General features: G+C 37.1%; 2 protein-coding genes across 2 annotated transcripts; both read right to left on the minus strand.

Annotated features, from left to right (window-relative positions):
- Window positions 1-13,709: 13,709 nt before the first annotated feature.
- LOC306863675 (uncharacterized protein) lies at window positions 13,710-28,250 on the minus strand. The gene is made up of 13 exons (XM_079407179.1): window positions 27,457-28,250; window positions 25,381-25,467; window positions 22,596-22,691; window positions 22,356-22,430; window positions 21,334-21,447; window positions 20,780-20,914; window positions 20,520-20,609; window positions 18,610-18,708; window positions 18,318-18,422; window positions 17,163-17,258; window positions 16,845-16,943; window positions 14,491-14,519; window positions 13,710-14,384 (listed from the first exon to the last, which is right to left on the minus strand). Exons 2-13 carry the CDS (start codon window positions 25,421-25,423, stop codon window positions 14,253-14,255), a joined length of 1,113 nt encoding a protein of 370 aa, XP_079263305.1. The 5' UTR covers window positions 25,424-25,467; window positions 27,457-28,250; the 3' UTR covers window positions 13,710-14,252.
- On the minus strand, window positions 26,413-41,590 carry LOC306861372 (butyrophilin-like protein 2; the record flags this gene model as incomplete). Its single annotated transcript, XM_079403597.1, has 8 exons — window positions 26,413-26,558; window positions 27,523-27,795; window positions 33,254-33,271; window positions 33,820-34,152; window positions 35,222-35,320; window positions 37,043-37,390; window positions 37,483-37,827; window positions 41,539-41,590. 8 exons carry the CDS (start codon window positions 41,588-41,590, stop codon window positions 26,413-26,415), a joined length of 1,614 nt encoding a protein of 537 aa, XP_079259723.1.
- Window positions 41,591-72,089: the final 30,499 nt, after the last annotated feature.

The raw sequence follows: 72,089 nt of genomic DNA on the forward strand, positions 1-72,089 counted from the left end.
GATGTCCAGTTATGGGAGGGGGGTGGTATTTTATGAGGGGCAATAAATAAATTTTTAGAGCCCTTCTGCCTCTCCTGCAAAGAACCATCTCAGTATATGAACTACATGTAAAAAAACCTTTAAAGGACCAACTTTTTTGTAGGTAATATACAGAAATAAAGTTATCAAACACTTTACAGTCTTAACTGCATAAATTAAATATAGACTAGTCCATATAGCTACAATTATCGCTATTACCTTTGTTCTTTGATTTGATACCTTTGTTGCTCTGATGCACATCTGATTTTCTCACAACTCTTTCAAGTTAATTTAAGATGTTATCTAACTCATTTTAAACTGAGGATACCTATGGAAGCCCGTTCCCGCCACCTTAAGAAAATATATAATTATGTAAGTCATAATAATGAGATACTTTCTCATTATTACAAGAAAGTATCTCATTATTACGAGAAACTAAGTCATTATTAAGAGAAAGTTTCTCAATATAACGAGATACTAAGTCATAATTATGAGAAAGTATCTCATTATTATGACTTACATAATTATATATTTTCTTAAGGTGGCGGGAACGGGCTTCCATAGATACCCAACAAAACAGGATTAAATATTTTTATATGTCCCTGCTCGCCCCAGTTGGGTGGTATTTTTTTCCTCCAAGCTCGGGAGCTTAATGGACCTAGGAGCTTAATGGTTTTGTACAGTATTATATATATATATTAGGGCCGGGACTTTAACGCGTTAATTTAGATTAATTAATTACACAAAAATAACGCGTTAAATTTTTTAACGCATTTTAATCGCACTTCTTTTTGCACCGCGGAACGTTTCTCACTGGATGAGTTTCGGCGGACCAATTATACTGGAGCACCTACTAGCGTTCAGACAAAAGACGCAAAGAACGGACTTGCGTTCTCGTGGAGACCGGTCTTGCCTATGAGGCGCCGAGCGAACACGGGGAGAGTGCGCGAGAGAGAGCTTCCTTGGAAGAACGAACTCGGAAGGACACGAGAACACAGAACGCACACTTATGAGAACTGAGATGTAACTTACTGCGTTCCTGCTTAACTGACCGCATAGTCTCAGCATAAGAAACGGCCAATGAACAATCAATATTACAAAATGTCAAAACTTATTAAAACATTTCATACTATTATAGATATTACTTTCATATAATTGTATTGTGTTTTATTTTACAGCGTTATATGTTTTACTGTTAAGATTAATTTTAATATGCCAATAAAAATGCAGACTTTCTCCCGGTCTTATAACTTTATTAAAATTAACCAAAACAAAACGATAAATGTTTACTTTTTTTTTTTTTTTAATTTAACAGGGACAATGCAGTATAACATTGCTACAATTTCATGCAGCCGATGCTCTACATATAGGCTTCTAGCCGGAGGCTAATTTGCAGCCCCAGTCCCTGGTTGGGCTAAAAAAACACACAAAAAAAAAACACAAATTAAATAAAATAAACAACTAAAACTATGTACCACCATCAATTTTCACATATCTGCTTTTGTTTGAACCACTTTTTCAGTTTTGTTTGAAAAATATTCAACTGTGTTTGCATTTTCAATTCAGCTGCAGGCTGTTCCATAACAACGTACCTTGAACTGAAAATGTAGATTGTGCAAATTTAGTTTTTCTCTGTGGTATTATACAGTTCTGTGTAGTTGCACCTCTTGTAGCGATCCCCTTACTACTCTGTTTTGATATTAATTTGCATATAACTTTTGGCGCAAGATTATTTAAACATTTAAAAAACATTTTAATAAAATATGAATTTATAAAATTTTCAAAACTAAGCAAACTATATTTTTGTAAAATGCTACAGTGATGCCATCTGGTTGGTTTCTTATCCAAAACTTTTAGTGTTTGTTTATATAGGGATCTGACAGGTTTAATAGTCAGTTGAGAAACCTGACTCCAGACAGTCACACAGTAAGATAAATGTGATAAAATCATTGCATGCATGTATAACTTGGCTGCTTTCAAGGATATATATGGTCTAATCATGTAAAAACAATTCAGATTTGTTTTGATTGTTCTACATAGCTTCTTAACATGCATATCAAATTTCAACTTGAAGAGCCGTATTTGTGAGAGCGACTTTAAAGCTTACAGGCTTCCGTACACCGGCCACCCACAGCGTTTTCTGGGATTTCTAATGGCTCGATTCTCTCAAGTCTGCACTCGATGCATCCTCAGTTTCAAGAACATATCCGGGCACTTTCATGCATCCTCTGTACTTGCGTTCTTGAGAATTGGAACTGAACTTCGACGGTTAATGATGACGTAGAGCGAGAACACAAGGACGCAAGATCGCTGAAGAACGCATATTGAGAAACAGCCAAAAACAAACCACAGTGAACATGGACAAAGAAGCTGATGAGACCGCTTTGGTTGGCCCTGTGGATGGGACATTTAAAAATCCATATAAAAAAACTTACTTCTCACTGTTCTCAGGTCAAATATTTATATGCGATTAAAATGCGATTAATTTCGATTAATTAATTACAAAGCCTCTAATTAATTAGATTAATTTTTTTAATCGAGTCCCGGCCCTAATATACATATATATATATATATACTACCGCTCAAAAGTTTTAGATCAGTAAGATTTTTAATGATCAATCAGTTTTAGATCAGTCTCTTCTGCTCACCAAGGCTTCATTTATTTGATCAAATATACAGCAAAAACAGAAATATTGTGAGACATTTTTACAAGAAAATTCAGGTTTGCCAACACAGAAATAAATTGCATTTTAAAATGTATTCAAATACAAAACAGTTATTTTAAACTGTAAAAATATTTCACTATATTACTGTTTATGCTGTATTTTTGATCAAATAAATGAATCCTTGGTGAGCAGAAGAGACTTCTTTTAAAAACATTAAAATTCTTGCTGATCTAAAACTTTTGAGCGGTAGTGCACACATATACAATTGTATTAATGTACATTACCACTCAAAAGGAGGTAGATTAATTTGCAGTATACAATAAATACTAGTTATACTATTAGACTTTAACAGGGTGGACAATTTTAAGCTAAATTAGCTGTAGTTTCCTGAGTGATCAACATTTAGCTCTCTAACCTTCTATAGATGAACATAACTTTTATAACTATGTCAGATATGTTTTTTATTTTTCTTTGATCGGACAAACATTCTCCATAATATAGCCTAACAGGGTGGAACTTTAAGAGTGTGACAAGCAGGAGAACATTTCAAAAACTTATTAGGAGTGAGAGTTGACACTTACCTCCATTTGTACAGTTGAATTCCAGAGGAAATATAAACAATATCACTTCCTGAAAAGGATCTCCGTGGAATTGTAGTCTATTTTGGAAGGCGAGGGAGTACATACTAACAGGGTGGAAGATGACTTTAGGGACATGGTAAATGAAGAAAATTGTAAAAATAAAATAAATAAATATAGTTTCACATGATTTATATGTATGATTAGATGAAGTTTAGCCAAGCCATAACATAATTTGAAAATATTTTGAGGTTATTATCATTTCATGGTTTATATTTCTAGTGTAAGTTGATTACTTTGCACTGAGGACATGATAAAAAATGTAAAAACCGAATGCCTGCATCAATAAAAAGGCGTGTAAAAAAACAAAATCATATTTTTAATGTCTGTTATCTCTGTCTAAATGATAAAGTAGACCTATTATCAGGGGCGTAGCCATCATTTCAAAAGTGGGGGGGACGGAATGTCTAGTGTTATACCTGGGTTTTTTTTCAGTTAACCCTTGTCTAATTGACAGGTTTTATTTTTAATCATACCTTTTAGCTTAATATGCTTTATGATTATATTATTATATATGATTATAAAATAGAAGGAAAGAAAGATAGAAAAAAGAAAAAGAAAGAAATACAACAGCTTGTCACTGGGACAGTACCATTAAAAGGACATCTTTGTACCTTATTTACCCCAAAAAGTTTCATAGTTGTACATAACGGTACATATTGGTACTCTAAGGTACTAATGTGCACCTTTTTGAGTATAAGTTACAAAGATGTCCTTATAAGGGTGCTATTGTTTACATATTTCAGATTGTATTTTGTGTTAGAGTGTTGTCACAGAGTGTTGTCGGTAGAGTACATGGCACACAGTAATGGATACTTGCACATTCACATACTTCTTTATTCTGTTCTGTTCTATTATACGTTAGTCTGATTAGTCTATGTTAAAAGAAATATCTTATCATAGACAATGCTCTAAATAATCTTTACCTCTGAAGCCTCACTGAAACTTTCTGCCTCATTCACTCTCAGCTCTGAATTCACTTCTGCCTCCGTCTACAGCAGATAAAGTAGTGTTTGAAACATGTACATACAGGGAATAGTGACATACAGAAGAAAATAACTAATTAAATACACTGCTGGACAATAACCAATCATTTGTATCCTAAATTATTTTTTAACCCTTTAGAATGATAAACACATATTCACTATTAACTATGACTTTTGCCTCAGTAAACTTTTCATTTACTGCTTATTAACAGCTTGTAAGGTAGTCGTTGTAGTTGTTAAGTTTAGGATTATGGGATGCAGAATATGGTCATGAAGAATACAGAATTAATATGTGCTTAAGTGCTAATAAACAACCAATATGCAAGCTAATAATTACCTACTGTAGTTAAAAATGATAGCTGAGAAGTTATTCATCATACTAATGTTATTTTTTATTTTTCTATATTTTACTAATTATGTGTTTTCTATGATTGGTCCAAATATAATCCTACAAACGCTTGTGTATTAATATATTTTATACAATGTAAAAACATCCAGGTGTTAAAAGCCACTCTTCTCACCTGTCACTGTGTGTCGTCCTGGTTCTGCTCTAACAAACCTAGGCTGACTGTTTCTTGTTCATTCTTGACAACACATAAAAACGTCAAATTAGTGCAATAATGACAGAGCACCCCTAAATAAAGATCGATCCTGTATAAGATCAGTGCTTGCATACTTGATTGAAATACATCATGTATAGAATTGAGTTAAATATGTCACAATGCTGCAAACGCTGTAAAATCTCAGTTCAACATTATCTTTATTCTTATTTGAAGGGTTCTGATAACATACATACGTGTTAAAATAAAAGACGTCACAAAAGAGTTACGGAAAAATACACTGAAAATAAATAAGTGCATGTTTGTCCAGGCAGCTTTTTTTTTTTTCTCCATATAATGAACATCAAAACTTGCTAATTATTCAACGAGAGCAATAGGCAGAGTCACTCAACATTGTGCAACACTATTCGGATCCCACATGACAACTTACGTTTCTTGACTTTTTCGTAAAAGAGGAGTGAAGAGTTTCTTGCCGCTTTGAACTCATCTCGACCTCTAATCAATGATGGATACAGCGCGGGACCGCGGGCGCGAGCCTGGACATGTCGTGACGCGACAAACTGAGTGACTGATTGCCATGGAAACGTAAACGTCATGTATAAATTATCTTGTGTTTTTGAATTTTAAATCATTCTGCATTTATATACAATGCGCCATTAAAACCTCAACATGTCGAGAACACAACTGTCCAATGAAAAAGTGCGGGGGACGAATTTACTTTTTATAAAAAGTGAGGGGGACACGTCCCCCGCGTCCCCCGCGTAATCTACGCCCCTGCCTATTATGTATAATTTAAACAATTTCTTATAAATATGTGACTATATTATAGAAAATATGAGTAAATCATAGAGACAGAAAAGTCACTGTATAACAGGAATGACCCATATACATGTAATATAATCTAATGTACATTAAATGAAATGAAGCTTTTTCTTTGTGGAAATTGTCTTCAACCCCAACATTTGAGCTTTTCTTGTGCTTCAGGTCAGAACACAGCTCAATCCCAGTGAAATACTGGAAACAAATCCTAATAATGCATCTGTAAGTAACCTACTAATAATTGACCATCACTGATCAAATGGAATAAAATCAGTATACAGTGGCGCCTCCAGAAATTTTTCATTGGGGTGGCCAGATGGGGCCACTTAAAATCTTGGGGTGGCACAACTATAAACCCTAAAAATGTATTGGTGATTTAAAAAAAAAAATCCCATTGTTTTTGCCTTTTTGATGTCTATTCATGCCATTTTATTTTTTAGGAAAAAAATATGAATAAAATATATTTTTTCAAAAATTTTAATTTTCCATTTTTTTCTAATGCTCTAAACAATGTAATGACATGAAAAAAAAGCTTTTTTGGGGGGGTCTCAGGAGGATATAGCGGGCACATGACAGAATCGGGCAATGAAGTCAGCACACGCTTTTGACGTGTGCCATTTTGAGAACACTACAGAAAGAGCACGTTGTTTTCGCCTGTGTGGATACTTCAAAAGACGTTTGCTCTGCCTGTGTGGTTTACCTGTAACACGTTCAGAACGTGCGTTTTGTCCGACTCCAAACGCACGCATTCGACGCCCATTTCCTGTTATGATAAACGCACGTCAAAAACGCGCGTTTTTGGTGACTCCAAAGCGCGCGTCAAGAACGCGCCTTTCATAGGAAATCACACGTCGAAGACGCGCGTTTTGATACACAAAACCGTGCGTTTCCGACGCGCGTTCGCCATAATCCCAAAGCGCGCGCTAAGAACGCGCGTTTTCATGCCTGCCTGACTGTGCATTAGGGATGAAATGCATAACTGATGCTACTAAAATTTATACTGGCCAGTGGGGTGGCCAGAGTGGTGGCCAGGAGTCGGCCAGGGGTGGCCATGGCCACCCCTGGCCACCCCCTGGTGGCGCCATTGTCAGTATACAAATCAAAAATTGACGCAGTGGTCTGTTTTCAATATTTTCATAGCAGGAGACAGATATAAACTCCACACCACACAATAAGAAATGTAACAGATAATCCTTCATGGATACAGTGTGGTAAAACATTATGCACTGACACAGTGCCGTGTAGTAGAGTAAACATGTAGTAAAAGTGATGTGTGCTGTTAGTATATGTAGTACAAATTATACTAGAGTGATAATAAAATAGTGAGTACAACAGTACAAAACATATAAGTGATAATAATCCATGTATAATAGGCTTAGAACAGGTTTTAGCTGCATTCCCTGAGAATATAGTGTTTAGTTGTGATGTCAAAACCTGACTAATATTGTAAAGACTAGTTCTCCGGTGGTTCCCTCAAGGTTTTCAGATGGGTTTTTATAATCAGGATCAGAATTAGCTTTATTACCATGTTTACACATACGAGGAATTAGTTTTGGTGACAGAAGCTCCACAGAGAGACAGAATGACAGCGACAAGACAAGACACAGATAATACAAATAATAATATACAAATATACAAAATAGACAATGTGCAAAATACCACAAACACAATATACAAAATAGACAATTTAGTACATACAGGTATGTTAGGTGCAAATTAGAAATGTAATAAGTATGTGTGTTAAATAAATGTATGAAAGTGTTGTGTGTTTCATGTTTATTGTTAAGTGTTTAATAATAAACATGAAATATGAACATGAAATTATAATGGGGTTTTACAAAAAAATAATAAAATAAGGTCTGGGATAAACATAACTTGACAATACTTTTACCCTACAATGCAAATTACACACACCCACATTTTCAAGCAGTTAACAAAAATAAACAGATGCTCCTATCTTGGTCATTAATAGCCTATTTAAGCATAATGTTTCTCTGCGTTGCTATTTCATATGAAATAATAGAAACATTCTATACAAACACAAATCTCTTTTTTTTTAAGAACTGGTTTGACAACAATATTAAATTGTTTAGTCAGTTAAAAAAAGAAGGAACACTCTTATGAATTCCTTTCTTACTGTAAAATACCAATTCCTTAAAGAGAGTTCTCAATTATTATGTGTTTAGTACCTTCAGGTACTCACATGTTAGATATTGATAAAGACCATTCTCCCAATTCAGCGTCTCTTGATGTTACTCATGTTTGTTTTTTTTTTTGTTTGTTTGTTTGTTTTTACGTTGGTTAAATGTGTTTTTCATGAAGTAATAATAAAGCTATTCGTACTACTTTTCAAAGAGAAAGTGTTACTGTACCGTATGTTTTGTTTCATTGGAACTCTTTATTAAATGGAAAATTGATTTGCTGGAGAAAAGTGTGGTTGTTACCGCAGAAATATCATTATAGAAATAAGATTAAAGAGGTTTCTTATAAGCTCATTCACAGATTTCAGCCAAATTTAAATGTAAATTGTATTTTCTGCGATGAATATGAGGAAACTGCATGTATTTTGGCACTCTACATATTCACTTAAACTATGGTGTAAAGTTCAACATTTTATCAATGAATATATTCAGTGTTTAAGACCTTTTTAACTCCTATGGAGAAATGTACTCTTTTACATCTTTCCATGAGGAGCAGTATTTTTTACTTCATTTATTTACATATACTGTGAAACAAATTTAATCTAAAATAAGAATCTAATCTAAATCTAATAAGAAACCCAATTTATGATTTGTTGGCTGAACTATATATACATATTCATATATATTGACAGTATCAGAGACTCTTTGAATAAGAAAACTGTAAGAAGTTTGAAAGCTTGTCAACTTTATTTGATTTTGATATCTATGTATATGTAGCCTACCTTGTGTCTTTAAACTTTTACTTACCTCCCCCTTGCAACTCCTATTTGTTGTAATTTATTTTTATGTTGTAACATCTTTTTTGATGTTATTTATTGATAAAATATTGTATGTTATTGTTCTTAAAAAAAAAAATTATAATAATAAAAAAAAAAAAAAAATTGCGTTTCGAGGGGGGTCCCCCGGTAAAATCCCTTGGTGTGTAAAAGGTTTTTTGGCGAGGTTTCCCCGGTAAAATTCGTATTGCAGAGGCGAAATATCAGGTTATTGGGTTCGCTTCAACCCCTGGACATGAAAAATACCCCGCGGCAACTGATTTCGGTGCATCTTCAAAAGATAAATTAAACCCAAACGATCATGTACTTTAGCTATAGATTACCACAAACATAGATGAATCACTGACGGAAGCTCTTGTTCGTGAAATGTCCGCAGATCAGTTTTACTTCGCTTTTACTTTCGATTTCAAATGTTCGTCGAGTCAGGACCCGGTCAAGCCAGCCGCCTCCTGGATCTGCTGCAGGTCTGTTTGGGGTATTATTCGGAGACACGAAGACCTATATTTCAGCGGTTATGAAGAGTCCCAAAACACAAAAGATAAAAGATACAGTTATATTATGTTTGAATATATTATACTGTGTAGTTTTCCATAAAAATAAAGTCTGCTAAAATACATTAGCACTGCCTATTTCCTACTTTTTTCTACATGCATTATTCAAATTCCTTCAGAGTTAATACAAAAATGTCAATAAATTATTTTTCAGAACGACCAAGTCTCTGTCTGTGTCAACTTTCTCTGGGTTTTACTGCCGAATTTGGGAGAAAATGAATGGCAAAGTCTGTCACAATGCATTATAGCACTCTGACATTTAGACAGGCATTATTCAAATTCCCTTTACAATGATTATACATGTAAACATTATTTTTTTACAGGCGACACTGCTCTATTGATGATAGAATATTTTCTTTTCTCAACTGTTGTTTATTCAGGTACGCAAATCTAAATACCATCAACAATCAGTATCATGAACAGTGATGTAAAATGTTTCAGTAACTGTACCTCATTACTACACTTACAATTTAAGTATCTTGGGTATTTTGTGAATATTTGACTCTTTACAATTACATGTTAAACCTTAAAAATGAGAAATTACAATGGTAGATCCAGTTATTTTATCACAAGATCTCTCATATCAGATCTGGATCAAAGTTCATTGCAAAATGAATCCCTCCACCCCCTAAAAAAATTATAAATTATTAAATAAATAATTATTAGAGTAGCATTCTGTTTCCTGATGGGCTAACATGTCACAGAGACAGGTGTGATCTCTCAGAGCACCTGCTTCAGTGGTCTTTGTCTCAGACAATAGGGACATTTTATAAAGGTGGTATTCAAAAAAATAATAATAATAAAAAAATGCATCACTTTTGAAACTAGAACTACTGCTAAGTTACGTCTCGGTATGTTGGTCATGTCCAGCAGTAATATAAGCAGCAGACCACAGGATCAGAGTCAGGCAGGAACAATCTGAACTTGCTGCAGAGAAACTGTCTGTGAAATTAAGAGTACTGCAACTCACTTCAGATAAAAGGCATTTGTGACATGAAAATTATATTTTATAATTTGGCTGTGCTTCTTTTGGAAATTATTGATGATTTTTATCTCTTCCTTTTTCCATTTCTTTTTTAAAAATGCCTGGGAAAAAAGTCTGAATTTTGACAGAATCATGATAATAGTCCTGTTTGTAATAGTGCTTCTGCCATGGCTCTTCATTATCATTGTTGGTAAGTATTTCTCTGTGACACCATCACACATCAGGAAAAATATAGGGGGCACGAACTGAGATGTGTATTTTGCATTCCCTCCAAGTTCATTGTGTTGTCCCCAGATTCAGTCGAGCTTGTTTATTAATCACTTATATTTTTCAGGTTCTCCTCTGGTCAGGAGATCAGTGTGGTTAATGTTGATGTTATTGATGAATGCTGTTATGGTCTATTTCTGCATCATGGCTCTGGAAAGTGAGAAAGGTGTGATCATGTTTTTAATATACGACGAATTTTAGAAAAAGATGTTAGTATAACTCATTATTGTCCAGGAATGGTGGAGGCTGAATACAGCCGTCTTCATTAACTAAACAAAACAAAAACACCACATGAGCATGAACCACAAACCAAAACATTACATAGACAAGAATACATACAGAACTAAGCAAAAAAGGGCTATAAATACACAGGATAATATTTAAAAAATGAACAACTAAACAGGACACAGGTGATGTTCTTATTCAGTAACTATGGCGATGAACTCAGACACATGATGAGGAGACAAATTACATGGAACAGATATAATATTAAAATAAGGTCTGAAAATCAAACATAACATGAAAAGTACATCTTGAAATGTGTGTTAAAACTATTTGTTGTTTGTGATGTAACTAAAGAAACACTGACAGGTGATATTTTTCTTTTAATATCTCATGTGCAGATCGTATTGGATGGGCTTGTGTGATTGGGTTTCTTCAGTTACTCTGGACAGTGTGGATATTTCATCGGTCGTTTGATGATACAGGTACAGTACTGATCATCTGCTCTGATGTTGTTCTACTAACTCTAGGTCATTGTCTTCAAACCCTTTGTGTTCTTGTCTCTACGAAAGTTTAAGCATCTGGTTTAAACATTAATCATGTTCACCTCAAAGTTGAAATCACCTGTCTTCTGATTAAATTGTTCTGATATTTATGTACTAGTTATGCACTAGTATATTTATGTGGAGCAATTAATAAACACTAAATCATGACTATGGCCAATAATTGATTATGTTCTCAGTTAATGGTGAAGGAGCTCTGGGAGATCTGAGGATCGTTGTCTTTTCCTCTGAATGCCTGTCTTTCACCACTGCTGATTTCATTAGTATTGGCACCCTGTAAGTAGAAATCCTCTATTTTAATTTCAGACAAATGGTTAAACAGATAGTTCAAATTAAAAATCCATCATCAAATGCTCACCCTCATGTCAGTGTAAAGTCATACATGTCTTGCTCTTTCAGTGAGAGTGAATAGCACTGTATCTGAGCTCGTCAACTGACATTTAAGTTGTTATTCACAGTCAGTCTTGGTCTGTTCTTTACACAAAGCTCATAGCCTCAGAAGACTTGAAATATGCTGCATGAGACATGGACTCCCAGGAGAAAAACAAGTGCACTTCCATAATGCACTTAAAGTGCTCTATTTCCGCGCACTAATTTTGTACTTAATACACTAAAACTTATCCTTTAGTACTTCTTAAGATAAACTTAAGATCATCTATTAAGTCATATTCACCATGAATATGAACTAAAATGCACTTTTAGCATACTATCTTTGTATTTAAAAAATGTATTTAGCTACCACTTGTAGTACGCTTGAGTGTACTAGTGTATGAAAGATGGGTTCAAGTGTACTACAAGTGATGTGCTTGAAGTGATGTGCAATGACAAGCAAGATTTAACAAGAAGCTAAATGCAAACAGCTCATTCTTCTTTTGCGGTGGTGATTTGTGTCCCCTAACAGCTGAAATAAATGTTAAATGCCAATAAATTAATAAATGCTTGCTTATTTGTATTCTCTTGGGTGAAAACAATGTGTGCACAGTTAAAAGTGGAAATTTTGTTTTAAAATACATATTTGAGTTAGAGAGATTTCATGTGAAACTGCATGTTCCCACCAAAAAGGTATTTTAAAGACTTTGTGCAAATTTGTCTGTGATTTCTGTCTCCATTGGGGGGGGGGGGGGGGGGGGGATGCTTGCTCATTAAAATTATTAATAAATCCATATATATATATTTTTTTTACAAATTCTGCAATTAATTTTTAATATTATTATTACTATTAATAATAATGTTTTGTCTTGCCTAAACTTATAAACAAACTTTATAAAATCAACTAAACAATTTAACCATATGGAAAAGTACTAAAAAGCCATTGTTTGTGTCAGTTTGAAAATAGACCTTCACTCAGTCTCTGATGAAATGTTGTAGTTCTCCAGCAGAAAGTGGCCATTTGACAAACCTTATCAATTCATTCAAAAAAGACTTTCCATGAAGTATGGAACTGTTGAATATAGGCTATTAAATAGAACAAATGTAATATATTCATATTTGATTCATTAATCTTTTGTAAACATTTATGTTGGAAAAGCAGTAAAAATGTGTTAAGGAATACATAAAGTAGTTTATTTTCTCGTGCAACGACAGTCCTTCCATATAAATTCAACTGGATATTACAACATCTGGATCTCATTTTCTTTTCTTTATATTTGTTTGTGTAATGATGACTGGGAGCAGGAATGTTGACATACTGTCCTGTTACCTAAATTATTTTTTAGATATTACTTGTTTATTTTAAAAATACAAATCTTTGGTGAATCACTATAATTTGAGGAGCATTCTCATAATATTAGCATGTACTCAAAGTGGCTATATTATATGTATTTGCTAATTTGATCCTAAAATCGGAGTCCTGTTACTCATGTGCTCATATATCATATAACTGAGTAACAGTGACAGGACTGAGTAGTGTCATCTGATTTATTGATGTAAATATTAGGCTATCTATATTAATCTAGAAATTTGAAAAAGCATCTTTCTCTACGTTTTGACCTTCTATCCAGACTGAGACAATGCTTTAGCCCAGAGAAAACCTATGGTTGTTCCTGCATTTAACATTTATTATTTTTTAGTTATTTACATCTTATCTTATAACCTGTCCTCTACCACTAAACAGAAACCTCTGCAGACCACTAGATTTAAATAGAAACATGATTTGGCCTTTTTTAGCAGTGAGGTCACTATCACTTTCACTATCAGTGCGGTTATTAATACCTCACATGTGTAAACCTGTATACTAATATAATGGAGACTCCTTCCTGTTACCAGTTTCATTCGTTACTAAATAGTTTTTTCTTTAAAAAATAAAGTTAAACCACTATTTTTTTAAATAACGTTTGGTCCATAATTTGACCAATTGTTTAATAAATTGCATCATAGAAAATTGATAAGCTTGAGGTTTGAGTCGCCATTAAAAACAAAAAAAAAAGGGTTTGCGTACTTAATAAAAATACACCTTGTGTAGATAAAGTGATTTTTTTTTTAATGATAAAACTATTTTTTGATCATGAAACCAACAATTTATTTAAAATAAACACCTGCCTGAGGGGGAATGGAGGAATTTGTTGACACATTTTGAAACAATGTTTAATAAATATTAAATATTTAATAATTTTTTTAAATAAATATTAAAATTATTATTAGTTTTTTGGTAACAGGACTGAGAAAAATGCATCCGTCTTCCACTTACACCATGTAAAAAATTAAATAAGTTTACATGAGACTGACCGATACAGATTTTGAATAGTTTAATGTGTATTACTAGAATCAGTCTTAAAAAAAAGTTTTACACGCATATATACAAAGTGTTATAACACTAAAACACAGTCTGCATATTTACAGCTATTTACAAAAGCACTATAATTAAGAGTGAATAACGTCATCAGACTGAACTCAGCAGATCAATGCAGAAACACAGGAGATTCTGATCAAACACCAGTGTGTTATTATTGTTTGTTTGATGCAGAAGATTGTGTTCAGGATCTCTCAGTAATAATCTCTCTCTCATGTTTGAGACAGCACTGAATCCGGCTGATTGTGCTCCTGATCTCCGGTCCTCAGAGGATTCATCTCTTGTGTTTCTCCTGTGCTCTGCTGCTTCTGGGATCTTCTGACTCGTACAGATCTCACTTTGTTCTGCGTTTAGGAGAAGACACGTCATTTAAACAATATTCATTAACATCCTCATACTTGCAGACCAGTTTAAATCTCAGATCAGTTCAGGTGTATGAAAGACACTAACCTGACAAGACTTCAGACAGCTTGCGATCTCTGTGAGGTCAGAACAGAAAGACATTAGTTTGAATCTCATCTCTCTCAGTTCAGGTCAATTAAAGACCTGGTCATTCACTCTTGAACCGTTCCTGGGATATTTGATGTGTTGTGTGTGGCGTTCAGCAGCTGCTGCTTGATTTGTTTGATGATTTTCTTGAGTTTAATGTTTAAATTGATCTGGTTCCTGCACTACTGGACACTGTTACGCTCACAGCTGAATGATTTTAACAGTGACTGAGTCAATCTCAGCAGATTTCAGTCTTAAAGGGGCTCAGGGGCATTTTTAAGTGTTATTATTAGTGTGAGATACAGTAATTCAATATCAATACATAACACGATATAATTAGTTTCAATAACAGTGGTATGACTTTTAAATGCATTTCCGATATTTCTATATACATTATTACCAGTGCTTCCCATGCATTAATTTAGCCTATTTGGGCTTGTTAAATAAGCATGAGCACATAAGCGGATGTTTTATATGAATATACCTCTGAAGGAAACCGACTGTCTTCAGAAAAGTTTTGTTGGCATTTTATCTGATAAAGTAGTTTATGAGCGGAGCTGCTTTGTTTACAGCCGTTACAGAGGAAAGCACTGCCGCTCTCACAGGAAGACAATCAGCTCGCATTTTCAATAATGAGCCCGTCTCCAGAAACATTTCTGTTTACATTGTTTCTGTTTTCTGCAGCAACTCAGCACTTTTCTCTCTCTTTATCCTGGCTGAAGCACACTTGTTTCAGTCTGTAAGAATAATCAGCCTACTCTACCAGTCAAACGTTTTTGAACAAATATTTTAATTTTGGTATTTTTAAAGAAGTCTCTTCTGCTCACCAAGCCTGCATTTATTGATCCAAAATACAGCAAAAGCAGTAATATTGTGAAATATTTTTGCTATTTAAAATAACTGGTTTTTATTTGAATATATTTTAATGTAATTTATTCCTGTGATCAAAGCATCATTACTGCTCAAGACACAGTTATTTAAAAGAGTGGAGTAAATGTTTTTGTTCAGGATTCTTTGGTGATATATATATATATATATATATATAAACACAAGTTGTTTACATAATGTGTGTATACTGTGTATATTTATTATGTATATATAAATGCAAACACCAGTGTATATATTTAAGAAAAACTGTTTAAATATTAAACATTTATATATAAAATAAAAGTATGAATATATAAATCTAAATATTTTCAAAAATATATACTGTGTATATATACATAAATATACACAGTACACATACATATATAATAAGCTTTTACTTTGGATGTGATTAATCGTTTGACAGCACTTGTTTTTGATACATTTTATTTTTGTTTGGGGGGGGGGGTATTGAAATTAATACTTTTATTTAGCAAGGATGCTTTAAATTGATCAAAAGTGATGATAAAGACATTTATAATGTTACAAAAGATTTCTATTTCAGATCAATTCTGTTCTTCTGAACGTTCTATTCAATGAAATGTGAAAAATTCTATTCAGCTGTTTTCAACAATGATATTTTTGTTTTTTTATTATAATGATTTCTGAAGATCATGTGACACTGAAGACTGGAGTAATGATGCTGAAAATACAGCTTTGAAATAACAGGAATAAATTACATTTTACAATATATTCAAATAGAAAACAGTTCATTTCAAATAGTAAAAATATTTCACAATATTACTGCTTTTGCTGTATTTTGGATCAAATTGGTGAGCAGAAGAGACTTCTTTAAAAACATGAAAAATCTTACCGTTCAGAAACTTTTGTCTGGTAGTGTATGTTATAGTTAATATTAATAAGATGAGTCTGAGAGTCTTTTTTATTTGACAGTGATTTCACATTTCTTGTTTGTATGAAGGCTAAATACAAATAAAATGTGAACATTTGTTTTTTTTTAAAAGATTAGCTAGCTTTTTTTAATATTAGCTATATTACAAGTTACAAGTTTCACAGTCTTGGCAAATTCATTTTTCAGAAGTTTGGCAGTGGTTGCGTTCTTTTCTGAGGCTTTTTTGGAATATTGTTCATATCAATATCAGAATTATATCGTATCGACTGAAATTAAGAAATATATCATGATATAAATGTTGTCCATATCATCCAGCCCTAGCTATATACTGTGCTCTGAATCTCTCAGTTATTAAACACAAATCAACACAAACAGAGACACACGACACTGAAGGAACTATCATTTCTATCAAGCTTCAGACAAATAACTGAGAAATGTGAAGAAACGTGAGAGACAAGAAAACAGATGAAGAGCAGCTGATGTTGATGTGAATGTGAACGAATGGTTTGTAACAGAAATAATTCAGGTTTATACTCACTGGATCCTGAGATTGCAGAAATCAGCAGAGATACGACAAATAAACACTCAGAGGGAAACACAATGAATCTCAGATCTGCCATCATACGATCTCCATTCACTGAAAAACACAAGCACTGCACTGAGACATCAATTCAATCTGAACTTTTATACTTGCTCCTGATAAATACAGGTAAACTCAGCTCATAATATTCATTATTAATACATGTTTAAAGTATACAGTATTTACCATAAACTTCATTATGGAATTATTTTCTTCAAATTAAAGATATTTTCCTGAAATCAAGTACTGTATATTAAAGTGCGTGTAGTTATTGACCTGTTTTGAGGATGAGTTCAGTTATTAAAGCAGCAGAGTTCAGTAAAACTACAGCAACTGATCCAAACACATACACCGACACATAACGATCAAAATCTGAAACACAGCGTTAGAAGACATTTAACATCACCTTCAGACACATCAGTGCTTATATAATCAATACAGCAATGCTTTATATTAACTCAGCAATATTTCATTACTAGAAATATATTATTAGAGAAAATAAGGCCACATTAAAAACAACATAAAACAGTCTTTTCTTGAATTATCTGATTTCTTATTAATAGTTTAATCTGTGTGGTGTGTTTTGACTGATTTCTTCTTCTTCAGATCATCTGAGACTGATTAGCTCTGTGTCCTCACAACAAGATGCTCCGCTCGCTCTATATTAATAGCTTTTATCCAGTGAAATATTTTAGTACTCATCAGAAATTAGTTATCATTAGAAATCTTTAAACACTCACAGTTCATCCTGTAAAACTGTTTTTATTGCATTACTATGGAAACTGTGCTTTAAAACTAACTAGTGGCTCATCACCCAGTGAGTATGTTTCACATTTCACTCTATCTATATATATATATTTTTTTTTTCTAATCTTGACAAAACACACATCATTGCGCAGGTCTGAGACTCAGGGTTCAGTATTTGGCCGCTGTTTTGTGATTTAAGTGATATTGTGGCAGAAAAACATTGATATGTGGCAGCAGAACACATGTTTAATGGAGTTTGGTGCCATCTAGTGGATATGTTTGGTACAGCACCTGAACTAAATTACACAGTTTTACACAATTACACAATTTTCTGCTGAACAGAGGAGTGACAGTAACAGGTTCAAGTTTAGTGTTTATCAGTGATTTATATTCATTCATTTGCTGTTATTGTGTGAAACATATTTAAGAGCTAATGACTGGATTAATGAGATTAATCAATATAATGATGACCGTCACGTCCAGCGTCTGACCGCCGTTTCCATCAGGAGCCAGATTTACAGCTTTATTATTGATTCAGTCTTTTCTGAACACACACAAACCTGCTTAATATTAATATTACTGCTCCTGCACTGTTTAATATTGTGAACTACTGAAGTATTTAATCGTACATGAACCAGAAAAACATCACAGACAGAAGATGATCAGTAGATGATGATACTGTACCTCGAGACAAACTGAGATCAAAGTAGTAATCATCTCTATCTGTGAAGTACATGACGGTCCAGAGTATCTGCAGAAACACCATCACACAGCCCCATCCGATCGGATCTGAAACACAATCACAAACAGACTCACTTCACCTCATCTGACTGTGTTTATACTCCAGATGTTTCTGTCTTCATCACAGCAGACAGCTTTATACTGATCATGTGATCAACTCTGTGACGCATTTCATGAGAAGTGAACATGAAAACACTGAAAGATAAACTAATATCATTATTAAATAGTACTGTACCTGTCTGTTTGTCCAGAGTGAATATGTAGAGGCCGATCATCAGTGCATTAGTCACTAATATGAAGACTAACATCACTGTCCTCACGACTGAAAGTGAAACTGAAGAACAGGAGAGAGAGAGAATGATTAGCTGACAGAAACAGATCTGATCAGGGGTTAAACTGACTGAATAAACACATCTGAACACAGATCATCAGTGCATTAGTCACTAATATAAAGACTAACATCACTGTCTTCAGGACTGAATATGAAACTGAAGAACAGGAGAGAGAGAGAATGATTTGATGACAGAAACAGATCTGATCAAGGGTTAAACACAGATCATCATCATTCAGACACTCAACAATCAAATAATTCACTTCTCCTGAAGATTCAACTCTCCAATAATAACCAAACAGCTTAAGACAGGAAGTGAAGAGAGAAACAACACATTACAAAACAAGAGTCCTGAACGCTAGACAGATTATTGATTCATCTGATCATCAGTGATGAAGTTAAACTACTGATAAAAAAGTTTGTCAAGAGGTTTCCTGATAAAGCTTAGCCTTAAAGCTAAACAGTTGTAAAAGCTTGTTGTAAAGCTTGAAATTTGAAAATATAGATGGATCAATTAGATCGATGTTGATAGCATGTTTCTAACATGATTAACATTCAATAGCATGTTGCTAACAGCATGTTCTTAGCATGCTTCTAACATGATTAGCATGTTTCTTGCATTATTATCATGTGGTTAGCATGTTGCTAATCAATTCCAATAACATGTTTCTAGCATGGTTAGCATGTTGCTAACATGTTTCTAGCATTATCAGCATTTGCTAGCATGTCTTCAGCATGATTAGCATGTTGCTAGCATAATGTTAGCATGATTTAACACACTGCTAACATGATTTAACACATTAATGTCATGATTAGCATGTTGCTAGCATATTGTTAGCATGATTTAGCACACTGCTAACATGATTTAACACATTGATGTCATGATTAGCATGTTGCTAGCATGAATTGGTCCACTGATAGCATGTCTTAGGCTAGTTGCTAGGTTTGGCTAGAATAGATTAGACACAGTACATAGAAGGGAAGTCTGATTGAGTTTAATGGGCTCCAGTGTGTTTAGATTTGAATTTTGTCAGTTGGAGTTTGAATATTCTCGGCTCAACTGAACATTAGTCAAAGTAAGTCTATGAGAGATTATTAATCTTCATTTTCATCTTATTTTCTGTCTGTGGGGTGTTTATGATTAGGCTCTGAATGGATCAGTGAATTATTATATGATGATTATATCTTTATCATTATCAGATCACAGTTTCTCTTGCCTGCCGTGTTATAATGAAGACAGTTATAGCAACCAGAGATAAAAAATAAATAAAAAAAGTAAAAAAAATAAAGACCAACCGCTGAACTAAAGCGAACACTAAACAAATATAAATGAACAAAACATCAGCATCTAAACCTCTGTTAACTCTCAATAAAAGCTTGTGTTACACATATGAAAGAAAGTAAGTCAAACTGGTCAGTGAAAGTGAAGATATGCTGTTTTTGTTGATTAATCATCTTCTGCTGATATCCTGAGAGCTTCAGATTTACTAAACGAGGCAAATTAGTTGAGAGCACAGACCCATAGAAGAGCAGATGAAGAGCTGTGCAGCTGATCTACTGATAATAATTAATAAATACATGCCATGCAAAATAAATATATCCTTAAAATATATATATATCGATGTGTAAGACAAGTACTAAAGTCCCATGATTCAGTAAGTTTATCTGATTTCAGGAATCAAACGTTATATCAGTTTGTTTCTGTGAATAAGTCAGGATATCAGTGTAATGTGTTTCTGAAACACTGATGATGGAGATCACAGAGAGACTGATGCAGCTCAACACAGATCAGATCATGATCAGAAGATACTTACAGTCCAGTCCATCACTGTCATAGCATCTATATAGCCATCTCTCATTTGTCATCATCATCAGCACTGGTAAAATCACAATCATGAGGAATCCTAAACACAGGAGAGTGATTATATTAATGCTGGATATCATTCATCAACAGATTAATCATGATGAGCATAAGTCTCAGTCAATAATGAGTGAACATGTTCAAACGTGTTGATCTGAACCGAGAGTAAATTGATCACAGATGAACTCAGATGATTATTAAATATGAACTGACCTCCTCTGCCGGCTCCAAACGTGTAGAAGAGGAGGATGAACTGTAGAGTCGGCAGGAGTTGAAAGGTCATATCAGCCACAAGATCAAAGATTTTAACTATCCTCCCACTTTTCTTTCCAACCTCTGTCACTAAAACTAGAAGAAACATTTTAGATAATTAAGATCTGATTTGATTGAGTTTTGAATCATTATAATAGCAGTTTATCACGACGCAATTTACAACAAAATCAACTCAGAGTTTTTATACATGTATATATTGTTTATATTATAAACATATCAATAAATATAATGAAGTTATTCAGTAACCTTAAAAAAAAGGTTTTTCTTGTTTCTAATAAAAACTATACAGTATTATATTTAATAAACCACTGATATGTGCTATTTCTACTAATACTCTGAAGTGCAATCTCAGATCTGAAGGATGAAGTGTGTTTAATGTCTAGAGTGTGATGTGGTTATATTATTACACTAAAGTGATGAAGGATGTTCAGATCAGAGCGAATCAGACTCATCTGTGTGTCTCTGATGATAATCAATCACTCAGAAACACTTACTGGAGGTGATTTTGCAGAGGCAGCACACAAACACTACTGCAAACAGGACCATTATGATGACTTTATTAAATACAGCATAGTTTTGAAACTTTCCCCAAGCACTCGCAAAAAGAGCTGAAAGAAGAGAGAAAATGATCATATAAGCACAAACTGTAAATACTGTACGTGTCAGAAGAGTACAACACTTGCTCTTGCTTTACAGTCTTTCTGTTATAATCTGAGCTTCAGTGATTGGTTTTCTAATAGTGATAATCACACAATCATATGGAGTAAATATTATCACACTGAAGTTATTATTGTGTATGTATGTCTGGATACAGTTTAAAGTGCTTTAATGCTTTAATACACAGTACACTGAAAAATATGATTCATTGAAATTGTTTTAAGGAAAGTGGTTGCAATCAATTTATTTTAGCTACATTTAAATAAACAGTTAGTTGACTAACTTTCAACATTATTTTTTTATTTAAATGTAGCTAAAATAAATTGATTGCAACCACTTACCTTAAAAAAATACATATATATATCTTTTTTCAGTGTATATACGTGTCAAGAGACGGGTTTGAGCTAAACTAGATCATACTAGACACTGGATGTGCTGCCATTATTATTAATCCAGCTGCAGATTGATGCTGAGCGATAATGCATCTGTGATTTCAGATTTAAACTCAGTTGAGTTAAAGTGATCATAGCACTATATTTCCCTGCAACATTTAATGCAGATTTCGTTCATAATCAGCTGTATATCAGAGAGTACTTAAGATCATGAAGTGATTCAGTCCTATAAACATACAGAGATGCACTGAACACATGCAGGATCTGTCATACTAACACATCCTATCATCTATCATCTATGAGCTAATGTTGCTGCATATGTTATGATTTATGTAATACTGTTCATTTAGATTTGCTACAGATCGTTCAGAATTACATTTAAATTCCAACAAACACCATTTTTCTCATCTTTCATGTGCATGTCAATGTTTTATAACTGTAGTTGACTGATATTTGTATTTGTTTACCTGAATAAACCACAACTGAGAAAACAGCATATTCTGCCACATAACTGTATTTCTGAATCCATGATTTAATCTGGACTGTAACAGAAAAGACAATCATTACAATCACAGTGCCATATAAACACCAACACAATGAATGCAAATGACACTAAAACTATTTCATGTTTTGTTAAATCTCTCACATAAAGATGATAAAATCCAAACATCTGGGTATTATTATTAAACAGATCAAATTAATCATACCTGAAAATCTATCTTTAATGTATGGAGCTGCCCAGAGCAACAGGAGAGACCTCAGGAAATAAAGAGCACAACAACAGACCGATTCACTCACAGATCCTGAAACATAACCAGATATTAATTCATGAGACGTTATTGATATACACTGATACAAGTTTGAACCAAATTTCTGCATTGATTAACTGTGGTCTGATCGCAGTTTAACAAACACAATCTGACTAAACTAATAACACAACTGAGCACTTTTCACATTTATTGAATACATTAAGTAATCGTTTACAGTTCAGGGTGGAGAAAGTAAGTGACCCCTTGAATTTAGTAACTTGTAGATCCTCTTTTAGCAGCAAAACCTTCACCAAAGCTTTCCTGTAGATGCTTATAAAACCCATTTTGGAGCATCTCAATAAATCTGTTTCAGTTCATCAGTATTTCTGGGTTGTGATAGTGCAGCCCTCTTTAGGTTATGCCACAGTATCTTACAGTAATTGGCTTAATCCTTGTGCACCATTCGTTTGGGGCGGACACTCGGGCTGTTTGAGGTCTCAGAGACCCCAGGCAACAAAATGTAATATTGTAACAAAAATATATATTTTTACTCAGTTTATTAATGTTTTTACTCCACATTTGTGCAGGTTTTGGAGGATTTATGATATTTTTTTAATTTATATAAATTATATGTTTATACAAAAACAGCTTTTTATGTAAAATTCAGTTCATAAAAGACCCACATTCGTAATTCATGGGGATAACATGGCCAATGTGCCATAGTTTAATGCCAAATTGTTTCCAAAAAACAAAATTGAAAATAAAATTTTAACTCCAGCCACCAGGTGGCTCTAGAGTATTACTCAATGGCTCATTGTACATTTCCACATAGGAATTGATCTTTTCACACTTTGTTTTATTAGATCAATGTTAAGAGACTACAAAACCATTATTGTAATAATATAAAATGACACTTTGTCAAGGTTTAGCATTTTTTTGTACTGAAATAGCATTTTTTGCAGTTATGACACGATTACCGTCAAACCTGCATGTGGTGTCATATGTGTGTATTAGTGTGTATATATATGTGTGTGTGTGTGTTTGCATTTATTCTCCATCATGGATGTGCTGTAGTGTCCCTCCATCACTTCTGTGTGTGTTCACTCATGTAATGTCACTTCTTCATTTCTGTGAAGGTGTGGAAGGGTTGCCACTTTGTTTTTGTGGATTTTGTGGTCTGCATTGTGATGGATTGATTTAAAAGTAAAGGTACCTATTTTATCTTTTCCCCATTCATTTCAACGTGGGTTCTCCAGAGACCCCAAACATCCCGAGAGTGGCTTTTTTTTTCATACTAACATACAACCAGATAGCAATCCAGTTTAATTTTTTGTTTGTAGAGCTACCAAGTGTTGACAACCGTATGCCATTTAGATAAAATAAAATAAAATTTCAGCAAATGTCAAAAATACCCCAAACAGTGCATAAGGCTTAAGGTCAGGGGCCGGATTCACGAAAATCTTCTTAAGAAATAAATTAAGAAATTTCTTTTTAAGAATGTTTCGTGAATCCGGCCCCAGGACTCATGTATTTTCTTCTTTTCCCACCATCCTTTAGTGGATTTACTTCTGTGCTTTGGTCATTGTCTTGTTGGCTCACCAAACAAAGCTTGCAGTCATGAACTGCTGTCCTGATATTCTCCTGTAAAATGTCTTGAAACACCTCTGAGTTCATTGTTCTCCAGACCCGAGACAGCACAACAGCACTGAACCATGATGCTCCTTTCACCGTCATTCAGAGCTGGGGAGAGGTTTTTGTTCTGGTGTGCAGTGCCCCTTTTTCCCCAAACTACTGTAAAGTGTTGTACAAGTTTGGCAAAAAGTTCAGCCTTTGTCTCCGCTGTAAACAGAACAGGTTCCCACGAGTGTTTCGGACCATCCAGGTGTTTTTGAGCAAACAGGAGACATGCCTCATTTTTTTCCCCCTTTGCGCTGCCTTTTCATGAACACCATTCTTGTTCAGTGGTTTTCTGATTTTGGACTCAAGAACCAAGTCTTTCATAGTTTGAGAGTTTTCTGGAGGTCTTTATCTGTTATTCATGGGTTCCCTGTCACCTCTTTCAGAAATGTCTGTTGTGCTCTCACTCTGATCTTTGCAGGATACCTGCTGCTAGCGAGAGTAGAAACAGCCCAGAGTTTTCTACATTTCTAGACAGGACACCTCAGCGTGGATTGATGTGAACACCAAAGTCTTTAGCAATGCTCTTGTAGCCTTTTCAATCTTTGTGCATCTCTGTAATGTGTTTTAAGGTCCTATGAAAGCTTTTGAGATTGAAGCATGGTTCACACTAACCAGTCTTTCTTGAGAGAGAGTGTTTTATCTATAACAGCCTGCCCTGTCAATTATTACTCAGTGTCTTCAGTAAAACTCTGACAAGTACTATTGTGTCTGTGTTATTAGTCTGGTCAGATTGTGTCTGTCTATAACTGTGACTTAGATGAATCACACCACATTTTATGAGTAATCAATGCAGAAATATTCCCAAACGTATTCCTGTCACTGCATTAACACACACACAAGATCTCAGGAGTGTGACCGTCATCATTAAAGGAGATATTAATCTCCCATCAAACAGTGAAATCAAACACACACTCCTTCAGTCACGACTGTAAAGCTTTTGAGAACAGACCTTCTTTAAAAATATGACAATGACTATAAAACACAACTAATCCTAATGTCATGTAAGTAGGTATGGTGTAATTTTCAGATTAAATAATATACTGTAAGTATTAGAGAAACATACCTTCAGAAACACCCCAGAGGACAAAAGCAAAGAACATGATCATATTTGGACAGACGACTAGAAACAGATGAAGATGGAGGACTGAATCTAGAGGGAGACATAGAAGAGAAAATAACTTTAGATTAATTCAATGAGCAAATTAAGTTTGAATTAAATATTTAATATCATTTACAATTATTCATTTAGTAGACTCTCTTATCCAAAGCAACTTAAAAAAGGGATACAAGAAAGCGATTCACTCTTTTATTATATAAAGCCCTAAATAAACTTTAATGCAGCCATGGAGGATAATCTGTTTGTCAACATCTCAGTGGCATTTTCAAAGACAAACACACACAGACAGACACAAATGTTTGTACAGCTATGTTTGTGAAGAGATTAACTGACATAATGCAATCCCTTTATCCTAACCTTACAATCACAATTAAGTGCCTAACCCTAAACTTAACCTAACTCTAACCCTGACCTCCGTTTGCTGCTTCAGTATTTGTTGATGATCCTTTCATATGATTCTACGGTATACTGGAAAACAATGAAGAGAGACAATATTTACAGTGTTGACCCTTCTTCTTCTACATAGCCTCTGTAATTCACTCTAGCATGCTGGATATCAGCTTCTGGGCCAAATCCTGACTGATCTGAGATTCATTCTTGTATTATTAGTGCTAGGAGTTAATCAGTTTGTGGACTTCTGTTTGTCCGCTCGGCTTTTGAGGATTGACCTCAGGTTCTCTATGGGAATAAGATCTGGGGAGTTGATTGGCCACATATCCAACATTTCAGTGTAATGATCTCCAAACACTTCATTATCACTGATGCCTTGTGACATGGTGCTCTGTCATTCTAGAAAATGCATGAATCATCACAAAATTGCTCCTGGGTTGCTGGGAAAAGTTGCTCTTGCAGGATGTTTTGACATCTGTTATTGATGGCAGAATTGTAAGATAAAGAGGACTCCTTTACAACACAGGACTCCTGGTGGCGTTCACCTTTTCTTCACCAGACAATTGATTTTCTAGATGTCCCAGACAGTCAGAAGGAGTCTTCACAGAAAGTAACTTTGCACCAGTCTTCTGCTGTCCAATCCTTGTACTTGCTGTTCCTGATGTTTTCTTGGAGTGAAGTGGCTTCTTTGGTGCCCTTCTTGAAAGCAGGCTGTTGTCCAAATGTCTGCCTCACTGAACATGCAGATGCACTTGCATCAAGAGGAGAGGGTCTGGCGCTTGCTGGACACTCTGGGACGTCCTGAAGCCGTCTTCACTGCAGTGGAGCCTCTCTCTTTGAAGTTCTTGATGATTCAGCAAATGGTTATTTCAGGTGTGATATTCTTTGCAGCAATTTAGTTGCATGTACAGCCATTTTGATGTAAAGTGATGATGTCTGCACATTGCTAGCACAGAAACACAAGAACTGGAAGCACTTCTTCTCTCCTCAGCGATCACGCTGCTCTTATAATGCAATCAGAACTAGCACATCAGACTCGCACTCGTTCACACTTTCCCATGTGCTGATGATATGATGACTAAAATAATGTTCTGTGCTGGAGCCAAAAACAGTGAAATTTGGGTCTTGGTGATAAAATTTTCACTTTGGTTTGGCTAATGAAGCTTTTTGCAATTAAAATGAATCTGATTACTCTACACCAGCGGTTCTCAATTCCAGTCCTCATGCCCCCCGCTCTGCATATTTTGCATGTCTCTTTTAGTTAACACACCTGATTCAGATAACCAGCTCAGAGCTACATGCATGAACTGTGTTTCGATTGACATGCTCCCTACACAGTGTTCATTGCTCCCTACTCCCTGAGCAGTGGAAATCCGTTTAAGTTTACTTCTTCAGGACATTCATTCACAGATTTGTGCTATGCCACGGCCTGCAGTGTCTTCACACACAGACGAAATTTACTAGAGTGTGACATAACTGCATCTGTAAATAAATACTATTTAAATTCACGTCTCGTACACTTTAATGACCTTTAATATACATTCGCTTCGATCTGGAATCATGGTGGAAAATCTGGTGATGAAAATTTATGTCAGCGCCAATACCTTTGGCCATCATTGTATGTTCACTTACCAAGTAGTCTTGGTTCCAAACTTGTTTGAGTTGAAAACACACATCTCTGTTTATTGTAAACTTTACATGTGTATTGTCCCTCATCTTCAGCTCTCAGGTCGTCCAGCCGAAGGGAGAAGTTTCCATGTTGAATCTCTTCAGTAAACAAATGAGCTCTATCCTGATTATCCTGCTGCTGTTCATCTGCTGGACTCTCACCATCTTGATACAGATGAACCAGAGTGTCTTTTCTTCTCCACTCCACCTTCAGACCCTTTGATGGTAAACTATCACCACAAAAACAGGGCAAAACCACTGGAGATCCCAGAGGAGCCACCAGAGGAGCAGAAGAAACTTTCACTGTAAAAATAAAAATACATTACATTTTGTCCATAATGTGACCTTCTGTTAAACCAAAAGAAAAGAGAATGGTATTTTGGACATGAAGATGCAGTATTGAGGGAAAGATAAAGTTACTGCATTTCTGCACAGTGCACCCATTTTTAATTATCATGTCAACTGATTTGAAAATCAATTACTCCAAAAAGATAACTAAATAAGAAAATGTTTATGTATCTACCTATGGTTTTGTGGTCATCAGAAAACTAGCAGAGCAGAAGTGTGATCCAGATGCATCATGGGGATTTTTTCACAAGCTACACTAGATAAAGATGCTTAGCTTTTTAGTGGAAACAGTAACAGTCGCTATCATTAAATAATTCCAGAAAATTAGATATCTGGGTCAAATGTTTAATAATAAAGTGTGTATTTGCTATCACTAAACTTTCTGAGTTTGTTTGTTTCCACTATATGGCACTTGTGTACTTAGACAATTGCTTATCATAGTTTAACTTTTCATTCGTTTAATTTGTATAACTTTAAATTTTGGTTATTTTACAACATTTATTGTGATTTCTATACTGAATTATTGTTTACTTGAGCAAGATTGAAAGAGAGTTTTTGGTTGTTTTATTTTTATTCCCATCTTTCCTTTGTATATCACTTCCTGTTTTGTCATCTGCACGAAGACATGGAATGATGCTATCATTAAAAGGTTTAAGGTTTCTGTGTATGATTACTCATCCTTACAAGAAACTTCAAGATATAACCCCCTCTCTTATCTTACAAGCAGGCAAAAGTGGTATGTTGATGTATTTTTTGTTCATTTAAGAGTTTAAAGTCCTATACGTGTTTTCCGTGTAACTGAATGTGTGACTGATGTTTGTTATATTTGTCCTGTTTATTTAGTTCTACGGTGTTGTGTTGGCGTTGGTGTTGATGTCCATGTCCACAAGTGCATGAAACATCTGTAAAAGAAACCTCAGCCTTTATGTTATTGTGACTAAGGGAGGCATAAAGTGAGAACAGCACCTACATGATGAATAAAAATCAGAAACATGCCACTTAATGCAGGTTTTAGAGAGGCTGAGAAAGACGGGACTAAAGCAACTGTGAAGCAGTGCATTTGAAGCACCATTTTGTCTGTGATTTTAAAGCTATTTCTCACATATGTATAATAATGATCTTTTGATGTGTTCTTTGAACAACCTCTGTGTTCAGATGACATTAACCAGAGAAACACCATCATCTGGTCTCTATACAGCAGCACTGTATCTGTATTATTACACAAATTAAGAGTCACTCTGTCACTAGATGTGTGCGTAGAACCTGAGACTGTATTTAAGAAAAAACACTGTGCTAAATATCTTTGTTATGACCAGTTTTATGAGAGCGTATCATTCTGTGTAGGACATCTTTCATTCTCAGCAACAGTTCAGAATTGACTTCGTGCCGAAGTAATCCATCTTATTGTCCTATTTATTGTTTCCTTGTACTTTTACACTCATTTTGTTCTTCATTAAATAATGAAGATCAAAGATTACAGCGACGCTAGATCAGAAGAAGTCATTCCTGCTCCTAGACAGCTTGTATCTAGCAGAGTTTGGCTCCAACCCTGATCAGACACACATGATCCAGATAATCAAGATGTTCAGGATTACTTGAAGATCACAGGCAGGTGTGTTGGAGCAGTTTATAACTGAACTCTTCAGTATGGAAGATCTCCAGGAGCAGGACTGGCCTTCTGCAAATATGGGCTGTGTTCCACTTCATTTTCTGCCCTTTCCTCACTAACTCCCCTTCATCTCATTGACTCAGATGTACACCATTGATTACTGTACACAAGTGCCCACTACTGCAATGGGCTGAATTCAAACATCTTAAGCCCTTGATTACTTGGAATCCACTATGGAGTTCATTTATTATTTACACTTTTGTCCTTATAATCTTTTCAAATAACAAGTCATGTTGTTTCTAAAGATCTTAAGAAATACATTAATGAGAAAAATGCAGCCTTTCATGAAAATGACTTTGAGGGATTTAAGATAAAAAGAAAGGAATTAAGAGCAAAGATACAAAAAGTAAAAATTGATTTTGAAAGTAAGGTAGAGGATCAGTTAGCAAATCATGACGCAAGGGTTAAATAAGATGATGGGGCGTGACTCGAATGGTGTGAATACTGATATTATAGACACAGATATGTTAAGATGGGTTAATGGCTAATATGGTAATAGAGATAAGGTTGATGGAGCTGTTGCCAGGATTCCAGTGGGTTCATCGATCTGCTTGAGAAGTGAACACACTGTGTCTTAAGCAAATCAGGTCCGGTAAAGCACCAGGTCCAGACGGCCTTAGAGGTCATGTTTTAAAGACTTGTGCGAATGAATTAACTGACCCTTTAACAAAATTATTTCAGTTTTTATTAAATTCTCAGATTGTGCCTAATATGTGGAAATTGCCATTTATGCGGCCCATTCCTAAAAAAGTGGGGGCGAAAAAATGAGAAGATTTCCGCCTGTAGCCTTACCATCTGTACTTTCGCATGGAAAGGGTCATTAGTTATCATCTTTAACCGTATGTATCTGAGCACCTAGATCTATTGCAATTTGTGTTCAAGCCACAAAGAGGGACAGAGGGACTTTGGTCGATACAAGTCACTTCCAACAAACAAAGGCATATATGCACAAGTTCTTATTATTGATTACACATCTGCATTTAATACATTGCAGACACATCTATTTTCATAATGTCTCTTAGTTTTAGGAGTGAACGGGATAATAATTCACTGGATTAAAAATTTCTTAACAGATAGACCACAACAAGTTTGCTTCAGGGGATATAATGATATTATGTTTTCAGATACAGGAGCACCTCAAGGATGCGTTTTGTCACCCCTATTATTTTTTGTCTATACAAATAAGATGCAAATACAGAGTACAAATTATGAATTGTATAAATACGCAGACGACATGGCACTGGTTGCACTCTTATGGAAGGATTGTGTTGATTATGAGTATGAAGAGCATGTTTTGAAATTAGAAAATTGGTGTAAAGCAAGATCTCTACTGATAAATGTTGGGAAGACAAAATAGTTGATCCCCCAGAACCCTTCACAGAAATGACGTTATGTGATCAGCCAGTGGAAATTGGGAAGGTTTTTAAATATTTGGGAACTATGATTGATTGTAAACTGATTTTTTTTCTGGTAATGTGGATATTATCTGTAAGAAAGCAAATCAAATGCTATATTTGCTATGGAAAGAATTTTCTGTTAGACAAAGCGTTTATGTTAGATTAATTGAAAGTGAATGTATTTAAAAGATAATTCATATATCATAGAGTTGTTTGGGATGGGGAAAATAAACACAATCTGTGGTGACGTCTCAATCGTCGAGGGTCTGTCCATATAAACCCTCGTCCTCCTCACGAAGAGGAACACACTTCAGAAAGGCAGCAGGGATTCCTTCTAGACTAGAGTAAGTGCCGAAATGCTGATGGTGTGTGTGACTTACCTTTTTGTGGACTTTTTAATGTCGCTTTTAATTAATACTGGTCTTGCGCTACTGGTTTATGATCGTCAAACACGGCTCGAAGTAAGAAGCTTAATTTAGTTTTTAACCAAAACTGTGGTACTATTATTTTAAATAAAATAAAATAAATTATATATAATTTATCTTATTTTATCTTTCATATGTTGACAAGAGTTTTACTGAGAATTAACAGAGGGTTAGGTTTTGATGTTTTATTGAAAATAATAGTTTAGGATGAAGTCACCATTATGCTTAATAGTGTTTGCTTTAGTTGGGCACTTTGGCCCTTGACTTTTTAACTTGAGCTTTTTCTCTGGCTACTGTAAACTGTGTTTATTACGCATATTTGTTCTGGCAAACAAAGCCAAGACAAAGTGAGCTGATGTTGGCCAGTGATGTTTAGTAGCTTGTTTTCTGATGTTCAGAGTCTATAAGAATACTTTATTGACTGTGAAGTATTAAAGAGTGCATTAGGGCCGCTCACTCTTTCAGCAGAGCTGGTTCTGGAAGTATTTTTCCCATTCATTTGTCTCATAGTGATTTTAAACAAGTCTTTGTTAAGGTGTTATAAACAATGAACCAAGGCAACTAGCTGAGGCGAATCACAACAAAGTTTCATTTGAAGGAAAAAAATTATACAAAAAGATAACGTTATAAGACTGTGTACCTAACAACTTTGGTGAGGGAAAGAACTACAATCCCATGAAGCACTGCGGAATAACAATTACAGAGAAATATAAAACTATTTATTTAACATTGTTGATTGTATCTATAGAAACAATGTATTTTAAGTTTAATCTGTAAAGAACTCTTTTGACACTTAGCTGACAGCGACTTGGTGGAATTTTCTCTACAGCATCATTAATGTAGTTTTTCACCATGAATTCTGCTACTCAACAATTATTCCAAAAATAAGTGAAATTAATGGGAACAGATGGCTTTCACAAAAGCATATAACATTGATTAGCATCCTTGGCACTCATAATAGGGCTGTCTTTAAAGATTTATCAGTTATTGTTAAAAATCAATCTCCCTATGGAGTTTTTACTTCTGGATCCTGACTGTTGCACTCTATAGAGCTTCAACACACAATAATGTGAAATTAATAACTTCTGTAACTAAAAAATAATGAAACTAATAGTGATTAAGTTCTGATCAGTGAGTCAGATATCTACATGCTGATTAAATCATCATCAATAAGTAGGCATAATCATCTACTCATCTGTTTAACTGTGCATTTGTTGAATGAGCACTGTGCTATATGTCCGAACTGACTGCAATTAATTCTATGTATAATCATTTTCTTTAAATTTATTTTAAATCATTTTCTATATCATTTTAAAATTCCTTGTTTTTATTATTCTTATTTCCATGTTTTTATTGATTTTAATGTCTATTTCACTTTCTTTTATGCGAAGCACTTTGAATTACCACTGTGTATGAAATGTGCTATATAAATAAACTTGCCTTGCCTTACTCACAATGTATTTATTTATTTATTTATTTAGCCATAATAAATCTGCTTTGTAAACACACAGTTACAGCAACCAGAGGGGAAAAAATATTAAAAATTAAAATGAAATAATAAAAACACACAAGAAGGGTCAAGAGCACCACTAAAGCATTTTCAGTAAACATCAACATCTAAACCTCCTTTCAATAACTTTTTTCATTGTATGAAAGAATAAATTCAATCTGTTTGGATGCTGTTTTTGTTATTTTATCCTTCTCTGCTGAGATCTTGAATCATCTGTTAGTGTTTAATGTTCTGTTGGGATCATGTTATTTATGAGCAAATAAGTGGTGCATTTCAATATCTCACAATTATATTTATGACTGGATTCACACTGACTAGTTATGCACTGATACTTCAAATTTGATAACAATCAACCAAATGAAAATCATGTATTGATTAGGCATAGTCTTTTCTGTTTTATCTGTTTACTTACCTTTTAAAACCCATCGACCTAGGGAGAAACAAGAACAATAACAACATTTCAGTCAAAGTTATCAAAAGCTTTAGGATTTAACAGGTTAAAGGTTCTGTAATCATTATTTAATAATTAAAATTATATTCAATTATTTGTTGTTTAGCTATTATCAATGATGATTTTAGTGGCCTGTGCTGATAATAGAAATGACTTCTGTTTTTGTTTTTAAATGGATCAATCCCACCAGTTAATGCACAGCAGCCACAAACAGCATTTGGACACTGAAGACACGCTGAAACATGTCATTACTGTAGTTAAATTAAGTTAAATGTGGTTTGAAATGTTAAAACAATAGATGTAGTAATGAAAATATAGTGTATTATCATAGTTCATGTGATGTATTACACCTGTTTTAATTGTGCTTTAAGTGCTGAAACACATTTTTAAGCCACTGCAGTCTTATTTGCAGAACAAACTCTGACAATTCATGACTGAACTTGCTTTATGGCAAAGTCTGTAAAGACTAATTTTATACTAATATAATGCTTAAAACAGCATCAATTTTTCTTCATCTATTCACTTACCCTTTTCCAAAGTAATCTGAGTTGAAAGCACACATCTCTGTTTGCTGTAAACTCTACATATGTATTCTCCAGCATCTTCTTCTTTCACACCATCCAGCCGGAGGGAGAAGTTTCCACGCTGAATCTGATCAGTAATGAAATGAGCTCTATCCTGATAATCCTGCTGCGGTCGACTCTCTCCATCCTGATACAGATGAACCAGAGTCTTAGTGTCTTCTCTTCTCCATTCCACCTTCAGATCCTCCATTTGTAAAGGTTTAACTCTATAAATGTTCAGAACCACTGAAGATCCCAGATCCACATATGTACTCTGAGAATATGTCACAGTGAACCCTGTAAATGAAAAGAGTTTGTTAGTAATGTGAAGTACCTTGATGGTGAAAAAAAATATTTACCTAAATACACACATACTGTAATATTTAGAAAAAATTAAACATAAATACACAAAGCAGTGTTTGGAGTCAAAGTTGTAGTTAATCCTTCTATAATTATTTAAATTCAGCAACATTGCAGAGGATAATAACAGATGAACCTTCAACTGTATTAGAAACTGTAGTGTCCCTCAGAACAACAATCACCCAACATGAGCTGCAGACCTGATCACCAGATTAAATATGCATTTAAATAGGAATTGTGTAATTTCTACACTACTGCCAGCACCAATGGGAATTGAAAATAAATAAATGAAGCTTGTTTTCAGATAGGTTTCCCAAACACTACTTCTGCTCTCAGTGTCAGTGATCACACAAACGGTCTCATCAAGATACGAGGACAGACTGCTTGATAATCATAACTCTATGAACTCTTCACTCGCTGTCACTGCATTAGAACTGAATACAGCTCAGGCACTTCAATGGGAATAAATACAAATTGAATTTACCACAACACAAAAAGATGAACTGGACTTAAAATGGAGACATTCAACAGGTAATGCATTCTGGGAAATCCATTCATCATTTCAATCCGATTCAAATTCAAATTCAAATTAATTCTCAATGGCACACTACTTTGCTGTTTATATATTGTTATTCTATTTTGTATTGTGGTAAATTTATGTATGGTCACATGTCTTTCAGCTGCTATTGCACAAATGTAAGTTGCTGTTTCAAGAAGAACTTTATAGTTTCCACTCATTTCGTTTGATACCTTTCTCAGTGATTGTTGTTTCAAATCATTAAATAAGTATTCAATTTAGTTGTTCAATCTTTAAGTAAAGTCTTAAAATGAACTTTATTGTATGTTGGTCTGTTATTGTTGTATCAGTTTGATCATGTGAATGTCTGGCTCTTTTGGATAAAAGCCTAACTAGGCATTTCTACCATTATTAACACATACTGCTTGCACTCTTCTCTATTTTCTCTTTAAGTCCCAAATGAACTACAGCAAATAAGAATATTTGTACCGTTTTGATTTCTGCAGTAGATCAGGCAGCAGAGCAGAAGAGCAGATCCAGACGCAGAAACACAGAGAATCAACACCATTATGTGTGAAACTGAGAAACCTGGGAAACACAGACATTATACTGAATACAAGTGATATGGGGTTTTCTTGTATACTGCCCTAAAAAGTTAATATAGTTTATTTGTGCAAATATGTATTGTTTCTATCACGCACACACACACACACACACACTCATGTTTCTGTGAATTGTGGGGACTTTCCATAGACTTCAATTACTTTTATACTGACCAAACAATATTTTTATCCCCTAAACCTACCCCGTACAGAAAACCTGTTTGCATTCTTTCACTTTCAGATAAAAATCAATTACTATTTTTAATATCTTTTTCCCCTCGTGGAGAACGCAGGCCAATTCCCACAATGCTAAAAATTTCAGGTTTTATTATCCTTGTGGGGAGATTTGGTCCGCAACGTAGCATAAACAAGCACACACACACACACCATGTTTCCATGATTTATGAGGACATTCCATAGGTGTAATAGTGTTTATACTGTATAATCATCCTCTTTTCCACAGACACATCCTGGCCAGGATTTCTATATTGCCTATAAAAAGTTTGACCAATAACATGCAGGCATTGTACATAAACGACCAATCGTGGCACGAGAGAAGGTGGGATCTACAGTCAAAGATTGCATCAGCACATGGACATATTAGGTGTGTTTGTCTTGAAGCGGCGCTGTGCAGACCGATCAGTGTTTTACATCAAAGTACCATGAGAGTGATTCAAAGCATAAGGAGCCGTCTGCTCTCTACAGCTCTCACTGTACTTTGATATCATACAACGATTGGATATTTTAGACAATACAGAAATCCTGACCAAGACGTGTCCGGGAAAAAGAGGACTTATGGTCACCCTATATGAACTGTATTTTCTATCCCCTTGAGCTGGGCTTAGACTAAATGAGTACTAGGCCGATTCATCCCTCCCGACAATCTGAGAAAATCTGAGATTATCTGGTAATGTGAGGTGTTCACAGATTGAATTTTATGATTACGTCAGTACTTTCACAACAGCCGATGTGCAACTGCAAAACAAGCTGCCACTGGACAGTGAAGATGGAGGAGCGGCTTGTGGAAAGTTGGCTACAGCATGACTCCCCGTATAACATGTCACAAACATACAGACAAAGAGAAGATCTAATTGGTTAGGATTTAAAAACTCCTGTAGTGTGGGCCCAGATTTACCCCAACCCTTCCTCAAAACCTACCCCTCACAGAAACATCTGCAAAACACTAGATTTAAGTAAAAAAAAAATTTGGCCAATTTATAAGCCTTTTTAAATTGGTGGATTGTCAAAGCATTTCACAACATAAGTGAGGAAATTTAGCCTTCACAAGCATAGCTAAACAAGTATAAACACACACACACACACACACACAGGTATATGTGGTTTACGGGGACTCTCCATAGACGTAATGGTTTTTATACTGTACAAACTGTGTTTTTATCACCTTACCCTAAACCTACCCCTCACACAGGAGGTGTCCTCATAAACCATGTTTACATTGTAGAACCCATGTCTTCATACACATTCCTCATCAAACCATATACAGCACACACACACAAACCTCTGTAGCACAACAATCCTGCATTTAAGGTGATTTAGCATTTGTGATCACATCCAGAAATAATCATTCAGACATAAATTAGTTATATGAATATCTTTTAAAGTACTGTAAACTAAACGTGACTAAACAATAAAAAGTAATGCGTTACTTTAGGCCCCAATTATTCTGTATTTATCCATTAGGACTCACCCAGTCGCTCCAGTACTACAGTTGTATTGGCTGAAAGTCCTCCAGCAAACACGTGACACATATAAACTCCTTTATCCTCAGTTCTGGCACTCTTCAGTCTGAGAGAGAAGTTTCCTTTGGGGGTTTCATCACTGAAGAACTCAACTCTGTCTCTGTATCGCTCATGTGCTGAATCTGGTAAAGTCTTGTTATCTTGGTAGAGCAGAACCATAATATTTTCATCTGTTTTCTTCCACGCAACTTCAGTGTGTTCAGGTGTGATGTGAGAGTCTACAGAGCAGCTCAGAGTGACATCTTCACCCACAGAAGCAGATATGGACTCATCTGATCCGGATACTAGCAAACGTTCTGAGAGAATACAAATAAAACAAATATGACTAAAATATTCTCATGAAATACATGATGAATTTTGTACTACAACTAATTGGGTTTTTACTCACCAACATCCTTTATTTGAACCACAGTCTCACCAGAATCCTGCTGAATGTACACTTTACATGTATATCGTCCCTCATCTTCAGCTCTCAGGTCGTCCAGCCGGAGGGAGAAGTTTCCATGTTGAATCTCTTCAGTAAAGAAATGAGCTCTATCCTGATAATCCTGCTGTTGGGCTTCTGGTCGACTCTCACCATCTTGATACAGATGAACTAAAGTCTCTGGGTCTGTTCTCTTCCACTCCACCTCCAGATCCTCCACTGATAAAAGTTCATCAACAGAACAGGACAACACCACTGAAGATCCCAGAGGAGCCACCAGAGGACCAGAGGGACCTTTTACAATCAAACCTGAGACAGAGAGATTAAATAAAGCTTGTTTAGTAGTTTCTCCAAGCATACATAGATACATACTAACACAGAGAATCATTACTAACACGAACAAGTAGGGCATGACCCCAAATGTTGTTTTTGGTTTCTAGATATTTAGGCTGTTTACTCACACAGGGTCAGTGACAGCCTCATGATTTTGGTGTTTACATTTACTGCAAACTTATAGCATCACAATATTTATTCTTGGGAAACATGCAAATCAAAAGGTTTTTAGACTCAAGCCTCAGTATTTGACTGTTTGTTTTACAATAATCATACTGTGATGATAGAGGAGAGGTAAGAAACTCATGTTATGTGTAGTTTTGCATAGTGTGTGTGTGTGTGAGAGAGAGAGAGAGAGAGAGTAATGCTTATTTGTGTTAATCTCATCCACTACCTCAAATGTCATTGTTTTAGATGTAAAATGTATATAAAAATGGATTCATTCCTGAAACAATTAAATCAAATGATCCATGGGTGTGTCTTGTAAGATACAAATCCCTATGATTATCCGTGTCAAATTAAGTTCTGTTGTTTGCTTTTGCACTTCACAAGTAAACAGTGTTCATGAATCACTGACTTTATTTCAAAGATTTAATTTATTTGATCAAAAATACAGTAAAAATAATAATATTGTGAAATATTGCACAAAAGTGTTTTTTTATTTATTTGGATATTTCAAAATGTAATTTATTTCTGTGATCAAAGCTGAATTTTCATCATCATTACTCCAATCTTCAGTGTCCCTTCAGAAATCATTCTAATGCTGCTTAATTATTATCAGTTATTATTTGTGATCAATTATTAATAATGGTTTTAATAATGATCCTCAGTTAAAGAACAGCGTGTATTTGAAATATAAGTACTTCATAATAAGTGTAAATATCTTTACTGTCACTTAAATCAATTTAATGCAACCTTGTTGAAGAAAAATATAAATTTATATTAATTTAATCTTACCCAAGACTGAATGGTATCACATTTTCCACAAATATATGAAGCAGCACAACAGTTGTTATGGGTCTGGTCTGGTGTGTATCAAACAAAGCGCACGACGAAGGAGTCAAAATCCAAGAGTTTCTTTTAATAATCCAATGACTGAACAAGGCACAACCAAACGCAGATCCAAAATAATAGCAGACAAAGGAACACGGGAGAACACAGGCTTTAAATACTAAACGTAATCAGGGAGGAACAGAAAACAGGTGTGTAACTAACTAATCAAAAACCATGGAAACAAATGAGGCAGGAAGACAGAGACATAGAAACTAAACTAAAACAGATCATACATGTAACAACAGTTTTCAACATTGATAATAATAAGAAATGTTTCTTGAGCAGCGAATCAGCATTGTAGCACCCCCCCCCCCCCCTCACGATTACAAGATGCATAGCACACACATAGAGAGTTCCCTTTATTTAGACCATAATCAATCGGTTACAAAGGTATCTGGTATAGGCATGTGTTGTTTGTATGTTTTCTTATAATATTAGCCTAGTGACCACTCGTTATTCGTATTAGTAAGCTCTAAACACTCATATTCGGGTGTATGAATGTATCTCTGGTTTAATATATGTTAGATGTCTCTTTCTTGATATCAAAATTATCTGTTCTTTATTTCTCAAACAATGATGTACACTATGTTGTGACACTATGTGATCGTGAAATGCATCATACTATTTTTACTGTACTGTGGGAAGAATTACACCGATTGAGCAGAACAGTCATAAAACATTTAAGTTCAGTAACTTTGGCGATTCACTTCGGGCCAATCAACCCATGGCTGGAATGACGAAGCTTTCACTCCTAAAGGAATTCATCAAGAATCTACGCATTATACATGCAGCAGGACACTTTACTCAGCACCAACAAAACCAGTGCAAGTAACCGCTTGTTAACTAGTTAGATGCGCTTCTAGGCTTCGACCACTTTTAATTAAGGTGATGTAATTCTTTGATGGTTCTAACAGGTTGTGTTTAGCTGATGTGCAAATCCTGCCAATATGCTCTGTCTCTCTATCTCTATCTCTATCTCTCTCGCTCTCTCTCTCTCTCTCTCTCTCTCTCTCCATGCCTTCCTTCCGTTGGCATCTATGTTTAATGTGTGTATGTTTGTGTTTAGTTCAATGTTACATGTTCCCCTGTAGTGTAGTTTAATAAACATCCATATGTATTCACACCTGGTTGTCTGTGTCTGCAGCTCACAGAAACGAGGTCACTTTAACGTTCCGGTTTTGTTACATGCTCTATGAGCGATGTATTAATAAGGAAATTATTTTTCGTGACCAGAGAAATAATTTTCCTGAGAGTCAATAGACGATTAAAACTGTCCATACTGCAGCCGAACAAATCATTTTACTGTACTATTAATGCTACAGTTAATTCCTGAAGATGAATATATAATTGATAACAACCCGTTATGATTAATTATATTCATCTCACTTCAAGCTAATTTGCTACAGCATATTAGAATGATCTCTGAAGATCATGTGACACTGAAGACTGGAGTAATGATGCTGAAAATACAGCTGCACATCACAGGAATAAATTATTTTCATATATATTTGCATAGAAGACAGCTATTTTAATTTACTGTTTTTAGCTATTTTATTACTGTTTACTGTATTTTTCATCATCAAAATAATTTGTATACTCTTTTCCACGATTGGCGCTCTATTCCTTAAAATGATAGATGTCAAGCTCCTGCAAAAGGACAAATACTGTATATGACCAACAGAAAGGCACCATAACAGTCCACATTCTACACTATTCAAGTCTTCTAGACGATACCAGAGCATTGTGTCATATGGACTGATTATATAGGTATTTAACTTTAGTGATATTAAACTGTCCCTTGTAAAAATTATTGAAAATTATTTACTATTTGCCATATACACCAAGACAAATTATAATGTAAAAATTATGCCACTCATTTATGGAGTGTTGCGGACCAGGTTTGGTGGGCCGCTCTGTGCCAAAAAGTCCAGGACCACTTTTTGGCCCCAGTCTGCCCCTGGTTAAGGCCACCTAATATAGAGTGGGACAAAAATATTCAATAAATATACTTGATTCATTTTTTATTTGGAGACATGCTGAAACCGGTTCTACTTTACAGTGGAGTCCTGCTGAACTGAAGTTACTTCAGATAAACCAGTTCTGGTTAAGCTGGAAAACATCACTATGAAAAAAAATGAAGTAATCTGACACTGTACATTATTCTTAGAAAATGAAGAACTGAGGATGAGTTTCTCTCTAAATTAAAATAATGTTGTAGGGAGGAGATTTGGTTGTAGAAGCTGATCTGTGCCAATCAAAACATGTTTATACACTTCAGTAAATATAGGAAAGAACTTTAGCCTATCTTTATTTTTCATTATTTTCAAATATATTGCATTATGAAGATATATTTTTCTTAATTTGTCTAGAGGTTCTGATCCGAATTTGTTCATTTATCTTTTGCAATATTTCCAGTCAGCCATTTCCTCAGAGACTGTAAGAAGCCATTTTGACGCTTCATACTAGATCTTACAAAGACGAGGAATCAGCGGCCTTATAAAGCCCAAATAAAGTTTAGAAATGAAAATAAAGAAGGAATTGAATATTAAAAATAGTTTTGTTGGAGAGAGAGAGAGAGAGAGAGAGAGAGAGAGAGAGAGAGAGTATTTATTAATAATATAATAGTCTACGTACCATCAGCGATCATCAGCAGAACTGACATCAAAACACCGTTCATTCGGGGCATCTTCAAAAGATAAATTAAACCCAAACGATCGTGTCCTTTAGCTATAGATTACCACAAACATCGATGTTTCGCCGAAGCAAGCTCATGTTCCTGAAATGTCCGCAGATCAATTTTACTTTCGATTTCAAATGGTCCTCCCGATTGCGTCGAGTCACGTGACCAGGAAGTCCCTGCGGCTGTTGTGATCCATTCGGAAGGGCTCATCCCTATGCCCTAATCCCTTCAAAGGGTTTACCCCCCGGAGTGAGAGCTTCGAAGTGTTGAAGGGTGTAGGGGACCAAACAACTGTTTCTGGAAGTGCCCTTCTGCGTCATTATACGGAGGCGCCATCATCATGCAAAGAATCAGCGCAAAGGATCATGGGAGCCCGAAGTGTCCATCGAAATCTTTCATTCTGAAGGGCCCTTTGAAGTGGCTAATTTACTTATTTACATTTTATTTATTTATTTATTTTTTATTGCAAATTAAAACATACCAATACTTGAGAATTAATATGGGGGATATGGACAACATCACATGTAGATATAAGGGCAACGCAAATCAGCATGATATATTGTCACAAAAACATATAAATAAATAAAAAATATTAATAAAAATAATAATAATAATTACAGATACCTTACAACAGATTCAAGAATGTTAAATGTTTTAGAAGCCTTTGAATTCAAAGGTTTGGACACATTCTTAAAATAAGTAAAAAGAGATTTTACATCAGATGAAAACATTACAAAATTAGGTTTACAACCAATGGTTCTGGCTTTATGAAGGTGAAATTTACCCAGAAGACAAAGCACTTATACAGTATGTTCAAGATTGCTGTCTTTAGAGTGAAAATCTGACAGGAAGATGATAGCTTCTGTTATGTTGATCGTTTTGTTACAACAGAGTTATAAAAATAAATTTGAGTAGAAATTAACACAGTTAAAATAGATTCTTCATCAGTATTACAAAATGAACACAATGAAGCTATTTTCTCAAAAAACCTACTTAAGAATAAATTACAAGGGTAGTATCTGTGAACAATTTTGAAATAGAGTTCTTTAATTTTACTTGGAATAAAAAATCTGAGGAAAGGTCCATAAATTATTCAGACCAGAGTCCGGATAACAGATCCTCCATTAGATTGTGCTTTAGAGGGGCATCCTGGAGTTGAAGATAGGGCATTTCGGATAAAGAGGTTATTGCATTTCTAATCTAATACATAAACTCCATTAAATGCAAGTGTAGGAAAATGGTTGTTTACACAGCCATAACATAAATGTGCTTTAAACAAAGTTTTTAAACTGACAGGGATACTTTTAATAACTTTATTATAATCTCTTAGTGAGATTGTTGCACCTTTTAAAGACACAAAATCAGGAAAAGAAAGGTCTCCCTGAGCACTGAATAAATCAGAAACAACAACAACAAAAAAATTATAATTTTGATTCACCCATTCAATGAAAAAAAGTGATTTATTACCAGACAGTATATTTTCATTGTTCCAAATAAGTTCAAGTTCAAGTTGAGTTTTATTGTCATTCCGCTACATGTGGGGACATACAGTGGAACGAAATGTCGTGCCTCGCAGGACCCCGGTGCTACATAAATACAGACATACAACAATGAAGTAAAAAACACTATAAACCTATACACTACTAACCTACTGACAGATTTAACTAGAAGTATACTATATATAAGTATTTACCCTATACAAACTAAAAGAATAAAGGATAAAAAATACAAACTATACGAATGCTTCACATAAATATTTACCCTATACAAACTAAAAAATAGAAGATAAAAAATACAAACTATACGAATGCTTCACAAATACTGTACATGTGCAAAGAGAGACATTTGAGTCAAGCAGCTGGTTGGGGAACAGTGCAGGATGATTTGTAGTGCATGAGCATGTAAACATACATATATTGCTGAGTCTTTTGTGAGATTGTGCACACGCAGCAGTGTGTGTAAGTGTCCATAGTGCACATAGTGTAAAGTGTCCATAGTGCACATAGTGTAAAGTGTCCATAGTGCACATAGTGTAAAGTGTCCATAGTGCACATAGTGTAAAGTGTCTAGTGCCCATAGAGGAGAGTGTGTTACTACAGGTGGTTTGTACAGGCCCACTCACCTGTGTGGAAAAAAAAAAAAAAAGTACCATACAGTTTTTTCCTTTGGTGTGGTAAGGTTGGGGGGGGGGGGGTGTCTGTGGTGGGGGGTGGTCCATGTTACAGGAGGTAGGGGTTTGCATGGGGTTTCAGAGGGGGGCGGGGTGGTTTGAGTTCAGGGCTCTCACAGCCTGGGGGAAAAAGCTGTTGAGCAGTCTGGCGGAGCGGGCTCTGATGCTCCGATACATCTTCCTGATGGTAGGAGCTGGAAGAGACTGTGGGAGGGATGGGTGGAGTCCTTCACGATGCTGTTGGTTTTGCTGGAGCATCGTGTAAGGAAAATGTCCAGGATGGAGGGGAGAGGGGCACCGATGATCTTTGCAGCTGTGTTCACTGTCCGCTGGAGGGTCTTGCGGTCAGCAGCACTGCAGTTCCCGTACCAGACAGTGATGCAGCTGGTCAGCACACTCTCAATGGTGCCTCTGTAGAATGTGGTGAGGATGGGTGGAGGGAGACTTGCTCTTTTCAGCCGGCGGAGAAAGTGTAGGCGCTGTTGTGCCTTTTTGGAGAGTGACATGGTGTTGGTGGTCCAGGTGAGATCCTCTGTGATGTGCACCCCCAGGAATTTAGTGCTGCTGACTCTCTCCACAGTCGAGCTGTCGATGGTCAGTGGGGGTTGGTCAATGGAGTTTCTTCTGAAGTCCATCACAACCTCCTTTGTCTTCTCCACATTGAGGGACAGATTGTTTGTGCCACACCATTCAGCCAGCTGTGCCACTTCCTCTCTGTAGTGCGTTTCATCGTTGTTGCTGATGAGACCTACCACTGTTGTGTCATCAGCAAACTTGATGATGTGGTTGGAGCTGAACTTGGCAGTGCAGTCGTGGGTCAGCAGTGTGAAGAGCAGCGGGCTGAGCACACAGCCTTGTGGGGCACCTGTGCTCAATGTGGTAGAGCTCGAGGTGTTGTTGCCGACACGGACTGACTGAGGTCTTCCAGTTAGAAAGTCCAGGATCCAGTTACAAAGGGAATTGTTAAGGCCCAGCAGGTTTAGTTTATTTATGAGCTGTTGTGGGATTATTGTGTTGAATGCCGAGCTGAAGTCAAAAAAACAGTATTCTAACATAGGAGTCTTTATTTTCTAGGTGGGTAAGAGCCAGGTGGAGGGTGGAGGAAATTGCATCGTCCATAGAGCGGTTTGGATGGTATGCAAACTGGAGCGGGTCGAGTGTGTTGTGAAGGCTGGTTTTGATGTTATGCATGACTAACCTCTCAAAGCACTTCATCATGATTGGAGTCAGTGCTATGGGACGGTAGTCATTGAGACAGGACACAGGTGATTTCTTTGGTACCGGTATGATTGTTGTGGATTTGAGACATGTGGGGACGACTGCCTGGCTCAGCGAGGTGTTGAAGATATCTGTTAGGACATCTGTCAGCTGTGCAGCACAGTCTCTCAGAACACGGCCAGGTATGTTGTCAGGACCCGCAGCCTTGCGTGGGTTAATCCTAGATAGGGTCTTCCTTACGACGGCTGGAGACAGACAGAGCGCCCGGTCGTTGGGAGGTGTGGGCAGTTTTTGTGCAGGTGTGTAATTCTGCATTTCAAACCGTGAATAAAAGTGGTTGAGTGCATTGGGGAGGGATGTGTCCTCATCACAGGCCTGTGGCGGGGGCTTGTAGTCAGTGATGGTCTGAATGGCTTGCCACAGGCTCCGTGTGTCTCTGCTGTCTGTGAAGTGGTTGTTGATTTTTTGGGCATATGACCGTTTTGCATTTTTGATGCCACAGGACAGATTGGCTCTTGCTGTTTTGAGGGCTGCTTTATCTCCTGATCTGAATGCTTCATCTCTGGTCTTTAGCAGCCCACGAACCTCTGCTGTCATCCATGGCTTCTGGTTGGCACGTGTGGTGATGGTCTTGGTGACTGTCACATCATCAGTGCACTTTTTGATGTAAGCAGTCACAGTTTCAGTGTACTCATTCAGGTCGGTATGGTTGTTGTAGGTGGCTGCCTCTTTAAACATGTTCCAGTCTGTGTCCTGGAAGCAGTCCTGCAGTGCTGAGGTGGCATTGTCTGGCCATACTGTGATCTGCTTTTGAACCGGTTTGGTGAGTTTGAGAAGTGGTCTATATGCTGGGATTAGCATAACAGTGATGTGGTCGGAGTACCCGAGGTGGGGGCGGGGTTCAGCCTTGTAAGCGTTCTTTACTGTTGTGTAAACAAAGTCCAGTGTGTTGTTTCCCCTTGTTGCAAAGTTCACATGTTGGTAGAACTTTGGCAAAACTGTCTTTAAGTTTGCGTGGTTGAAGTCACCGGCTATGATGAAAAAGCCGTGGGGGTTTTTTGTTTGTTGTTCACTGATGGCGCTATACAGTTCACGAAGCGCATCTTTAGCGTTTGCACACGGGGGGATGTAAATCGCTACAATAACAATAGCCGTGAACTCCCGCGGCAGATAGAACGGTCGACACTTCACAAACATAAACTCCACCAGCGATGAACAGTGTTTTGATAATACCGCAGCATTGTTACACCAGTCTTTGTTGATATACACACACAAGCCACCTCCGCGGGTCTTACCAGACAGTGATGAATCTCAGTGATGAAGCGCTTACCGCACTTTCGTCCTCTCTCACACCGCTTGCGACGCTGCCTTGTGCGGGTAGCGTCTGTAGGCAAGGCCGCGGTCTCGAGGTCCGGCTTCAGCAGTAAACAAAGGCCTTGTAGCTTCTCAGTAGCCGCCAGCGAGAGTTGATGTTCGTATGCGTTGCTGATATCCAAAAGACTTTGGCGATCATAGATGAATTCTGGGGTGATTTCCTTAAGAGTTAGCGGTGAACTGACACTATTTGGAGACGAACAGACGACATTAAACGACATAAAAGCACCGTCTTTGGGACCCGGAGCAGCCGCTACGATCGATCGCGCCGCCATCTTCCTTCCATCCATGATAATAATAGTGCGGGGAGAAATTATGTTTAAAACCAATCTTCCAGGATTCTAGGGCTTGTTTATGAAAATTTCAGAGTTTAATAGGTAATTTACTACACTTAAAGTTACAGGACAATAAAAATGTAAGGCCAGCACAACATTTGAAGATTAGGTTAGGGATCCAAAACCAGGGTAACTCATCATTAGATAAAAAATTCTTAATCCAGTTCATTTTGAAAGTCTGGTTAATGGTTTTAAAATCTAACGCGTTAAGACCACCCTCCTTATAATTTCTAATCATAGATTTCCTTTGAACACATTCCGTCTTATTTTTCCAAATAAAGCGGAATAGCAGAGAGTTAATAGATTTGATGTTTTTTTTTTTTATCAACATAAAGGGAAAAAGCAGGATAAACTAAGCGTGATATGCCCTCAGCTTTTTAATTAGTAATTAGTCAAGTCTCTCTGCAGCCAGCAACATAAACGTTTTTTAATATTATCTAGCCTTGGCTGAAAATTGTGATGGACATGGTCTGAATCTGATCTGCTGATATCAACCCCTAGATATTTTACATGACATTTAACTTTAATACCATCAACAGAATTTTTATTTGAATCATGTACATATAAGATTTCACTTTTGTTGGAATTTACTACTAAACCTGAAGTTTGGAGAAAAGATTAAATTAATTTAAAGCAGCAGAAACTTGTGAATCATTTTTAAGAAAAAGACAAGTATCGTCAGCTAACTGACTGTATTCCCTCCAATATTTATACCTTCAATATAGTGCTTTATGTGCAGACTTAATAGCTCAGCGGCCCATAGAAAAAGAAAATGAGAGCATCCCTGGCGAATACCTCGCCCCACACAAATCGGGGGGAGGTGCCAGAAGCTAAAGAAACACAACTGTTACTACCGTTATATAGAGTTCGAATCGCGTTAATAAAGGATCTTCCAAAACCAAACTTAGAAAGGGCTTCAAAAATAAAGAAATGCTCAACTGTATCGAAAGCTTCATAAAAGTCAATAAACAAAATTAATGCCTCTTTATTTATGAATTCTGAATAATCTAACATACCTATAATTAATCTAATATTGTTAGAAATATGTCTACCTTTTAGAAATCCAGATTGAATGTTAGAAATGATGTTTGCTAAGCAATATTTGATCTTTTCAGCATGTACAGAAGCCAATATTTTATAATCAGAGTTCAAAAGGGTGATTGGGCGCCAATTATCCAAAAGACTGGAATCTTTATTAGGCTTAGGAATAAGACAAATGAGACCTTGTTTCATTGATTCCGCCAGTTCACCATTGTTTAAACACTCAATAAGGGCTTTGTAAAGAATAAACTTAATGGAGTCCCAAAAGACTTGAAAAAATTTAAATGGTAAGCCATCCAGCCCTGGAGATTTATTGTTTGGCATTCTCTTTACTACATTAAACAGATCCTCTATATTAGATTAGATTCAACTTTATTGTCATTATGCAGAGTACAAGTACAGAGCTAATGAAATGCAGTTAGCATCTAACCAGAAGTGCAAGAATATAGTGTTTTATATACATATAAGCAGGGCTTGAAAACGAAAAAAAATGTCAATCGGTTCACTCCGAGCAGAATCGATATTATAAACAAAATAAAAAAATCTATTAATGCTTTAAAGACATTAAAGAATTTTTTAAAGATGTTTGCTGCAAATTGTAAAAAAAAACAAAAAAACGCTACTTGTATAAAATGTTTTGAGGGGAAAAAAACAAAGGCTAAGCCTGCATTGTATTAGCCTATTATTCAGAAATGATGTAGGCTAAAATGCCAGTAAATCAAAAATGTTTACAAACATTATAAACACTAGGGATGTGCGCTACGACTAATTTGACTGTCGTTTAAATGGAAGTTTTGTATCCGACTAGTTGACTAGTCTAAAAGCTAGAAACCCCCAAAAATGGCAAAAAAAAGTGCGTGTGTCTATATAACAGCCTACACTTGAAATACTTAAATCTTTGAATCACACTGTCAAATCCCTCAATTAATTCTGCTAAAAATAGGTCATGATTATGCTTGCCTCGCGTTATCATCATTTAATATTAGGCGGTCGTTAAACAGAAAAAAATAAAGAGCAACAGAGCCCTGCACGGCCCTCAAATTCACAATACCAACAAAAAGGTAGTTCTTTTATAAAACAAAGAAAACAAACATGATGTGCTTTCTGCCGTCTCGTCTTGAACAGGAGCGCTTCATAAAAATGAACCGAAGCTGAGCGAATACATGCCTCACAGACATGATAAATATATCTATAGAAAGCTTTAAATTATCACTTTACGAAATAAAAAATTGAAAACAAAAACTCTTTTATTATAATCTTAATCATAATCAATAAAGATGCATTTCTCTCTAAAGGCGCGTCTAATGAGGAGACGTTGAGTCAGGATCAGCAACTTCATCCTTGCGACACGGACTCAGAAAACATTCGTTTATTAGTAAATAGTTCAAATATCTCCTTACTATTTCCTGCAGACACATTCATGGTTATGTTTGCTGGGCTTTGCAGCAAGCTTTAGCCTATTGTGTGCATTTGAACGCAGAAGTATTCCGCTGCGCTGAAGTCACCTGCTGCTGCTGCGGGACACTAAACACCATCGAGCTGCTCTCAGTCGTGTGGTCTCCTGTTGTTTCCACCAGCGCGGTGATTTTTTTTTTCATCACTAATCGATAGATGTCTACAATATAAAAATAATTTTGCAGGGCTCTAACACTCAACATAAACCGGTGCATAGCTTATTTATTCAGATCGGCTGGAGCAATGCAGAAATGGAAAATCAATCAATAGACTGACAGAATTCTTCATTTTCATATAAAGTTAGCCAACATATAAAACAAAAGTAAAAAAAATAGGAACGTTTATCAAGGAATAGCATTAAAATGGCTTTAACAAATTTACTTCATGTTGGCTATATTGTCTAAAAACAAAAGAATGCTAGTTTTACTTACTCCATGCACATTTGTTAACGTGGTCTGGCGAAAGACTGGACTAGACGATTCTGCACTTGGAAAAAAAACAAAAAAAAAACTCGCTCGGCAGGAACTGAAGTCACAGGCACGCAGAGAGTTTTGAAAAGAGCCTGGAAATCCCGCAGCACCACCGAAGTGGGTCTTCGTTTAGAAGAATAGATCGCGTGCATGGGATCACGGACCGCAGCGACGTATGAAAGATTGACATTGCTGGCTTTGGCTAGCCTCCAAGCTAATGCATAGGTCTTTCGTGTGGTCATTCTAAGCTCGCCGCAACTGACGTGAAGACAAGGCATGAGAGGTCTGAGGTAAAAATGTAGTTTCTGCCCAGATATGCTTTTAAAAATATTTAAATATTTTGATATGTATTCTTATTCAAAAGTTTTATTTTAACTTATTTAAAATGTTTTAAAATGTAATCTAGTCGACTAGACCCCCACATCCCTAATAAACGCAGTAATTAGTTTCTCTCCACAACAAATCCTCTAAACTTAAGGATAGCCTATAGGCTATAAAAACGTCATTCCAAAAACAAATTAAAGGTGAAACTGATGCCTACCTCTCTCACTCGGCACGAATCTAAATGTTTCCATATTCTCGACGTATAGCCTACTAAAATATTATTTATTGGCTTTTACTTTCATCGAAGCACCGCTGGTGTGTAAGATCTGTTGAATCCATCTTACACTGACGTCGGATAAACGCTAACGCCGGTGTTCTGACGATTTGTGCTACCCTGTCAGATTTTCCATTAAAACAGATGGTAGCAGAATTCATTGCCATTGCGACTAGGGTTCACAGCTGAGCACGGGCGGGCATTTCACTCGCTGGATGCGTCAGCATCACATTTGTATAGTCTGTACTACTTGAATTCCTGATTGGTTGACAGCAAATTTAAAATATTAAATGGAACGATAAAATAACGTTATTAACCGGTTAATGGCCATTTCAAATTTTCGATTCTGTTCGGAACTATAAAATTTGATTTAGTTTCTGTTTCCGGTTCTGTTCCAGTCAAAATTTCGTTCGTTTTCGTTCCTTGAACCGGTTTAGAGCCCTGCATATAAGTGCAGAGTAAGTGAAGATATGATTTACAGAATGTACAATGGAATTGCTATATACAGTATTGAGCAGAGTATATACAGAATATAAATAGGAATGCAATGTAGGGATTGTATGTGCATTATGAACAGAGCAATGTGGGATTATATATACACATTATGAACAGCAGAGACGTGAGAACAGTGGTAATAAATAAATACAGCTGGATGAGTGTGTGCAAGTATTGATAGAACAATGTATTCTATGCAAAATAACAGTAGTGCAATATTTTATAGAAATAGTTTACTGTGCTTTGTACAGTAACAACTTTAGACAGTTTATAGTGTAATAACTTTAACAATGTGCAGTCTGTGCAAAATATGAGTAGTGCAAATGCATGTGTGTAAGTACTGTGACCAGTGCAGTAATAAGCAGGTGCAGGAGTTAGATTGGTGGTGTGGCGTTCAGAAGTGTCACAGCCTCGGGGGAAGAAGCTCTTCCTGAGCCTACTAGTGCGAGAGCGTAGGCACCTGTAACGCCTGCCGGATGGAAGGAGGGTGAAAAGTCCATGGTTAGGGTGAGAGGCATCCTTGATGATGTTTCTTGCCCTGCCCAGACAGCGCTTATGATAAATGTTCTCAATGGAAGTTAACTGGGTGCCGGTGATCCGTTGAGCAGTTTTCACCACCCGCTGGAGTGCTTTGCGGTCAGATGCGGAGCAATTGCTGTACCATACTGAGATGCAGTTCGTGAGTATGCTCTCAATGGTACAGCGGTAGAATTCCACAAGGATCCTGGGATTCAGGTGAACTTTCTTAAGGCTCCTTAAAAAGTAAACACGCTGCTGTACCTTTTTGACCAGAGTGGAGGTGTTATGGGACCAGGTGAGGTCATCAGAGATGTGGATGCCAAGGAACTTGAAACTCGACACACGCTCCACTACAGCTCCGTTGATGTAGATGGGTGTGTGTGCATGACTCCTATTCCGCCTGAAGTCCACAATGATCTCCTTTGTCTTCTGGGTGTTTAGTTCTAGATTGTTGGTGGCACACCACACAGCCAGGTGCTGCACCTCATCCCTGTAGGCTGATTCATCGTCATCCTTGATCAGACCTACCACCGTGGTGTCATCTGCAAATTTGATTATGGTGTTGGAGTCATAAACAGGAACACAGTCATGGGTGAAGAGGGAGTACAGGAGAGGGCTCAGTACGCAGCCCTGTGGCACGCCGGTGTTCAGGGTGATGATGGAGGAGGAGAGGTTATCTAACTTAACGGACTGAGGTCTGTTAGTCAGAAAATCTAGAATCCAATTGCAGATGGGTGTGCTGATTCCAAGCTGGCTGAGCTTGGAGATCAGCTTGGAGGGGATTACAGTATTAAATGCAGAACTGAAATCTATGAACAGCATTCTCACATGTGTGTTTTGACTGTCCAGGTGGGTGAGGGCAGAGTGAAGTGCTGTTGAGATGGCGTCCTCTGTTGACCTATTGTGGCGATAGGCAAATTGGAATGGATCTAGTGTAGCAGGGAGACAGGATTTTAAGTGCGATGCAACCAGTTTCTCAAAACACTTGGCAATGATGGGGGTGAGTGCAACAGGACAGAAGTCGTTAGGGACAGAGGCAGTGGAGTGTTTCGGTACTGGTACGATGGTGGAGGTTTTGAAGATAGTGGGGACAGTTGTTTGGGCCAGGGACAGATTGAAAATGTCCGTGAAGACCTCAGCTAGCTGCTCCGCACAGGCTTTAAGCACACGACCAGGTATTCCGTCAGGGCCAGCTGCCTTCCGCGCATTCACCTTACGCAGAGTGGAGTAAACATCTGATGTGGAGAGTGTGAGAGGCAGTTCACTGGGTTGATGCTCAGCTTTGAGTGAGATCTCCTTATTATTTTGATCAAAACGAGCATAAAAGTGATTGAGCTCGTCTGGGAGGGAGGCAGAGCTGGAGGGGGGCACAGAGTTAGGTGGTTTGTAATCTGTGATAGATTGCATGCCCTGCCACATACGCCGGGGGTCTGAAGAATTGAAGTGATCTTCAATCTTCTGTTTGTGTGTGAGTTTGGCCTGGCAGATACCCTTCATCGGGTTGGCTCTGGCTGAGCTGTAAGTCTCCTGGTCTCCAGACCTGAAGGCTGCATCTCTTGCTTTGAGCAGGAGGCGAACCTCTCTGTTCATCCAGGGCTTCTGATTGGGGAAAATTTTAATTTTTTTGTGTGTGGTCACTCTGCTCACACATCTGTTGATGTCTCCAGGACAGAGTTGGTGTAAATGTCAATGTTAATCTGAGAGTTTGTGGTGGCCTGGGCAGCAAACTCACTCCAGTCTGTGTGCTGGAATTGATGTTGAAGAGTGGAGTCAGCACCTTCCAGCCAGATTTTAACAGTCCTTATTGTAGGTTTCACACATTTGATGACCGGGGTATACGTGGGGAGCAGGAACAAAGAGAGGTGATCAGACTGACCCAGGTGGGGGAGGGGTGTGACTTTGTATGCATCACTCACATTAGTATAAACGTGGCCCATGTTTTATGTCCCCTTGTAGTGCAGGAGACATTTTGATGAAATTTAGGGAGAACAGATCTAAAAGTGCAGTGATTGAAGTCCCCAGCAACAATAAAGGCTCCATCCGGGTGCAGGGTTTGTAATTTGCTAATAGCAGCACAAAGTTCTTTCATAGCCACGTTAGCATTAGCGTCCGGAGGTACATAAACTGCAGCAGCAACAATGCAAGTAAACTCACGTGGTAGATAGAATGGCCTGCACTTGATAATCAGGAACTCCAGATCAGCAGAGCAGTAGGTATCAACAATGACAGAGCAGCATGGGTGAGTCTTTACACCATGATTTATTTACATAAATGCATACTCCACCACCCTTGTTTTTACCAGAGGTTGCTGCTACTCTGTCAGCCCTGAAGAGAGAGCGTCCATCCATATGCACCACGCTGTTTGGGACATCGTTGCAGAGCCATGTTTCAGTGAAGAACATAACATTACAGTCCATAAGCCGTTTCTGTGTGAGGGTCCAGATCTTTAGTTCATCCATCTTGTTCATCAGAGACCGTACATTGGCAAGGAAGATGCTGGGCAGAGCTGGTCGATGTGGGTTTAGCCTTAGCTTAGCACGCAGCCCTCCACGCTTTTCCCGTCTTTGTTTACGGTCTCGACGCTGACGCCGAGCACTTCCGGACGGTACGAGTGATCCGCTTGTCCGCGGTGATCTCAGTAGCTCCGGCGGGAGTTCGCTGAAGTCGAAAGGATGATCTAAAACTATGTTGGAACACTGTTTGTTGATGTCCAAAAGTGACTGTTTAGTATAGCTGTAGTTCGCATAACTGAATCGCGCGAACACGAGTGAAATAACCAGGTAAATTAACACTATTTTCCTAAATCTGGTAAGACGCTGAGCCTCGCGATGTGTTCGCGCCGCCATCTTGGTATTGAGTACCAAGAATATTAAAGGGTTCCTCACAAAGTTCTCTATTCTGGTCATTAATTTTAGGAATCACAGAGTCAATCTTATGGAAAAACAAGGATGAAGCATTAAGATAAAAAGAAGAGGTGTATAGATTTTGATAAAAATTAAAAACATGAGAAGAGAGAGGGGTCATGAGATAATGTATCATTAATATATAGAGAGGAAACTCTCTTATTACTTCCACGTTTTTTATAGGTTGAAAAAATAAGCAGAGTTTTTTTCGCCAAACTCAAGCCATTTTGCTCTTGATTTAATGAATGCGCCCCTTGCTTTCTCTAAAAATAAATCATCCAGACTGCTTTGTGAAGTATAAAGAGATTTCTTGTCATCCTCTCCCGGGTTAGGATTCCTTGAAATCTCACTCATCTTTCTAATTAACTCTGTAATTTCCTTATTTCTAACAGAAACTCTGTTCTTTCCAAATTTTATAGAGAATTTTCTACATTCGTATTTAAAAAGTTCCCATTTAGAAATGGCAGAGATATTAGGCCGAGATATCAGATTATCTGCGATTTTCCTAATCCCCTGACAATATGAGTCAGATAGTAAAAAAGAACAATTTAACTTCCGGTAACCAGGGGTTATCTTCTCTTCTTAAATTTTGTATCAGAAAAATTTATATCAATTGCTGCATGATCTGTTAGAGGTGCGGGTGGAATTTCTGCTGATGTTAAATATGAAATTAAAGAATCTGATATTAGCCACAGGTCGATACAATATTTTTAAGAAAAATCAGATTTAAACCAAGTGTACATGTGGCTATCGGGGTGTAAATATCTATGTGCATCAATTAGGTTCAGCCGTTGACATAACTTTCCTATTAGGGGGCTAACGCTATTAGACACAGTTCTAGGCGGAAATCTATCAACTACAAAATCTGGTGCCTCATTGAAATCACCACCAATTAATATAAAGGCAGATAGATATTTGAGTTTCAAATTACTTACATTAAGGTTTATACCATCAAGAAGAGATTTATTGTTTGAAGAACTGTTGAACCCATATATGTTAACACTTTAACCTTCAACCCCATTTAGGGCCTCGCAGGTGAAAATAACCTACCTGAATTAAAATGGTAACAGTTTGTGACAAAGTGTGCTTACACAAACAAATTAGGTATCTTTGGAAAGAAGAGACTCTGGGCTTTACTATCTATCATCCAGAGTTGATAATGCTCAAAAAGATAAAAAGTTATAGACACTGACGTGCCTTGAAAAATATTTTTCCACACTGAATGTTTTTTTATTTCATATACAAATACATGAAATAAGTCCTGGAGCAATCCAGAAAAGTAATGGATCGAAAGCCATGTGTCTCATCAGTTCATATTTCAAATTTGAAGAAGATACCATGAAAAATGAGATTCCTGCAATATTTTTTCTGAAACTATTTATAGTCCCCCCACCCCCCTGTTTGAGGAAAAATAACCACCAAATGGATTGCAGAATTATACAAGCTATTTTAGTCATTATACATGTTCCTGCATAGTTTTTCAATTATAAAATAATAGACAGATTTATTTGAGCACTAAAAAATACAAAAATAATTATTTGAGTAATAAAAAAGGAAAAAAAATAGAAAAAAATGCTTTGTATATAGTATGTATACTGAAGTATTCTTCGTTATTCGTTATTACAATGATAAATATCACTGCCAGACGTGAAGTGATATTGCCAGACATGGTCATAGAGTCAGTAAACACACGCTGATGTGCTTCCATTCAGATTATAATCAAACAGATGGGCCATATAATCAATAATAGCTGATCAATGAATCACAATGATAGCCGTCATAGAGTCGCTAATAAACACGCTGATGTGCGTCCATACAGATTATAATCATGCAGACACGGCCACATTCCCCACACAATACACACACACACATATAAAAAATGTAGAAGAAAAAAAAAACAGTTTTTTATGGATAAAGCAGATCGCTAAGTTATGCCCCGCTCAGATGACAGCGTGCGTCACAGAAGCGTCACTGCCGGCAGGAGGGAGCGCCAAATTCAAATAATCTATATTCCGCTTTTCTGAGACTTTTTTTTCCGTAGACGGTCTCATTATGTTTGTAAGACCGTATTCTACAAAATCGTTTTGTTTTTTTACCACCAAGACGCTGTTTTTGAGCGTAATTTATTCCATAACGGACGCGAACAATAACTCTCTGAAGAAATGAAACGTAAACAGAGGAATATTCATCCTTATTACAACGTTATTGTTTCGCTGGACTAAAAGTGCTCGCTGGGATGTTTTTCTGTGGACCCTTACCTCTCTAACTAAACTGGGATTTCAGCAGTGGACGCGTTTGTGGCTCGTTATTACAATGATAAAGGTACGTACGGCTTTTTTACTCTGCGTGTTTGGATGTGTACTGCTTACACAAATGTAGCAAATTTGTGCCACTCATTCCTTATAAGCTTTCCATCGAAAAACAGCGATCTGTCGTCGATGCTTGAGGCTTAGACCCTCAGAATGATATAGAGTTTGACAAGATTAACTTTGTCCCGTTTCATTTATTCTATTAGAAAACAATGACACATGCAAACAAAGAGCGTTCAGTGCGAGGTCGCTCTGGTGCAGGCTAACAGGTTAACCATTACAAAGAAATTGTTATCCAATAGAATAACTGATATAATCCATCTTCCTATCCCTGAAGAAAGCGTTTCTATAATTTTTCCCTGAAATCTATCAGTGAGTAAGATAGCGACCCACCTGATGAACTGGAATTATGACAGAAAGAAATAGAGCTCCCCCACTGGGTACGCCAGAATTTTTCATCGTCCACACATGAATGTGTCTCTTGCAAAAAATAAACATCCTTTTTCATGGATTTACAAAATAGAAATAAAGCTTTTCGTTTGTTTAAGTCACGTAGCCCCCGAACATTCAAAGAGAAACAAGAGAAATACGAACTAAACATAGTATTGGAACTCAACTCTGAGTAATACAACTGTTATAAGCAGATACAACAAATGAATATTGCTTCTTAGAAGATATGCAGAGCATAAAGCTCGAATTCCCAATAAAGCTTGGGAAGGTCAACACACCCTTTCGTGGACCCATAAAAATAAAAAAATGAAAAATAATTAAATAAAAAAATAAAAGTAGTAATAACTTTATAACTGTATTTATAAAAATATAAGGTTAAAGAGGAAAAGAAAGAGAAAAAATAAATAAATTTAGCAAAATCACAATGTAAGAGGCATACTAAATGTCATACACAGAAATTATCTTCCTGTTAATGAAAGCAACTGGCCAATTAAACCCAGGTATTTTTCCTTCCCTTCTTGCCTTTTCGACGAGTGGCCAGAGTTTGTTTCTCGCCTCCTTGTCTTCCTGAGTGAGATCTTCCAGGATCTGTATTTTTTTCTGTTTCAGCAGCTCGGATCATTGCCTTCTGTCCATACTGCATCACGACATGTGCGGGATAAGAACTGGACAATGATCCGCCGCGGGTTGGAGTTTCCTGACTTGGGGCCAAGTCTATGCGCGATGTCGACCATGTCCTGTAGTTTCTCCGCGGAGTGTGGAGAGAGGTTCCTGAACAGCTCAATGATAACCATTTTGACATTTTCCCCTACTCGCTCAGGTATCCCGGCTACACGGAGGTTCCATCTGTGTTTGTAGCTATCCAATCCGCTGCATTTCTCCTTGAGAGACTTGTTTTCCTTTTCCAGGTTCTCAACCTTTGATTGCAGATAAAGCACCTTCTCCGTCACGTCTTCCACCTGTCTATTAATGGCTTCAAGTGAGCAGGTAAGCTTGCAGATTGAAAATGTGTTTGCCTTCACCGACGCCTCGACGGACTGCAGTTTTACCAACGGCTCTTCTTGTAACTTGCTAAACTTTTTGATTGACGCAAGCAGCACAGAATTAGATACCGTGTAGGGAATGTCTGTTCGAGATTTCTTCTGAGCAGGGGACTTACTAGGAGTGTCCGGAGAGCTCCCAAAAAAGCTTCCGTTTTCTAGGCGTCTTACATAGTTGTGTATCTTGAGATTATCGCTGTTTGCAAAAGTCTCAACAGAGGCCGTGCATATATTTTCATCCATGTTTGTAGCAACCGAGTTACTTTTCTCAGGCGTGGAAACTAAGGCAGTCTTAACAGAATATGCTGAGCTTCCAAAACAAGTTTTGAAAAAACTGAACATGGAAAGTCAAAGCTTTAAGCACCGCATGTAAAATAGATTAAGAGTGCGACGAAGTTGTTGTTAACGCGGCCCCATCTTGACCCCACCCATCAAAGTGGCTAATTCTGAGCACTTCGATTTGGATAGCAGCATTGTGTAACGGCTAGTCGAGTCTCAAAAGTTTTCTTCTGCTGTTATATTTTCCCTAATAGTTTGTTAACGATTTAGTTTTTCATCATCTTAAGATGACGGGTAGAGGAAGAAAAGCGGAAGATAAGGTCATGATCATTATCAGAAATGATCATGACTATGCTGATGCAATGGAAGTGTGTGTCGAAGCTAATAAGCGTCTCTTGGAGGAATGTAATGCTGAGAATCTTCCTGTTACTCCCAGCAAAGAGCACATTACGAAGAAAGTACGTCCTGATGATAAGGAAGACATTTCTAATGCGGATATCCTCGAGGCTATTTACTCCCTCAATAACAGATTTGACAAGCAGGAAGAGAAGTTGGAGGAGTTGACAAGAAAAATGGAAGAGAACTGAAGCGTCATTTCTGAAATGAAGAGAGAGATGAAAGCTCTCAAATGGAAGGCAGCTGAATTGGAACTGGAGCTTTCTGGTCTCAAAAAAGAAAATAAAGAGCTGGTCTAGGGTAGGAGAATTGGATCGCTACAAAAGACGGTGGAATTTACGCATCAAAGGTCTGCCAGAGAAACAGAACGAGAACACCAGAAGAGACGGACTACAGCTCGCGTAAGTGTTTTGAATAACTTGGTTGCAGTTCTGTTGTTTAAATAATTTACTTGCTACTAGGAAGGAATAGTTCGTTTCCTACCTATTTCTACTCTGCATTTTCGTTGTTTTCTCTGTTAATTGCACTTACTGGAAATTAGAATAATTTGCGCCTCAGCCTGCGTGGTTGTGCAAAGTGTTAGTTTCGTCTTGAGCTATTAGCAGTCCTTTAACCTTATTGGCTGGGCTGATCAGAAGCCGGCAACAGCTGTTTTCAGTCTAGTTTCTTAGACTGTATTTATTTGATGTCAGTCCGCGGAAGCGTTCAGCCTCCTCGTGTGAAGACCAACGAGTGTAAAGACAGACGACTTTTTCCTGCGCGACTTTGACCGAGCAACGACACCGAGCGCACACTTAAGTATCCTTATATCTTCCCTCACGCTTATCCTCTATCATGTGTTTCCAAACCATTCCGGTTCTCTCTCTACCTCGCTCTAAAAATACATGCAGAAGGTCACGTAACCCTGCCATCTCTACATCTTCCACTGCACCTCTTTCTTTCTCTGTAGGTCTTTGGAATTGCCAGTCAGCTGTCAACAAAGCCAACTTCATTTCTGCATTTTCCTTACATTCCACACTCAGCATCCTGGGCTTGACTGAGACCTGGATCCGTCCAGAAGACACGGCAACCCCAGCTGCTCTCTCTCACAATTTCTCTTTCTCTCACACCCCTAGGCAAGTTGGCACTGGCTTGCTCATTTCTAACAATTGAAAATACTCTACCCACTCTCCCCTAGGCAATCTCAACTCATTTGAATCTCATGCTGTTACTGTGACAGCTCCTATAAGACTCCAGATTGTGGTAATCTATCGTCAGCCGGGCCAAATACCACCAACCTTCCTAGACGAGCTGGACGGACTGCTGTCGTCTTTCATGGAGGATGGCACTCCACTCTTAGTCTTCGGCGATTTCAACATTCACTTAGACAGGCCTTATGCTACAGACTTCCAGTCACTCCTAGCTTCATTTGATCTCAAACGCCTCACCACTACTAGCACGCACAAATCAGGTAACCAACTCGACTTAATTTACACACGCAATTGTTCTACAGATAACATTCTGGTACAACCACTCCATATCTCTGACCATTTCTTCATTACATTTACTTTACATTTTGCTACCCAGGTGCTACCATCTCCCTTACCGGTTACTTTCAGACGCAACCTACGCTCCCTTTCCCCCTCCCTTCTTTCCTCTGTAGTATCCTCCTCTCTTCCCTCGCCTACCCATTTCTCTTCTCTGGATGTAAATGCAGCCACTGACACTTTATGCTCTACCTTAACCTCTTGTCTAGACGACATCTGTCCTCTCTCCTCTAGGCCAACACGGGCTGCTCCTTCTAACCCCTGGTTATCCGATGTTCTTCGAGAGAATCGGACCAAACTCAGAGCGGCAGAGAGAAAATGGCGCAAATCAAACGATCCGTCGGACCTGAGAAGGTATCAGTCTTTGCTTTCATCTTTCTCTACTGAAGTCCAAACTGCCAAATCCTCACATTTCCACAACAAGATCTCCAGCGCTCCAGACATGCGTCTCTTCAGAACATTTAATTCTCTCCTCTGTCCCCCTCCTCCACCTCCCACCTCTTTGATAACCGCTGATGACTTTGCCTCTTTTTTCACAGACAAAACTAGAACAATCAGCAACCAGTTCTCAACTCCACAGGACCTCCAATCAACCACATCCACCGCTCTAGCTCCCATCTTCTCCTTCTGTCCCCTCACCGAGGCAGAAGTATCCAAACTTCTCCTCTCCAGCCATCCTACAACATATCCTCTCGACCCGATCCCCTCACACCTTCTCCAAACAATCTCTCCCACACTCTTACCGGCACTCACACACATTATCAACTCATCTCTCCTCACAGGCATCTTCCCCACAGCATTCAAGCAGGCTCGGGTAACCCCACTGATCAAAAAACCTATATTAAATGCATCTCTTTTAGATAACTACAGACCTGTCTCTCTCCTTCCATTCATAGGGAAAACACTCGAACGAGTTGTCTTCAACCAGCTCTCGCGGTTTCTTTCACAGTACAACAAACTGGATGCTAAACAGTCAGGTTTCAGGAGTGGCCATTCAACAGAGACTGCGCTACTCTCAGTCACTGAAGCCCTGCGAAATGCAAAGGCTGATTCCAAATCGTCAGCCCTCATTCTGCTGGATCTCTCTGCAGCTTTTGACACTGTCAATCATCAAATTCTCCTGTCTACACTCTCATCACTGGGCATCACTGGGATTCCACTTCGCTGGTTTGAATCCTATCTCACCGGTAGATCCTTCAGGGTGACCTGGGGAAGGGAGGTATCCAAACCACATGAACTGGTCACTGGAGTTCCTCAGGGATCGGTTCTTGGACCCCTCCTCTTCTCCACATATACTACATCGCTGGGTCCCATCATACATGCACATGGCTTCTCCTATCACTGCTACGCCGATGACACACAGCTCTATCTCTCTTTTCAACCAGATGACCCAACGGTAGCTGCACGGATCTCAGGCTGCCTGGCGGACATCTCGGCATGGATGAAAGAACATCACCTACAGCTCAACCTGGCAAAGACGGATCTTTTGGTCTTCCCTGCCACTCCGACTCTACGGCATGACTTCACGATTCAGCTCGGCTCATCAATGATTACCCCATCAACTTCGGTCAGAAATCTTGGTGTAATCTTTGATGACCAGCTGACCTTCAAAGAGCACATTGCAAAGACTGCTCGTTCCTGCAGGTTTGCACTACACAACATCAGAAAGATCAGGCCCTTTCTGACAGAGCATGCTGCGCAACTTCTTGTCCAGGCCCTTGTTGTTTCTAGACTGGACTACTGCAATGCTCTTCTGGCTGGTCTGCCATCAAACACAATCAAACCTCTACAAATGATTCAGAATGCAGCGGCACGTCTGATCTTCAACGAGCCCAAAAGAGCGCATGTTACACCTCTCTTCATCTCCTTGCACTGGCTACCAGTGGCAGCTCGCATCCAGTTCAAGTCACTGATGCTTGCGTACAGATCTACCACAGGCTCTGCACCCTCCTACTTCCACTCACTATTACGAACCTACATCCCCTCCAGAAGTTTGAGATCTGCTAGTGAGCGACGCCTTGTGGTACCATCACAGAGAGGCTCAAAATCACTCTCCAGAACATTTTCGTTCACCATTCCTGGCTGGTGGAATAATCTTCCCACCCCTATCCGGAACGCCGGATCCCTGGCAACCTTCAAGCAACAACTGAAAACTCATCTCTTTCGGCAGTACTTGACTTCATCCTAAACTCAAAAAAAAAAAAAAAACTTTCCCTCTATCTTTCTCTCCACCTACTAGCTTGTACTTATTTGAACAATGACTGAGACTTGGTGTTACGAGCACTTCCTCTGTCTGACTGCCTCTTCAAGATTAATCGCTTTCTGTATTCCCCAATTGTAAGTCGCTTTGGATAAAAGCGTCTGCCAAATGACTAAATGTAAATGTAAATGTAAACACTAGAGAGGAGGTGATCACCTTGCTTTCCAAGAATGCTCCTGGTGTGCCCTGGGAAATGAAGAAGCGGTTGACACGGTCCATAGAATTGGCAGAAAAGAAGGAAATCGCACGTGTCAGATTATCGTGCAGTTTTTAAAGAGAATCTACAGAGAGCAAATCTGGGCACTGTCCAAGGGGTCATCTGTGTGCAAGGAGGCAGGCTGTCATTTTGCTGAGGACTTAAATAAAGAGGACAGAGAGGCGAAGCAAGTGTTGTGGCCATGCATTAATCAAGCGCGAGCATAAGGGAAAGCGATGTATTTTCGGGGTCCTTTTGCTTTCATTGAGGGAAAGCAAATTTTTCCATGATGATAAATATTCTGAAAAGGGAAAAATTGATGTTTGAGAGACTCTTTTTGTCTTTATTCTATGTTTATTCTTCAGATCTCTTTTCTGACTGTTCAGTGACATTTTCTGTTTGTTCACTGTGAGTTCAGGTGGAGTATGTTTTAACTAAAATCTCATCAATCTTTTTGTTCATTAAATGCAAGGGGACTAAAGGACAAAGTAAAACACAAAGGTATATTTTTGTTTTGTTATGGGCAGAAGACTCATTTTGTTTTTCTACAAGAGACTCATTCCACAGAAGAGGATGCAGCTTTTTGGAAAATGCAGTGGGGAGACACACTTTTGTTCAGTCATGGCTCCAGTCGATCATCAGGTCGCCATATGCCTTAACAATTGCCCTGGGACGGTTGTGACTTTTCAGTCTGATGCTCATGGACATTGGTTTACGGCTGTGGTTGACTGTGAAGGTATTTTTGTTATCTTAGTTAATGTTTATGGTTACAACAGTAGTGGGCAAAACAAGATTTTTTTTGTCTAATATTACAGAGGCTGTTACACAGCTTAAATCAAAATTTCAGACAAATTTGGTACTAATTGGAGGTGATTTTAATTTGGCTCCCGATGAGAGGCTGGACAGATCTCCTTCTAGTTTTACAAGCCACAATTTCAATAACATTATTCAGGATTTTTGCCATTTAAATTCCCTTACATATATATGGAGGGTCAGGCATCCTAATGCTAGTCAGTTCTCTTGGGTCAAACCTAATGGATCCTCTAAATCACGGATAGATTTTTGGCTCATTGCTGAGGAATATTCTGATCTTGCTACTAATGTTTCAATTTCTGCGGCGCCCTTGACAGATCATTTTCTGATTTCATTAACTTTGACACCAGCAATCAAACACACCATTAAGAAGCACTATTGGAAGTTTAATGCAGAATTTATAAAGGATAGTTTTTTGTTGTCAAATAAGAAATTTGGTTAGTGAGATTAAAAATGAATTCTCTTTACGTTCTAGCGGGATTAAATGGGAGTATTTTAAATTTAAAACAAGGGAAATTTCAATTCGGGCTGCTAAACAAAAAAGCAGAGATTTGAAGCAAAGGGAGCTGGAGTTAATTCGAGAAATTAATGCCTGTTGTAATACACAAGAAATGACTTATGTTGAAAAGTTACTCTCTCTTCAAGCTAAATTAGACAGTATGTATCTAATGAAAGCACAAGGAGCTTTTGTAAGGTCTCGTGCAAAATGGAAGGAGAGAAGAATATGGCTTATTTTTGTCAATGAGAAAAGAGGAGACAGCAAAGTAATGCAATTCATAGTTTATTTATTAATGATGTGGTAGTTACAGATCCAAAATTATTATCTGAGGAAATATACTAATTTTATAGTAATATTTACTCTTCATCATACTCTGAAAATAATGGTAAGGAATTTCTTGAAAAGGTAAAAGATTTTATTCCACAGATTGATATTGAATTTAGAGAAATTTGTGATGGTGACCTGAGATTAGAGGAACTTGATTATGCTATTAAAAAAATGCATTTGGGTAAATCTCCTGGTCAGGATGGTTTGACCACAATTTTTTACTAATTCTTCTGGGAGGATATTAAAGATTTGTTATTTAAAGCTTTAAAGGAGTGTTTTGAATCTAATTCTTTACTTCCAACTATGAAACAGGGGTTAATTATTCTTATTCCAAAATCAAAGACAAAAGAATTATTGACAATCTGAGACCGCTTACGCCTTCTTAGAGCTGATATAATAATAGGCAATAATAGTTTTTCTTTTTATAATATCTATGCTCCTAATATAGGAAGCAAGCGCTGTTTCTGAAACTTTCTGAAGAATTGTTGAAGTGTTCAGATGATAAGATTGTTGTTATAGGTGGTGATTTTAATTGTACTGTGGATCATAAATTGGATAGGAACCATGAAGAACCTCATTTTGGTTCAACAGATGTTTTTAAATCTTTAATTAATAGACATAGTCTTGTAGATTTGTGGAGGGATGCTTATCCTCATGTTAAACAGTATACTTGGCTGAAAATTAATTCAAATAAGGTTTCTGCTGCAATATTGGATCGTTTCTATACTGAGGAATGCAATAAAGGAAGATTTTTTAGTAATTCTATCTCTCCTACATCTATATCAGATCATCATTATATTTCTATGTCTGTCTTGTCACCTAAATCCTATAAGTCACAGTGGCTCTTTAATAATACATTACTTCAAGATCACATCTTTGTGCACTCCTTTGGTCTTTTTTGGAAGTCTTGGGGAGAAGAGAGAGGTAGTTATTCATCTCTAAGTCAATGGTGGGATCTGGGAAAAGTGTAGATAAAGTTTTTTTGTCAACAATACACAGCAAATAATACTGAGAACTTGAAAGTGAAGATGAAGATGATAGAGCAAGAAATTCTTCAACAAAGCCTCCATAATCAGGGAGGAGGTGATATCATTAAAGAGAGCAAAGGTCTTTTGAAGTATTTATTGGAGGAGCAGGAGAAGGAGACACTTGTCAGAACAAGATATGTGACGTGCAATGAAATGGATGCTCCAACTGCATTTTTTTTTCGGACTGGAGAAAAAAATTAAAAGAGCAGAAATATTTTCACAAACTGAAACTTCCTAATGGCAAAGAAATAACCAATCAATGAGAAATTATAGTTCCCTATCAGTGGGTCACTCCGAGTCACGTCGGTGACCGACGAATTGGGATCTCGCTTAAGCCCGGTACACACCAAGCCAACGCCGACGAACTAGTGGCGATGAAAGCAGACTGCAGGGTCGGCCGACGTCTGCCGACTTCGGCAGCGTCTGGGTCCAAAGTTGCCCTGACACACCAAGCCGACGCTCGACACCCGACGACCAAGTAGCATGTCAGAGAGATGGTAGTATACGTTGTGTCAGGATTATTGATTTATTACCCTCATAAAAATTCCACCCCCCTCCCATAACTGGACACCTGTTTGGACACCTGTTTGTACACCCCTAGCCCCCACCGTCTCTAAGCGGCCATTTTATTGACCTTATGGTGAACTTAAGAATTTATGACTGTGTGTGTGTGTGTGTGTGTGTGTGTGGGGCCAATGTTATGTGCTTTAAACTTTAAATGATGAATTTGTGTTAAATGGGTAAAGGGATATTTTATTAAAGTGTTTTCACATACACATCAAGAAAAAAACCATCAAACATGTACGTAAAACGTACAAAGACTGTTTATTTCCCTACAAGTGTAGACTTAAAACAGGAAAAACGTAGAAAATAAAACCAAAAAAGCATTAGATACTATCTTAAGTCGTTTGACAAAGTTAAATAGAAGAAGTGAGCGCGTTCGTTTAAACCTATTTTGCGGTTTTAAAAAGTTGTGACTTTATAACAGGTACAAAGTTAAATAATATAGATTCGTTTTTATCTTACGATGGTACGTATGTTTTTCCCTTACAAGTGGACAGTAGTGTTGTTAAAACAGTTTTAGGAAAAACTAAAACAAATAAAAAAAACATTAGATACGCTATTTTTCCTATCATTAGAATTTAAAACTAGATCGTTTGACAAAGTTAAATAAATAGAAGAGTTGAGAGCACGTTCGTTTATCTATAACAAAAAAGAATCGGATGCGTTAGTTAAAACAATAAGATATTTATCAAAAAACTATGTCTTGCTTTAAAAAAATAGTTTGACTTTATAACAGCCATAAAGTTAAATAATATAGAGACGAGTTCTCTTACCGTGAAGTGAAATAAAAAATATCAGACCGTTAAAACACCAGCATAAGATAGCTGTAAAATCTTCTCACATTACAATTGCAAACCTAGTCTTTGTCCCAACTTAGAAAAGTTAAACAAATGTCTATCTTAGGCAGCGACCGTTTACACAACCTCACGCTTCTGTGTCAAAACTGAGAATGAGCTGCGGGCCGCTGTCAGGACACACCCACAGCACCGCCCTCTAATGCTGTAAGGAGAGACCGGTCTGAAGATTTCCATGTTAAAGAAATTAAAGTAATGTTTTAACATTAGAACAAAGTTATTTTATAAATATTTTACATTTCTCAATTAATGAAACCGTTCACCATTCATCATAAAGCTTTTCACTTTTGAAATTAGGTTAATCTATACAACTTTTCTTTTAAACATTCACCTCTAGGACACAGGGGAAAAATGTTGTTTTCAAAAACATTGTTTGAAAAATGTTCTTATTTTATTTAAGCGTCTTAATTCCTATAATAGACCTTTGATATCTGTCAAGCTTCTGCCGTGGTATAACCCAGACTTTTTTCGTTTTAAAAATGAGGTTACACAAGCTTCTTCTAAACATTCACCTCTAACCCAGGAAAGTGTTGTTTTATTTTATTTTATTTTAGTTATTCATACTTAACACCTTTTATTTATTTACTCTTTGATATTGTCAATCTTAAAACTTCTAGTGTGCTGCATCGGTTAAAATACACGTGCGGGAAGAAACTGAAATGATAGCAAATGTTTTGGATTTTCAGTCGTGATTAGAGGGGTGGTAAACTTTTTTTCTACAACATCTTACGAATGTAAATGTTTTGTCTCACGCAGACCGACCGAATGAGAAAGTGCGCTGCGCGTCTGGTCGCACGGGGACTGAAACGGCGTTATCTGATCAACGTTGTAAAATAGGTAAAGTTTCTGGGATTCAACTCATTTGCAATCTAATGAGTTTTTGAGGGGATCTGGCGTCGTAAACTTTGTTAGAACGCGGTCCATTGATTAAAACAGATGGTCTTTCTAACATGTTCAGCGATCAAAGGATGTCCGCTTTAAACATTTATGAGGCGCGCCTGGCTGGCTGCATGTCTGTGCGTCTAAGTCGGAGGTTCATTCACCGCATTATCACTCCACTTATATTTCTTCCCGACATAAGAATTAAATCAGTCCCTGCTTCAAACGTGTATTTGAACAAATGGGTTACATCATACTACATCAATAAACAGATATTCTGAGATTTTGATGGTTAAAACCTCTCGTCGAATTTAAACACTTCTAGATAAGGAAAGAACAGGGTCTACACGCGAGGATAACGCGAACTAATTATCTTGTAAAGAAAAAAAAAGAAAGATCTAAATCCGTTTCAACCCATCTCCAACAGAGTTCAGTAAACTGATGAAGACCAGATGGATAACTGCGGGTGGTGAATTTGAGCGGGAACTGTTTTGATTTATTACAAAAGTCAGAATCTTTTTTTTACGATAACGGTTTACGATACAATTGCTGAAAACGTCACACTCCCTGAAACGTTAAAAACCACAGTCTATTACATCTTCATTATCTGTAAACTCTGTTTCTCCCACGACAACAAAATACCGCGCCGACCTAAGGACAATGGCTAACAATTACAACGGTAAGTCTGTGTTTTGTTCACAGATGATATTTATGATGATATTTTTGTTTAAAATGAATATTTTAATGTATATTTGTTTAACAGTATGTTATTATCTTCAGATACTTTCGAGAATATCGAATTTGACGAGGGTTTGGAACAAATCCTTGAAGATATATGTAAGTCTTTACATCTGGCTATTGAACAGTTTAACAACTAATAACCACCCATAATAGGGTAATAACAATCCTTATCATTTATACAGTTGATGAAGCACAACTATTTATACATGGTGACGAAGTGGGGCTTAATGGTGAGTTATACAGATTTTTTTCTTAACATCTTAAAAAAGTTCCAGGGTCTCAAACGGTCTCTAATTATTTGACAGGCGAAGGGGATGATGACGTCGCGGTCGCGGCAGAGGAGGTCGCGGTGAGAACGGATTTACGTCACGAACCAGATAACGTCGCACAGTCCGACACCTCCCACGGTGACTGTTCAACAGAAAGAGTTCACACGCTTACCGAGTGTGAGAGTGGACGTAGGACAGAGACCGGTTCTCCCAGGCAACCAATATATGGTTGTGGTCAAGGCGTAAAACGTCTGAGATTACCGGAACAGGATGCTGATGCGCCAAGCACTAGTCGTTTAAGGAGTTCAGAAAATAATGGTATGTATTAAAACAGAAAATCAGATTATTCTTATGTTCCGCTTTTATCTAATAAATTAATAAAACCATTATTGTTATTCTTTTGTTTTCAGAACAAGGTCATGACGAAGGAAGCCTAACAGCCTGGACTGATTCCATGATTAATGCTTGGGATCAGGGTTCGTTCGCTGATACGGAAACGGAGGAGGAGGAGGAGGATTTACCCCAGGAACTGTTTCGCGAATGTGATTTAAATAGGAGACTTGATCGTGAGGCGCTGAACCGTCTTAACCGATACTTTGAGAGACTATTCGACCTGGCTGGACAGCCCTTATCATACCGGGAAGTAGAAGAGATTGCATCTAACAGTCAAGGTGATGTAATTTCGATTTTAAGAAACGTAATCGATTGCCAGCAACAACATACAGACGCCTTAAGGCACGCCGCTGAATTTTGGAGAAACTGTCACGAACAATTGTATAACCAATTCAGAGAGTTTCAACGCGCTATGATTCATGTACCGGATTCTGTCCGTGAACATCAAGTGGAATTATCTCTTACTGTTAACGCCTTATCGTTGTTATCTGAACGTTTGAATCTTTTACAAAGAATGTTAGTAGAATTGCATGATCGAATGATGGGTGGGAGATAAAAAAAAAAAAAAATATATATATATATAAATATATATATATATTTATATATCTTACATTATTTGTATGTTACAGGTATTGATTTTTCATACAATTATTAGTATTTGTCATTGACAACGGATTATTATTGTTTTATTCGTGTTATTAGTAGCTAGTTCATGGTGAAATGTATCGGATTTTTCATACAAACATCACCATTTGTTATTGACAACGGATTATCATTGTTTTATTTGTGTTATTAGCATGTATGACAATTTCTTCTCATCATTGATTGTTTGATTTATATCATCAACATTTCATATGTATTGATTTGTATTTGGTTATTATTATTATCTGTTTCTGATTCATTTTACAACCGGTTGACATATCTGCTTACGCTATGTTGTGAACCATTGTGACGGTTTCAAGAGGGTGCGTTTGTCTTTAAGGTTGGACTGTTTTGTATTTACTGATTTAAAAATAAATTTTCAAAATGAGTAGTAAAAGGTGTCACGGCGATTTACATAACCATGAGTCAGAGGAGGAACAGAGAACATCGAGACCCAGACGCGATTTTCAAAATAATGCAGGTCAATTACGCGATCTGATTCGTAATCAGTTACAGATGTTACAACCAGATTCGTTTAACACGATCGAAAGATTACACGAACTCGTAGATATTCAACATGAATGGCTAGGGATGTCTATAAACGACTGCGAACAAACCGGTGCGGGTCCGTCTAACGACGACTCCTCAGGTTATGACCGGTTTGCTCCAGAAATGGGTCTCAGTCAAAACTTTAGAGACAGACTAATAAATGAAGGAGGACGTGTTGGTGATTTTACAATTATTTCTAGACCGAAATTTAACGGGTTAGAAATTCGTAGAACTTTAAATTTCCGTGAAATTGACACTGATGATTACGCCGCGTATAATATCTTTTTGCAAGATATTTTGAACGAGATCGTTGATTTTTCACGACTGATGGGTGGTGAAGACGGATTTATGAACGTGTCTCTGCAAGGAGAGAGTCTCCCCACAGCGATTAACGCGGTTCTAACACCGGATGATAACCACGACGTTGCTACGTTTCTCGATCAGATAGAACGAGCCGCTCAAAGCAACGCGGACGTGGGGACCGATTCTGCACTACAGTTATGCGTATCAGTGGCGAGAAATAACCGAGGAGGGGGTCGTAGAAAATTAACCGATTTGGCACATAACATGGTCATCCAAAAAAATAGGATGAATCTTTTCATCCCAAAAAATATATCAGACAATATGTGTTTCAGTATTTGTCTAGCGCATTTTTTAAACCCGCATACTCCTGACCAGGAGTTGTACAGAATAGCCGAGGACATACACACAACATTGGGTTATGGGGTGCAAGATAAAATCGCCTTTCATGACGTATATAAATTCGAAATGATGTTAGACTTGAAAATAGTAATCTTTCACAGACCGTGTTCAGGTAAATTGGATGTGTATAAAAACACAAATGAAACCCATCAGAACACCGTGCATTTATATCTACACGAGGATCATTACTACATGATAAAAAACTTGAAAGCGTTCTTAGGATACGGGTATGTCTGCCAGTACTGCTATCAAGGCTTTAACGATCCTAACTTACATTATTGCAAATTTACATGTAAGACGTGTAAAACCCCTCAATGCTTCACACAGGCTAAGAAATGGTTGCAATGTGAGGACTGCATGAAATATTGCAGATCTGACTTCTGTTATCAAACGCATAAACAACCGCAAATCGACGGTGGGCGATCTAGGTGTGACCTCCTGAAATACTGCGATAAGTGTTGCAGACAATACAGCACGAAATGGTCAGCAGATAAACTATTACCACATGTCTGCACGCCGTCCAAATGTACGAATTGCAACGAGATTCTGGTAGATGAAGGCCATCACGCATGTTATATACAACCCCTAAAACCTGACGACCATAGTGAAAAGTATATCTATTATGATTTTGAGACAATGTACGAAAATGGTAAACATGTAGCAAATTACGTGTGTGCCATTTCGCAAGACGGTGAGGAGTTTACTGCCGGAGGTATCGACTGTATAGACAAACTGATTAAACATTTCAGAAGGGCAAAATATGCTGACTTTACATTTATAGCTCACAACGCATCGGGGTTCGATTCTTATATATTGCTCGAGTATTTTACAAATCAGGGGTTGACGCCAAAAATCATACTGCAAGGATGTAGACTGTCCTATATGTACGATCACGCATTTAAACAGCGATATATTGACAGCTACAATTTTTTGTCTATGAAATTGTCCAAAATGACAGTCGCTCTAAACCTAAACACAGACGAAAAAGGTTTCTTTCCCCATCATTTTAATCGTTTGCAAAATGCAGATTATGTAGGGGTGTATCCGCCTAAAGAATATTACGGATATAGTACGATGTCTGGTTCTGATCAGATAAAATTCGACAGCTGGTACCAGAGCGTGGTAGGGCAGGTGTTTGACTTCAAAAAACAACTCGCAATGTATTGCAAGAACGATGTTGTTTTGTTGCGAGAGGGGTGTATGAAATACAG

Source organism: Barbus barbus (genome assembly GCF_936440315.1).
Source record: "Barbus barbus genome assembly, chromosome: 4".
Taxonomy (NCBI): domain Eukaryota; kingdom Metazoa; phylum Chordata; class Actinopteri; order Cypriniformes; family Cyprinidae; genus Barbus; species Barbus barbus.

What these genes read in the sequence shown, in the direction of transcription:
- LOC306863675 (XM_079407179.1), bottom strand. Translation starts at nt 25,423, where the DNA reads ATGATCATGTTCTTTGCTTTTGTCCTCTGGGGTGTTTCTGAAG. An exon ending in CCTCTGGGGTGTTTCTGAAG is followed by an intron (nt 22,692 to 25,380) that starts GTATGTTTCTCT and finishes GTTATGTTTCAG; the next exon opens with GATCTGTGAGTGAATCGGTC. An exon ending in CCTCTGCAAAATCACCTCCA is followed by an intron (nt 20,915 to 21,333) that starts GTAAGTGTTTCT and finishes TGTTTCTTCTAG; the next exon opens with TTTTAGTGACAGAGGTTGGA.